The following is a 72089-nucleotide window of genomic DNA, read 5'->3' as shown; positions in this document are numbered from 1 at the left end:
CAGAGTTGGAATGATTTCCACAGGGTTGGATTGCGTTCGACATAGTTGGGATACCTTTGTACAGAGTTGGAATGCTTCCTACAGGGTTGGAATGCTTTTTAAAGGGTCGGGATGCTTTCTACAGGGTTGGAATGCTTTCGATAGAGTTGGAGTACCTTTGTACAGGGGTGTATTGCTTTCTACAGAGTTGGAATACCTTTGTACAGAGTTGGAATACCTTTGTACAGAGTTGGAATGCTTTCTGCAGGGTTGGAATGCTTTCGACAGAGTTGGAGTACCTTTGTACAGGCTTGGAATGCTTTCTACAGGGTTGAAACGCTTTCGACAGAGTTGGAATACCTTTGTGCAGAGTTGGAATGCTTTCTACAGTGTTGGAATGCTTTCTACAGAGTTGGAATACCTTTGCGCAGATTGAGAATGTTATGTACTGTGTTGGAATGCTTTCGACAGAGTTGCAATACCTTTGCGCATAGTTAGAATGTTATGTACTGGGTTGGAATGCTTTCTTCAGTGTTGGAATGCTTTCTACAGGATTGGAATGCTTTCGACGGGGTTGGAATGCTTTCGACAGGGTTGGAATACCTTTGTACAGAGTTGGAATGCTCTCTACAGTGTTGGAATGCTTTCGATAGAGTTGGGATACCTTTGTACAGAGTTGGAATGCTTCCTACAGGGTTGGAATGCTTTTTAAAGGGTCGGGATGCTTTCTACAGGGTTGGAATGCTTTCGATAGAGTTGGAGTACCTTTGTACAGGGGTGTATTGCTTTCTACAGGGTTGGAATGCATTCGACAGAGTTGGAATACCTTTGTACAGAGTTGGAATGCTTTCTACAGGGTTGGATTGCATTCGACAGAGTTGGGATACCTTTGTACAGGGTTGGAATGCTTTCGAGAGAGTTGGAATACCTTTGTACAGAGTTGGAATGCTTTCTCCAGGGTTGGAATGCATTCGACAGAGTTGGAATACCTTTGTACAGGGTTGGAATGCTTTCTACAGAGTTGGAATGCTTGCTAAAGGGGTGGAATGCTTTCGACAGAGTTGGAATACCTTTGTACAGGGTTGGAATGCTTTCGATAGAGTTGGAATACCTTTGTACAGAGTTGGAATGCTTCCTACAGGGTTGGAATACTATCTACAGGGTCGGAATGCTTTCTACAGGGTTGGAATGCTTTCGACAGAGTTGGAGTACCTTTGTACAGGGTTGGAATGCTTTCTACAGGGTTGGAATGCTTTCGAAATAGTTGGAATACCTTTGTACAGAGTTGGAATGCTTTCTACAGTGTTGGAATGCTTTCTACAGAGTTGGAATACCTTTGCGCAGATTGAAAATTTTATGTACTGGGTTGGAATGCTTTCGACGGAGTTGGAATACCTTTGCGCAGAGTTAGAATGTTTTGTACTGGGTTGGAATGCTTTCTTCAGTGTTGGAATTCTTTCTACAGCGTTGGAATGCTTTCTACAGCGTTGGAATGCTTTCTACAGCGTTGGAATGCTTTAGACAGAGTTGGCATACCTTTGTACAGAGTTGGAATGCTTTCGATAGAGTTGGAGTACCTTTGTACAGTGGTGTAATGCTTTCTACAGGTTTGGAATGCATTCGACAGAGTTGGAATACCTTTGTACAGAGTTGGAATGCTTTCTACAGGGTTGGAATGCTTCCGACAGAGTTGGAGTACCTTTGTACAGGGTTGGAATGCTTTCTACAGGGTTGGAATGCTTTCGACAGAGTTGGCATACCTTTGTACAGAGTTGGAATGCTTTCGATAGAGTTGGAATACCCTTGTACAGACTTGGAATGCTTTCTTCAGTGGTGGAATTCTTTCTACAGCGTTGGAATGCTTTCTACAGTGTTGGAATACCTTTGCGCAGAGTTAGAATGTTATGTACTGGGTTGGAATGCTTTCTTCAGTGTTGGAATTCTTTCTACAGCGTTGGAATGCTTTCTACAGAGTTGGAATACCTTTGTACAGAGTTGGAATGCTTTCCACAGGGTTGGATTGCGTTCGACAGAGTTGGGATACCTTTGTACAGGGTTGTACTGCTTTCGGCAGAGTTGGAGTACATTTGTACAGGGTTGGAATGCTTTCTACAGGGTTGGAATGCTTTCGACAGAGTTGGAATACCTTTGTACAGAGTTGGAATGCTTTCTACAGTGTTGGAATGCTTTCTACAGAGTTGGAATGCTTTCTACAGGGTTGGATTCCTTTCGATGGAGTTGGGATACCTTTGCACAGAGTTGGAATGCTTTCTACAGGGTTGGCATGCTTTCGACAGACTTGGGATACCTTTGTACAGGGTTGGAATTCTTTCGACAGAGTTGGATTACCTTTGTACAGGGTTGGAATGCTTTCGATAGAGATGGAATACCTTTGTACAGAGTTGGAATGCTTCCTACAGGGTTGGAATGCTTTCTACAGGGTTGGAATACTTTCTACAGGGTTGGAATGCTTTCGACAGAGTTGGTGTACCTTTGTACAGGGTTGGAATGCTTTCTATAGGGTTGGAATGCTTTCGACAGAGTTGGAGTACCTTTGTACAGGGTTAGAATGCTTTCTACAGGGTTGGAATGCTTTCGACATAGTTGGAATACCTTTGTACAGAGTTGGAATGCTTTCTACAGTGTTGGAATGCTTTCTACAGAGTTGGAATACCTTTGCGCAGATTGAGAATATTATGTACTGGGTTGGAATGCTTTCGACAGAGTTGGAATACCTTTGCGCAGAGTTAGAATGTTTTGTACTGGGTTGGAATGCTTTCTTCAGTGTTGGAATTCCTTCTACAGCGTTGGAATGCTTTCTACAGCGTTGGAATGCTTTCTACAGCGTTGGAATGCTTTCGACAGAGTTGGAGTACCTTTGTACAGGGTTGGAATGCTTTGTACAGGTTTGGAATGCTTTCGACAGAGTTGGCATACCTTTGTACAGAGTTGGAATGCTTTCGATAGAGTTGGAATACCCTTGTACAGAGTTGGAATGCTTTCTTCAGTGATGGAATTCTTTCTACAGCGTTGGAATGCTTTCTACAGAGTTGGAATACCTTTGCGCAGAGTTAGAATGTTATGTACTGGGTTGGAATGCTTTCTTCAGTGTTGGAATTCTTTCTACAGCGTTGGAATGCTTTCTACAGAGTTGGAATACCTTTGTACAGAGTTGGAATGCTTTCCACAGGGTTGGATTGCGTTCGACATAGTTGGGATACCTTTGTACAGAGTTGGAATGCTTCCTACAGGGTTGGAATGCTTTTTAAAGGGTCGGGATGCTTTCTACAGGGTTGGAATGCTTTCGATAGAGTTGGAGTACCTTTGTACAGGGGTGTATTGCTTTCTACAGAGTTGGAATACCTTTGTACAGAGTTGGAATACCTTTGTACAGAGTTGGAATGCTTTCTGCAGGGTTGGAATGCTTTCGACAGAGTTGGAGTTCCTTTGTACAGGCTTGGAATGCTTTCTACAGGGTTGAAACGCTTCCGACAGAGTTGGAATACCTTTGTGCAGAGTTGGAATGCTTTCTACAGTGTTGGAATGCTTTCTACAGAGTTGGAATACCTTTGCGCAGATTGAGAATGTTATGTACTGTGTTGGAATGCTTTCGACAGAGTTGCAATACCTTTGCGCATAGTTAGAATGTTATGTACTGGGTTGGAATGCTTTCTTCAGTGTTGGAATGCTTTCTACAGGGTTGGAATGCTTTCTACAGCGTTGGAATGCTTTCTACAGCGTTGGAATGCTTTCGACAGAGTTGGCATACCTTTGTACAGAGTTGGAATGCTTTCGATAGAGTTGGAGTACCTTTGTACAGTGGTGTAATGCTTTCTACAGGGTTGGAATGCATTCGACAGAGTTGGAATACCTTTGTACAGAGTTGGAATGCTTTCTACAGGGTTGGAATGCTTCCGACAGAGTTGGAGTACCTTTGTACAGGGTTGGAATGCTTTCTACAGGGTTGGAATGCTTTCGACAGAGTTGGCATACCTTTGTACAGAGTTGGAATGCTTTCGATAGAGTTGGAATACCCTTGTACAGAGTTGGAATGCTTTGTTCAGTGGTGGAATTCTTTCTACAGCGTTGGAATGCTTTCTACAGTGTTGGAATACCTTTGCGCGGAGTTAGAATGTTATGTACTGGGTTGGAATGCTTTCTTCAGTGTTGGAATTCTTTCTACAGCGTTGGAATGCTTTCTACAGAGTTGGAATACCTTTGTACAGAGTTGGAATGCTTTCCACAGGGTTGGATTGCGTTCGACAGAGTTGGGATACCTTTGTACAGGGTTGTACTGCTTTCGGCAGAGTTGGAGTACATTTGTACAGGGTTGGAATGCTTTCTACAGGGTTGGAATGCTTTCGACAGAGTTGGAATACCTTTGTACAGAGTTGGAATGCTTTCTACAGTGTTGGAATGCTTTCTACAGAGTTGGAATGCTTTCTACAGGGTTGGAATGATTTCGACAGAGTTGGTGTACCTTTGTACAGGGTTGGAATGCTTTCTATAGGGTTGGAATGCTTTCGACAGAGTTGGAGTACCTTTGTACAGGGTTAGAATGCTTTCTACAGGGTTGGAATGCTTTCGACATAGTTGGAATACCTTTGTACAGAGTTGGAATGCTTTCTACAGTGTTGGAATGCTTTCTACAGAGTTGGAATACCTTTGCGCAGATTGAGAATATTATGTACTGGGTTGGAATGCTTTCGACAGAGTTGGAATACCTTTGCGCAGAGTTAGAATGTTTTGTACTGGGTTGGAATGCTTTCTTCGGTGTTGGAATTCTTTCTACAGCGTTGGAATGCTTTCTACAGCGTTGGAATGCTTTCTACAGCGTTGGAATGCTTTCGACAGAGTTGGAGTACCTTTGTACAGGGTTGGAATGCTTTCTACAGGGTTGGAATGCTTTCGACAGAGTTGGCATACCTTTGTACAGAGTTGGAATGCTTTCGATAGAGTTGGAATACCCTTGTACAGAGTTGGAATGCTTTCTTCAGTGATGGAATTCTTTCTACAGCGTTGGAATGCTTTCTACAGAGTTGGAATACCTTTGCGCAGAGTTAGAATTTTATGTACTGGGTTGGAATGCTTTCTTCAGTGTTGGAATTCTTTCTACAGCGGTGGAATGCTTTCTACAGAGTTGGAATACCTTTGTACAGAGTTGGAATGCTTTCTAGAGGGTTGGATTGCGTTCGACAGAGTTGGAATACCTTTGTACAGAGTTGGAATGCTTCCTACAGGGTTGGAATGCTTTCTACAGGGTCGGAATGCTATATACAGGGTTGGAATGCTTTCGACAGAGTTGGAGTACCTTTGTACAGGGTTGGAATGCTTTCTACAGGGTTGGAATGCTTTCGACAGAGTTGGAATACCTTTGTACAGAGTTGGAATGCTTTCTACATTGTTGGAATGCTTTCTACAGAGTTGGAATGCTTTCTACAGGGTTGGATTGCTTTCGACAGAGTTGGGATACCTTTGTACAGAGTTGGAATGCTTTCTACAGGGTTGGAATGCTTTCGACAGAGTTGGGATGCCTTTGTACAGGGTTGGAATTCTTTCGACAGAGTTGGATTACCATTGTACAGGGTTGGAATGCTTTCGATAGAGTTGGAATACCTTTGTACAGAGTTGGAATGCTTCCTACAGGGTTGGAATGCTTCCTACAGGGTTGGAATGCTTTCGACAGAGTTGGAATACCTCTGTACAGAGTTGGAATGCTTTCTCCAGGGTTGGAATGCATTCGACAGAGTTGGAATACCTTTGTACAGAGTTGGAATGCTTCCTACAGGGTTGGAATGCTTTCTACAGGGTCGGAATGCTTTCCACAGAGTTGGAATACCTTTGTACAGAGTTGGAATACCTTTGTACAGAGTTCGAATGCTTTCTGCAGTGTTGGAATGCTTTCGACAGAGTTGGAGTACCTTTGTACAGGCTTGGAATGCTTTCTACAGGGTTGAAATGCTTTCGACAGAGTTGGAATACCTTTGTGCAGAGTTGGAATGCTTTCTACAGTGTTGGAATGCTTTCTACAGGATTGGAATGCTTTCGACGGGGTTGGAATGCTTTCGACAGGGTTGGAATACCTTTGTACAGAGTTGGAATGCTCTCTACAGTGTTGGAATGCTTTCTACAGAGTTGGAATACCTTTGTACAGAGTTGGAATGCTTTCGATAGAGTTGGAATACCTTTGTACAGAGTTGGAATGATTCCTACAGGGTTGGAATGCTTTTTACAGGGTCGGAATGCTTTCTACAGGGTTGGAATGCTTTCGACAGAGTTGGAGTACCTTTGTAGAGGGTTGGAATGCTTTCTACAGGGTTGGAATGCTTTCGACAGAGTAGGCATACCTTTGTACAGATTTGGAATGCTTTCGATAGAGTTGGGATACCTTTGTACAGAGTTGGAATGCTTCCAACAGGGTTGGAATGCTTTTTAAAGGGTCGGGATGCTTTCTACAGGGTTGGAATGCTTTCGATAGAGTTGGAGTACCTTTGTACAGGGGTGTAATGCTTTCTACAGGGTTGGAATGCATTCGACAGAGTTGGAATACCTTTATACAGAGTTGGAATGCTTTCTACAGGGTTGGATTGCATTCGACAGAGTTGTGATACCTTTGTACAGGGTTGGAATGCTTTCGAGAGAGTTGGAATACCTTTGTACAGAGTTGGAATGCTTTCTCCAGGGTTGGAATGCATTCGACAGAGTTGGAATACCTTTGTACAGGGTTGGAATGCTTTCTACAGAGTTGGAATGCTTGCTAAAGGGGTGGAATGCTTTCGACAGAGTTGGAATACCTTTGTACAGTGTTGGAATGCTTTCGATAGAGTTGGAATACCTTTGTACAGAGTTGGAATGCTTCCTACAGGGTTGGAATGCTATCTACAGGGTCGGAATGCTATCTACAGGGTCGGAATGCTTTCTACAGGGTTGGAATGCTTTCGACAGAGTTGAGTACCTTTGTACAGGCTTGGAATGCTATTTACAGGGTCGGAATGCTTTCTACAGGGTTGGAATGCTTTCGACAGAGTTGGAGTACATTTGCACAGGGTTGGAATGCTTTCTACAGGGTTGGAATGCTTTCGACAGAGTTGTCATACATTTGTACAGAGTTGGAATGCTTTCGATAGAGTTGGAATACCTTTGTACAGAGTTGGAATGCTTCCTACAGGGTTGGAATGCTTTCTACAGGGTCGGAATGCTTTCTACAGGGATGGAATGCTTTCGACAGAGTTGGAGTACCTTTGTACAGAGTTGGAATTCTTTCTACAGTGTTGGAATGCTTTCTACAGAGTTGGAATACCTTTGCGCAGATTGAAAATTTTATGTACTGGGTTGGAATGCTTTCGACAGAGTTGGAATACCTTTGCGCAGAGTTAGAATGTTTTGTACTGGGTTGGAATGCTTTCTTCAGTGTTGGAATTCCTTCTACAGCGTTGGAATGCTTTCTACAGCGTTGGAATGCTTTCTACAGCGTTGGAATGCTTTCGACAGAGTTGGAGTACCTTTGTACAGGGTTGGAATGCTTTGTACAGGTTTGGAATGCTTTCGACAGAGTTGGCATACCTTTGTACAGAGTTGGAATGCTTTCGATAGAGTTGGAATACCCTTGTACAGAGTTGGAATGCTTTCTTCAGTGATGGAATTCTTTCTACAGCGTTGGAATGCTTTCTACAGAGTTGGAATACCTTTGCGCAGAGTTAGAATGTTATGTACTGGGTTGGAATGCTTTCTTCAGTGTTGGAATTCTTTCTACAGCGTTGGAATGCTTTCTACAGAGTTGGAATACCTTTGTACAGAGTTGGAATGCTTTCCACAGGGTTGGATTGCGTTCGACATAGTTGGGATACCTTTGTACAGGGTTGTAATGCTTTCGGCAGAGTTGGAATACCTCTGTACAGAGTTGGAATGCTTTCTCCAGGGTTGGAATGCATTCGACAGAGTTGGAATACCTTTGTACAGAGTTGGAATGCTTCCTACAGGGTTGGAATGCTTTCTACAGGGTCGGAATGCTTTCTACACGGTTGGAATGCTTTCGACAGAGTTGGAGTACATTTGTACAGGGTTGGAATGCTTTCTACAGGGTTGGAATACTTTCGACAGAGTTGGAATACCTTTGTACAGAGTTGGAATGCTTTCTACAGTGTTGGAATGCTTTCTACAGAGTTGGAATGCTTTCTACAGGGTTGGATTGCTTTCGACGGAGTTGGGATACCTTTGCACAGAGTTGGAATGCTTTCTACAGGGTTGGCATGCTTTCGACAGAGTTGGGATACCATTGTACAGGGTTGGAATGCTTTCGACAGAGTTGGAATACCTTTGTACAGGGTTGGAATGCTTTCGATAGAGATGGAATACCTTTGTACAGAGTTGGAATGCTTCCTACAGGGTTGGAATGCTTTCTACAGGGTTGGAATACTTTCTACAGGGTTGGAATGCTTTCGACAGAGTTGGCGTACCTTTGTACAGGGTTGGAATGCTTTCTACAGGGTTGGAATGCTTTCGACAGAGTTGGAGTACCTTTGTACAGGGTTGGAATGCTTTCGACAGAGTTGTCATACCTTTGTACAGAGTTGGAATGCTTTCGATAGAGTTGGAATACGTTTGTACATAGTTGGAATGCTTCCTACAGGGTTGGAATGCTTTCTACAGGGTCGGAATGCTTTCTACAGGGTTGGAATGCTTCCTACAGGGTTGGAATGCTTTCGACAGAGTTGGAATATCTCTGTACAGAGTTGGAATGCTTTCTCCAGGGTTGGAATGCATTCGACAGAGTTGGAATACCTTTGTACAGAGTGGGAATGCTTCCTACAGGGTTGGAATGCTTTCTACAGGGTCGGAATGCTTTCTACAGAGTTGGAATACCTTTGTACAGAGTTCGAATACCTTTGTACAGGGTTGTAATGCTTTCTGCAGAGTTGGAATACCTTTGTACAGATTTGGAATACCTTTGTACAGAGTTGGAATGCTTTCTGCAGGGTTGGAATGCTTTCGACAGAGTTGGAGTACCTTTGCGCAGAGTTAGAATGTTTTGTACTGGGTTGGAATGCTTTCTTCGGTGTTGGAATTCTTTCTACAGCGTTGGAATGCTTTCTACAGCGTTGGAATGCTTCCTACAGGGTTGGAATGCTTTCTACAGGGTCGGAATGCTTTCTACAGAGTTGGAATACCTTTGTACACAGTTCGAATACCTTTGTACAGGGTTGTAATGCTTTCTGCAGAGTTGGAATACCTTTGTACAGATTTGGAATACCTTTGTACAGAGTTGGAATGCTTTCTGCAGGGTTGGAATGCTTTCGACAGAGTTGGAGTACCTTTGCGCAGAGTTAGAATGTTTTGTACTGGGTTGGAATGCTTTCTTCGGTGTTGGAATTCTTTCTACAGCGTTGGAATGCTTTCTACAGCGTTGGAATGCTTTTTACAGCGTTGGAATGCTTTCGACAGAGTTGGAGTACCTTTGTACAGGGTTGGAATGCTTTCTACAGGGTTGGAATGCTTTCGACAGAGTTGGCATACCTTTGTACAGAGTTGGAATGCTTTCGACAGAGTTGGAATACCTTTGTACAGGGTTGGAATGCTTTCGATAGAGATGGAATACCTTTGTACAGAGTTGGAATGCTTCCTACAGGGTTGGAATGCTTTCTACAGCGTTGGAATGCTTTCTACAGCGTTGGAATGCTTTTTACAGCGTTGGAATGCTTTCGACAGAGTTGGAGTACCTTTGTACAGGGTTGGAATGCTTTCTACAGGGTTGGAATGCTTTCGACAGAGTTGGCATACCTTTGTACAGAGTTGGAATGCTTTCGATAGAGTTGGAATACCCTTGTACAGAGTTGGAATGCTTTCTTCAGTGATGGAATTCTTTCTACAGCGTTGGAATGCTTTCTACAGAGTTGGAATACCTTTGCGCAGAGTTAGAATTTTATGTACTGGGTTGGAATGCTTTCTTCAGTGTTGGAATTCTTTCTACAGCGGTGGAATGCTTTCTACAGAGTTGGAATACCTTTGTACAGAGTTGGAATGCTTTCTAGAGGGTTGGATTGCGTTCGACAGAGTTGGAATACCTTTGTACAGAGTTGGAATGCTTCCTACAGGGTTGGAATGCTTTCTACAGGGTCGGAATGCTATATACAGGGTTTGAATGCTTTCGACAGAGTTGGAGTACCTTTGTACAGGGTTGGAATGCTTTCTACAGGGTTGGAATGCTTTCGACAGAGTTGGAATACCTTTGTACAGAGTTGGAATGCTTTCTACATTGTTGGAATGCTTTCTACAGAGTTGGAATGCTTTCTACAGGGTTGGATTGCTTTCGACAGAGTTGGGATACCTTTGTACAGGGTTGTAATGCTTTCTGCAGAGTTGGAATACCTTTGTACAGATTTGGAATACCTTTGTACAGAGTTGGAATGCTTTCTGCAGGGTTGGAATTCTTTCGACAGAGTTGGATTACCATTGTACAGGGTTGGAATGCTTTCGATAGAGTTGGAATACCTTTGTACAGAGTTGGAATACCTTTGTACAGAGTTCGAATGCTTTCTGCAGTGTTGGAATGCTTTCGACAGAGTTGGAATACCTTTGTACAGAGTTGGAATACCTTTGTACAGGGTTGTAATGCTTTCTGCAGAGTTGGAATACCTTTGTACAGATTTGGAATACCTTTGTACAGAGTTGGAATGCTTTCTGTAGGGTTGGAATGCTTTCGACAGAGTTGGAGTACCTTTGTACAGGCTTGGAATGCTTTCTACAGGATTGGAATGCTTTCGACGGGGTTGGAATGCTTTCGACAGGGTTGGAATACCTTTGTACAGAGTTGGAATGCTCTCTACAGTGTTGGAATGCTTTCTTCAGAGTTGGAATACCTTTGTACAGAGTTGGAATGCTTTCGATAGAGTTGGAATACCTTTGTACAAAGTTGGAATGATTCCTACAGGGTTGGAATGCTTTTTACAGGGTCGGAATGCTTCCTACAGGGTTGGAATGCTTTCGACAGAGTTGGAATACCTCTGTACAGAGTTGGAATGCTTTCTCCAGGGTTGGAATGCATTCGACAGAGTTGGAATACCATTGTACAGAGTTGGAATGCTTCCTACAGGGTTGGAATGCTTTCTACAGGGTCGGAATGCTTTCTACAGAGTTGGAATACCTTTGTACAGAGTTGGAATACCTTTGTACAGAGTTCGAATGCTTTCTGCAGTGTTGGAATGCTTTCGACAGAGTTGGAGTACCTTTGTACAGGCTTGGAATGCTTTCTACAGGGTTGAAATGCTTTCGACAGAGTTGGAATACCTTTGCGCAGATTGAGAATGTTATGTACTGTGTTGGAATGATTTCGACAGAGTTGCAATACCTTTGCGCATAGTTAGAATGTTATGTACTGGGTTGGAATGCTTTCTTCAGTGTTGGAATGCTTTCTACAGGATTGGAATGCTTTCGACGGGGTTGGAATGCTTTCGACAGGGTTTGAATACCTTTGTACAGAGTTGGAATGCTCTCTACAGTGTTGGAATGCTTTCTACAGAGTTGGAATACCTTTGTACAGAGTTGGAATGCTTTCGATAGAGTTGGAATACCTTTGTACAGAGTTGGAATGATTCCTACAGGGTTGGAATGCTTTGTACAGGGTCGGAATGCTTTCTACAGGGTTGGAATGCTTTCGACAGAGTTGGAGTACCTTTGTAGAGGGTTGGAATGCTTTCTACAGGGTTGGAATGCTTTCGACAGAGTAGGCATACCTTTGTACAGAGTTGGAATGCTTTCGATAGAGTTGGGATACCTTTGTACAGAGTTGGAATGCTTCCAACAGGGTTGGAATGCTTTTTAAAGGGTCGGGATGCTTTCTACAGGGTTGGAATGCTTTCGATAGAGTTGGAGTACCTTTGTACAGGGGTGTAATGCTTTCTACAGGGTTGGAATGCATTCGACAGAGTTGGAATACCTTTGTACAGGGTTGGAATGCTTTCTACAGAGTTGGAATGCTTGCTAAAGGGGTGGAATGCTTTCGACAGAGTTGGAATACCTTTGTACAGGGTTGGAATGCTTTCGATAGAGTTGGAATACCTTTGTACAGAGTTGGAATGCTTTCTCCAGGGTTGGAATGCATTCGACAGAGTTGGAATACCTTTGTACAGGGTTGGAATGCTTTCTACAGAGTTGGAATGCTTGCTAAAGGGGTGGAATGCTTTCGACAGAGTTGGAATACCTTTGTACAGGGTTGGAATGCTTTCGATAGAGTTGGAATACCTTTGTACAGAGTTGGAATGCTTCCTACAGGGTTGGAATGCTATCTACAGGGTCGGAATGCTATCTACAGGGTCGGAATGCTTTCTACAGGGTTGGAATGCTTTCGACAGAGTTGAGTACCTTTGTACAGGCTTGGAATGCTATTTACAGGGTCGGAATGCTTTCTACAGGGTTGGAATGCTTTCGACAGAGTTGGAGTACCTTTGCACAGGGTTGGAATGCTTTCTACAGGGTTGGAATGCTTTCGACAGAGTTGTCATACATTTGTACAGAGTTGGAATGCTTTCGATAGAGTTGGAATACCTTTGTACAGAGTTGGAATGCTTCCTACAGGGTTGGAATGCTTTCTACAGGGTCGGAATGCTTTCTACAGGGATGGAATGCTTTCGACAGAGTTGGAGTACCATTGTACAGGGTTGGAATGCTTTCTACATGGTTGGAGTGCTTTCGAAATAGTTGGAATACCTTTGTACAGAGTTGGAATTCTTTCTACAGTGTTGGAATGCTTTCTACAGAGTTGGAATACCTTTGCGCAGATTGAAAATTTTATGTACTGGGTTGGAATGCTTTCGACAGAGTTGGAATACCTTTGCGCAGAGTTAGAATGTTTTGTACTGGGTTGGAATGCTTTCTTCAGTGTTGGAATTCCTTCTACAGCGTTGGAATGCTTTCTACAGCGTTGGAATGCTTTCTACAGCGTTGGAATGCTTTCGACAGAGTTGGAGTACCTTTGTACAGGGTTGGAATGCTTTGTACAGGTTTGGAATGCTTTCGACAGAGTTGGCATACCTTTGTACAGAGTTGGAATGCTTTCGATAGAGTTGGAATACCCTTGTACAGAGTTGGAATGCTTTCTTCAGTGATGGAATTCTTTCTACAGCGTTGGAATGCTTTCTACAGAGTTGGAATACCTTTGCGCAGAGTTAGAATGTTATGTACTGGGTTGGAATGCTTTCTTCAGTGTTGGAATTCTTTCTACAGCGTTGGAATGCTTTCTACAGAGTTGGAATACCTTTGTACAGAGTTGGAATGCTTTCCACAGGGTTGGATTGCGTTCGACATAGTTGGGATACCTTTGTACAGGGTTGTAATGCTTTCGGCAGAGTTGGAATACCTCTGTACAGAGTTGGAATGCTTTCTCCAGGGTTGGAATGCATTCGACAGAGTTGGAATACCTTTGTACAGAGTTGGAATGCTTCCTACAGGGTTGGAATGCTTTCTACAGGGTCGGAATGCTTTCTACACGGTTGGAATGCTTTCGACAGAGTTGGAGTACATTTGTACAGGGTTGGAATGCTTTCTACAGGGTTGGAATACTTTCGACAGAGTTGGAATACCTTTGTACAGAGTTGGAATGCTTTCTACAGTGTTGGAATGCTTTCTACAGAGTTGGAATGCTTTCTACAGGGTTGGATTGCTTTCGACGGAGTTGGGATACCTTTGCACAGAGTTGGAATGCTTCCTACAGGGTTGGAATGCTTTCTACAGGGTTGGAATACTTTCTACAGGGTTGGAATGCTTTCGACAGAGTTGGCGTACCTTTGTACAGGGTTGGAATGCTTTCTACAGGGTTGGAATGCTTTCGACAGAGTTGGAGTACCTTTGTACAGGGTTGGAATGCTTTCTACAGGGTTGGAATGCTTTCGACAGAGTTGTCATACCTTTGTACAGAGTTGGAATGCTTTCGATAGAGTTGGAATACGTTTGTACATAGTTGGAATGCTTCCTACAGGGTTGGAATGCTTTCTACAGGGTCGGAATGCTTTCTACAGGGTTGGAATGCTTCCTACAGGGTTGGAATGCTTTCGACAGAGTTGGAATATCTCTGTACAGAGTTGGAATGCTTTCTCCAGGGTTGGAATGCATTCGACAGAGTTGGAATACCTTTGTACAGAGTGGGAATGCTTTCTACAGGATTGGAATGCTTTCGACGGGGTTGGAATGCTTTCGACAGGGTTGGAATACCTTTGTACAGAGTTGGAATGCTCTCTACAGTGTTGGAATGCTTTCTTCAGAGTTGGAATACCTTTGTACAGAGTTGGAATGCTTTCGATAGAGTTGGAATACCTTTGTACAAAGTTGGAATGATTCCTACAGGGTTGGAATGCTTTTTACAGGGTCGGAATGCTTTCTACAGGGTTGGAATGCTTTCGACAGAGTTGGAGTACCTTTGTAGAGGGTTGGAATGCTTTCTACAGGGTTAGAATGCTTTCGACAGAGTAGGCATACCTTTGTACAGAGTTGGAATGCTTTCGATAGAGTTGGGATACCTTTGTACAGAGTTGGAATGCTTCCTACAGGGTTGGAATGCTTTTTAAAGGTTCGGGATGCTTTCTACAGGGTTGGAATGCTTTCGATAGAGTTGGAGTACCTTTGTACAGGCTTGTAATGCTTTCTACAGGGTTGGAATGCATTCGACAGAGTTGGAATACCTTTATACAGAGTTGGAATGCTTTCTACAGGGTTGGATTGCATTCGACAGAGTTGGGATACCTTTGTACAGGGTTGGAATGCTTTCGAGAGAGTTGGAATACCTTTGTACAGAGTTGGAATGCTTTCTCCAGGGTTGGAATGCATTCGACAGAGTTGGAATACCTTTGTACAGGGTTGGAATGCTTTCTACAGAGTTGGAATGCTTGCTAAAGGGGTGGAATGCTTTCGACAGAGTTGGAATACCTTTGTACAGTGTTGGAATGCTTTCGATAGAGTTGGAATACCTTTGTACAGAGTTGGAATGCTTCCTACAGGGTTGGAATGCTATCTACAGGGTCGGAATGCTATCTACAGGGTCGGAATGCTTTCTACAGGGTTGGAATGCTTTCGACAGAGTTGAGTACCTTTGTACAGGCTTGGAATGCTATTTACAGGGTCGGAATGCTTTCTACAGGGTTGGAATGCTTTCGACAGAGTTGGAGTACATTTGCACAGGGTTGGAATGCTTTCTACAGGGTTGGAATGCTTTCGACAGAGTTGTCATACATTTGTACAGAGTTGGAATGCTTTCGATAGAGTTGGAATACCTTTGTACAGAGTTGGAATGCTTCCTACAGGGTTGGAATGCTTTCTACAGGGTCGGAATGCTTTCTACAGGGATGGAATGCTTTCGACAGAGTTGGAGTACCTTTGTACAGAGTTGGAATTCTTTCTACAGTGTTGGAATGCTTTCTACAGAGTTGGAATACCTTTGCGCAGATTGAAAATTTTATGTACTGGGTTGGAATGCTTTCGACAGAGTTGGAATACCTTTGCGCAGAGTTAGAATGTTTTGTACTGGGTTGGAATGCTTTCTTCAGTGTTGGAATTCCTTCTACAGCGTTGGAATGCTTTCTACAGCGTTGGAATGCTTTCTACAGCGTTGGAATGCTTTCGACAGAGTTGGAGTACCTTTGTACAGGGTTGGAATGCTTTGTACAGGTTTGGAATGCTTTCGACAGAGTTGGCATACCTTTGTACAGAGTTGGAATGCTTTCGATAGAGTTGGAATACCCTTGTACAGAGTTGGAATGCTTTCTTCAGTGATGGAATTCTTTCTACAGCGTTGGAATGCTTTCTACAGAGTTGGAATACCTTTGCGCAGAGTTAGAATGTTATGTACTGGGTTGGAATGCTTTCTTCAGTGTTGGAATTCTTTCTACAGCGTTGGAATGCTTTCTACAGAGTTGGAATACCTTTGTACAGAGTTGGAATGCTTTCCACAGGGTTGGATTGCGTTCGACATAGTTGGGATACCTTTGTACAGGGTTGTAATGCTTTCGGCAGAGTTGGAATACCTCTGTACAGAGTTGGAATGCTTTCTCCAGGGTTGGAATGCATTCGACAGAGTTGGAATACCTTTGTACAGAGTTGGAATGCTTCCTACAGGGTTGGAATGCTTTCTACAGGGTCGGAATGCTTTCTACACGGTTGGAATGCTTTCGACAGAGTTGGAGTACATTTGTACAGGGTTGGAATGCTTTCTACAGGGTTGGAATACTTTCGACAGAGTTGGAATACCTTTGTACAGAGTTGGAATGCTTTCTACAGTGTTGGAATGCTTTCTACAGAGTTGGAATGCTTTCTACAGGGTTGGATTGCTTTCGACGGAGTTGGGATACCTTTGCACAGAGTTGGAATGCTTTCTACAGGGTTGGCATGCTTTCGACAGAGTTGGGATACCATTGTACAGGGTTGGAATGCTTTCGACAGAGTTGGAATACCTTTGTACAGGGTTGGAATGCTTTCGATAGAGATGGAATACCTTTGTACAGAGTTGGAATGCTTCCTACAGGGTTGGAATGCTTTCTACAGGGTTGGAATACTTTCTACAGGGTTGGAATGCTTTCGACAGAGTTGGCGTACCTTTGTACAGGGTTGGAATGCTTTCTACAGGGTTGGAATGCTTTCGACAGAGTTGGAGTACCTTTGTACAGGGTTGGAATGCTTTCGACAGAGTTGTCATACCTTTGTACAGAGTTGGAATGCTTTCGATAGAGTTGGAATACGTTTGTACATAGTTGGAATGCTTCCTACAGGGTTGGAATGCTTTCTACAGGGTCGGAATGCTTTCTACAGGGTTGGAATGCTTCCTACAGGGTTGGAATGCTTTCGACAGAGTTGGAATATCTCTGTACAGAGTTGGAATGCTTTCTCCAGGGTTGGAATGCATTCGACAGAGTTGGAATACCTTTGTACAGAGTGGGAATGCTTCCTACAGGGTTGGAATGCTTTCTACAGGGTCGGAATGCTTTCTACAGAGTTGGAATACCTTTGTACAGAGTTCGAATACCTTTGTACAGGGTTGTAATGCTTTCTGCAGAGTTGGAATACCTTTGTACAGATTTGGAATACCTTTGTACAGAGTTGGAATGCTTTCTGCAGGGTTGGAATGCTTTCGACAGAGTTGGAGTACCTTTGCGCAGAGTTAGAATGTTTTGTACTGGGTTGGAATGCTTTCTTCGGTGTTGGAATTCTTTCTACAGCGTTGGAATGCTTTCTACAGCGTTGGAATGCTTCCTACAGGGTTGGAATGCTTTCTACAGGGTCGGAATGCTTTCTACAGAGTTGGAATACCTTTGTACACAGTTCGAATACCTTTGTACAGGGTTGTAATGCTTTCTGCAGAGTTGGAATACCTTTGTACAGATTTGGAATACCTTTGTACAGAGTTGGAATGCTTTCTGCAGGGTTGGAATGCTTTCGACAGAGTTGGAGTACCTTTGCGCAGAGTTAGAATGTTTTGTACTGGGTTGGAATGCTTTCTTCGGTGTTGGAATTCTTTCTACAGCGTTGGAATGCTTTCTACAGCGTTGGAATGCTTTTTACAGCGTTGGAATGCTTTCGACAGAGTTGGAGTACCTTTGTACAGGGTTGGAATGCTTTCTACAGGGTTGGAATGCTTTCGACAGAGTTGGCATACCTTTGTACAGAGTTGGAATGCTTTCGACAGAGTTGGAATACCTTTGTACAGGGTTGGAATGCTTTCGATAGAGATGGAATACCTTTGTACAGAGTTGGAATGCTTCCTACAGGGTTGGAATGCTTTCTACAGCGTTGGAATGCTTTCTACAGCGTTGGAATGCTTTTTACAGCGTTGGAATGCTTTCGACAGAGTTGGAGTACCTTTGTACAGGGTTGGAATGCTTTCTACAGGGTTGGAATGCTTTCGACAGAGTTGGCATACCTTTGTACAGAGTTGGAATGCTTTCGATAGAGTTGGAATACCCTTGTACAGAGTTGGAATGCTTTCTTCAGTGATGGAATTCTTTCTACAGCGTTGGAATGCTTTCTACAGAGTTGGAATACCTTTGCGCAGAGTTAGAATTTTATGTACTGGGTTGGAATGCTTTCTTCAGTGTTGGAATTCTTTCTACAGCGGTGGAATGCTTTCTACAGAGTTGGAATACCTTTGTACAGAGTTGGAATGCTTTCTAGAGGGTTGGATTGCGTTCGACAGAGTTGGAATACCTTTGTACAGAGTTGGAATGCTTCCTACAGGGTTGGAATGCTTTCTACAGGGTCGGAATGCTATATACAGGGTTTGAATGCTTTCGACAGAGTTGGAGTACCTTTGTACAGGGTTGGAATGCTTTCTACAGGGTTGGAATGCTTTCGACAGAGTTGGAATACCTTTGTACAGAGTTGGAATGCTTTCTACATTGTTGGAATGCTTTCTACAGAGTTGGAATGCTTTCTACAGGGTTGGATTGCTTTCGACAGAGTTGGGATACCTTTGTACAGGGTTGTAATGCTTTCTGCAGAGTTGGAATACCTTTGTACAGATTTGGAATACCTTTGTACAGAGTTGGAATGCTTTCTGCAGGGTTGGAATTCTTTCGACAGAGTTGGATTACCATTGTACAGGGTTGGAATGCTTTCGATAGAGTTGGAATACCTTTGTACAGAGTTGGAATACCTTTGTACAGAGTTCGAATGCTTTCTGCAGTGTTGGAATGCTTTCGACAGAGTTGGAATACCTTTGTACAGAGTTGGAATACCTTTGTACAGGGTTGTAATGCTTTCTGCAGAGTTGGAATACCTTTGTACAGATTTGGAATACCTTTGTACAGAGTTGGAATGCTTTCTGTAGGGTTGGAATGCTTTCGACAGAGTTGGAGTACCTTTGTACAGGCTTGGAATGCTTTCTACAGGATTGGAATGCTTTCGACGGGGTTGGAATGCTTTCGACAGGGTTGGAATACCTTTGTACAGAGTTGGAATGCTCTCTACAGTGTTGGAATGCTTTCTTCAGAGTTGGAATACCTTTGTACAGAGTTGGAATGCTTTCGATAGAGTTGGAATACCTTTGTACAAAGTTGGAATGATTCCTACAGGGTTGGAATGCTTTTTACAGGGTCGGAATGCTTCCTACAGGGTTGGAATGCTTTCGACAGAGTTGGAATACCTCTGTACAGAGTTGGAATGCTTTCTCCAGGGTTGGAATGCATTCGACAGAGTTGGAATACCATTGTACAGAGTTGGAATGCTTCCTACAGGGTTGGAATGCTTTCTACAGGGTCGGAATGCTTTCTACAGAGTTGGAATACCTTTGTACAGAGTTGGAATACCTTTGTACAGAGTTCGAATGCTTTCTGCAGTGTTGGAATGCTTTCGACAGAGTTGGAGTACCTTTGTACAGGCTTGGAATGCTTTCTACAGGGTTGAAATGCTTTCGACAGAGTTGGAATACCTTTGCGCAGATTGAGAATGTTATGTACTGTGTTGGAATGATTTCGACAGAGTTGCAATACCTTTGCGCATAGTTAGAATGTTATGTACTGGGTTGGAATGCTTTCTTCAGTGTTGGAATGCTTTCTACAGGATTGGAATGCTTTCGACGGGGTTGGAATGCTTTCGACAGGGTTTGAATACCTTTGTACAGAGTTGGAATGCTCTCTACAGTGTTGGAATGCTTTCTACAGAGTTGGAATACCTTTGTACAGAGTTGGAATGCTTTCGATAGAGTTGGAATACCTTTGTACAGAGTTGGAATGATTCCTACAGGGTTGGAATGCTTTGTACAGGGTCGGAATGCTTTCTACAGGGTTGGAATGCTTTCGACAGAGTTGGAGTACCTTTGTAGAGGGTTGGAATGCTTTCTACAGGGTTGGAATGCTTTCGACAGAGTAGGCATACCTTTGTACAGAGTTGGAATGCTTTCGATAGAGTTGGGATACCTTTGTACAGAGTTGGAATGCTTCCAACAGGGTTGGAATGCTTTTTAAAGGGTCGGGATGCTTTCTACAGGGTTGGAATGCTTTCGATAGAGTTGGAGTACCTTTGTACAGGGGTGTAATGCTTTCTACAGGGTTGGAATGCATTCGACAGAGTTGGAATACCTTTGTACAGGGTTGGAATGCTTTCTACAGAGTTGGAATGCTTGCTAAAGGGGTGGAATGCTTTCGACAGAGTTGGAATACCTTTGTACAGGGTTGGAATGCTTTCGATAGAGTTGGAATACCTTTGTACAGAGTTGGAATGCTTTCTCCAGGGTTGGAATGCATTCGACAGAGTTGGAATACCTTTGTACAGGGTTGGAATGCTTTCTACAGAGTTGGAATGCTTGCTAAAGGGGTGGAATGCTTTCGACAGAGTTGGAATACCTTTGTACAGGGTTGGAATGCTTTCGATAGAGTTGGAATACCTTTGTACAGAGTTGGAATGCTTCCTACAGGGTTGGAATGCTATCTACAGGGTCGGAATGCTATCTACAGGGTCGGAATGCTTTCTACAGGGTTGGAATGCTTTCGACAGAGTTGAGTACCTTTGTACAGGCTTGGAATGCTATTTACAGGGTCGGAATGCTTTCTACAGGGTTGGAATGCTTTCGACAGAGTTGGAGTACCTTTGCACAGGGTTGGAATGCTTTCTACAGGGTTGGAATGCTTTCGACAGAGTTGTCATACATTTGTACAGAGTTGGAATGCTTTCGATAGAGTTGGAATACCTTTGTACAGAGTTGGAATGCTTCCTACAGGGTTGGAATGCTTTCTACAGGGTCGGAATGCTTTCTACAGGGATGGAATGCTTTCGACAGAGTTGGAGTACCATTGTACAGGGTTGGAATGCTTTCTACATGGTTGGAGTGCTTTCGAAATAGTTGGAATACCTTTGTACAGAGTTGGAATTCTTTCTACAGTGTTGGAATGCTTTCTACAGAGTTGGAATACCTTTGCGCAGATTGAAAATTTTATGTACTGGGTTGGAATGCTTTCGACAGAGTTGGAATACCTTTGCGCAGAGTTAGAATGTTTTGTACTGGGTTGGAATGCTTTCTTCAGTGTTGGAATTCCTTCTACAGCGTTGGAATGCTTTCTACAGCGTTGGAATGCTTTCTACAGCGTTGGAATGCTTTCGACAGAGTTGGAGTACCTTTGTACAGGGTTGGAATGCTTTGTACAGGTTTGGAATGCTTTCGACAGAGTTGGCATACCTTTGTACAGAGTTGGAATGCTTTCGATAGAGTTGGAATACCCTTGTACAGAGTTGGAATGCTTTCTTCAGTGATGGAATTCTTTCTACAGCGTTGGAATGCTTTCTACAGAGTTGGAATACCTTTGCGCAGAGTTAGAATGTTATGTACTGGGTTGGAATGCTTTCTTCAGTGTTGGAATTCTTTCTACAGCGTTGGAATGCTTTCTACAGAGTTGGAATACCTTTGTACAGAGTTGGAATGCTTTCCACAGGGTTGGATTGCGTTCGACATAGTTGGGATACCTTTGTACAGGGTTGTAATGCTTTCGGCAGAGTTGGAATACCTCTGTACAGAGTTGGAATGCTTTCTCCAGGGTTGGAATGCATTCGACAGAGTTGGAATACCTTTGTACAGAGTTGGAATGCTTCCTACAGGGTTGGAATGCTTTCTACAGGGTCGGAATGCTTTCTACACGGTTGGAATGCTTTCGACAGAGTTGGAGTACATTTGTACAGGGTTGGAATGCTTTCTACAGGGTTGGAATACTTTCGACAGAGTTGGAATACCTTTGTACAGAGTTGGAATGCTTTCTACAGTGTTGGAATGCTTTCTACAGAGTTGGAATGCTTTCTACAGGGTTGGATTGCTTTCGACGGAGTTGGGATACCTTTGCACAGAGTTGGAATGCTTCCTACAGGGTTGGAATGCTTTCTACAGGGTTGGAATACTTTCTACAGGGTTGGAATGCTTTCGACAGAGTTGGCGTACCTTTGTACAGGGTTGGAATGCTTTCTACAGGGTTGGAATGCTTTCGACAGAGTTGGAGTACCTTTGTACAGGGTTGGAATGCTTTCTACAGGGTTGGAATGCTTTCGACAGAGTTGTCATACCTTTGTACAGAGTTGGAATGCTTTCGATAGAGTTGGAATACGTTTGTACATAGTTGGAATGCTTCCTACAGGGTTGGAATGCTTTCTACAGGGTCGGAATGCTTTCTACAGGGTTGGAATGCTTCCTACAGGGTTGGAATGCTTTCGACAGAGTTGGAATATCTCTGTACAGAGTTGGAATGCTTTCTCCAGGGTTGGAATGCATTCGACAGAGTTGGAATACCTTTGTACAGAGTGGGAATGCTTTCTACAGGATTGGAATGCTTTCGACGGGGTTGGAATGCTTTCGACAGGGTTGGAATACCTTTGTACAGAGTTGGAATGCTCTCTACAGTGTTGGAATGCTTTCTTCAGAGTTGGAATACCTTTGTACAGAGTTGGAATGCTTTCGATAGAGTTGGAATACCTTTGTACAAAGTTGGAATGATTCCTACAGGGTTGGAATGCTTTTTACAGGGTCGGAATGCTTTCTACAGGGTTGGAATGCTTTCGACAGAGTTGGAGTACCTTTGTAGAGGGTTGGAATGCTTTCTACAGGGTTAGAATGCTTTCGACAGAGTAGGCATACCTTTGTACAGAGTTGGAATGCTTTCGATAGAGTTGGGATACCTTTGTACAGAGTTGGAATGCTTCCTACAGGGTTGGAATGCTTTTTAAAGGTTCGGGATGCTTTCTACAGGGTTGGAATGCTTTCGATAGAGTTGGAGTACCTTTGTACAGGCTTGTAATGCTTTCTACAGGGTTGGAATGCATTCGACAGAGTTGGAATACCTTTATACAGAGTTGGAATGCTTTCTACAGGGTTGGATTGCATTCGACAGAGTTGGGATACCTTTGTACAGAGTTGGAATGCTTTCGAGAGAGTTGGAATACCTTTGTACAGAGTTGGAATGCTTTCTCCAGGGTTGGAATGCATTCGACAGAGTTGGAATACCTTTGTACAGAGTTGGAATGCTTTCTACAGCGTTGGAATGCTATCTACAGAGTTGGAATACCTTTGCGCAGAGTTAGAATTTTATGTACTGGGTTGGAATGCTTTCTTCAGTATTGGAATTCTTTCTACAGCGTTGGAATGCTTTCTACAGAGTTGGAATACCTTTGTACAGAGTTGGAATGCTTTCTACAGGGTTGGATTGCGTTCGACAGAGTTGGAATACCTTTGTACAGAGTTGGAATGCTTCCTACAGGGTTGGAATGCTTTCTACAGGGTCGGAATGCTATCTACAGGGTTGGAATGCTTTCGACAGAGTTGGAGTACCTTTGTACAGGGTTGTAATGCTTTCTACAGTGTTGGAATGCTTTCGACAGAGTTGGAATACCTTTGTACAGAGTTGGAATGCTTTCTACATTGTTGGAATGCATTCTACAGAGTTGGAATGCTTTCTACAGGGTTGGATTGCTTTCGACAGAGTTGGGATACCTTTGTACAGAGTTGGAATGCTTTCTACAGGGTTGGAATGCTTTCGACAGAGTTGGGATGCCTTTGTACAGGGTTGGAATTCTTTCGACAGAGTTGGATTACCATTGTACAGGGTTGGAATGCTTTCGATAGAGTTGGAATACCTTTGTACAGAGTTGGAATGCTTCCTACAGGGTTGGAATGCTTCCTACAGGGTTGGAATGCTTTCGACAGAGTTGGAATACCTCTGTACAGAGTTGGAATGCTTTCTCCAGGTTTGGAATGCATTCGACAGAGTTGGAATACCTTTGTACAGAGTGGGAATGCTTCCTACAGGGTTGGAATGCTTTCTACAGGGTCGGAATGCTTTCTGCAGAGTTGGAATACCTTTGTACAGAGTTGGAATACCTTTGTACAGAGTTGGAATGCTTTCTGCAGGGTTGGAATGCTTTCGACAGAGTTGGAGTACCTTTGTACAGGCTTGGAATGCTTTCTACAGGGTTGAAATGCTTTCGACAGAGTTGGAATACCTTTGTGCAGAGTTGGAATGCTTTCTACAGTGTTGGAATGCTTTCTACAGAGTTGGAATACCTTTGCGCAGATTGAGAATGTTATGTACTGTGTTGGAATGCTTTCGACAGAGTTGCAATACCTTTGCGCATATTTAGAATGTTATGTACTGGGTTGGAATGCTTTCTTCAGTGTTGGAATGCTTTCTACAGGATTGGAATGCTTTCGACGGGGTTGGAATGCTTTCGACAGGGTTGGAATACCTTTGTACAGAGTTGGAATGCTCTCGACAGTGTTGCAATGCTTTCTACAGAGTTGGAATACCTTTGTACAGAGTTGGAATGCTTTCGATAGAGTTGGAATACCTTTGTACAGAGTTGGAATGATTCCTACAGGGTTGGAATGCTTTTTACAGGGTCGGAATGCTTTCGACGGGGTTGGAATGCTTTCGACAGGGTTGGAATACCTTTGTACAGAGTTGGAATGCTCTCTACAGTGTTGGAATGCTTTCTACAGAGTTGGAATACCTTTGTACAGAGTTGGAATGCTTTCGATAGAGTTGGAATACCTTTGTACAGAGTTGGAATGATTCCTACAGGGTTGGAATGCTTTTTACAGGGTCGGAATGCTTTCTACAGGGTTGGAATGCTTTCGATAGAGTTGGGGTACCTTTGTACAGGGGTGTAATGCTTTCTACAGGGTTGGAATGCATTCGACAGAGTTGGAATACCTTTATACAGAGTTGGAATGCTTTCTACAGGGTTGGATTGCATTCGACAGAGTTGGGATACCTTTGTACAGAGTTGGAATGCTTTCGAGAGAGTTGGAATACCTTTGTACAGAGTTGGAATGCTTTCTCCAGGGTTGGAATGCATTCGACAGAGTTGGAATACCTTTGTACAGAGTGGGAATGCTTCCTACAGGGTTGGAATGCTTTCTACAGGGTCGGAATGCTTTCTGCAGAGTTGGAATACCTTTGTACAGAGTTGGAATACCTTTGTACAGAGTTGGAATGCTTTCTGCAGGGTTGGAATGCTTTCGACAGAGTTGGAGTACCTTTGTACAGGCTTGGAATGCTTTCTACAGGGTTGAAATGCTTTCGACAGAGTTGGAATACCTTTGTGCAGAGTTGGAATGCTTTCTACAGTGTTGGAATGCTTTCTACAGAGTTGGAATACCTTTGCGCAGATTGAGAATGTTATGTACTGTGTTGGAATGCTTTCGACAGAGTTGCAATACCTTTGCGCATATTTAGAATGTTATGTACTGGGTTGGAATGCTTTCTTCAGTGTTGGAATGCTTTCTACAGGATTGGAATGCTTTCGACGGGGTTGGAATGCTTTCGACAGGGTTGGAATACCTTTGTACAGAGTTGGAATGCTCTCTACAGTGTTGCAATGCTTTCTACAGAGTTGGAATACCTTTGTACAGAGTTGGAATGCTTTCGATAGAGTTGGAATACCTTTGTACAGAGTTGGAATGATTCCTACAGGGTTGGAATGCTTTTTACAGGGTCGGAATGCTTTCGACGGGGTTGGAATGCTTTCGACAGGGTTGGAATACCTTTGTACAGAGTTGGAATGCTCTCTACAGTGTTGGAATGCTTTCGACAGAGTTGCAATACCTTTGCGCATATTTAGAATGTTATGTACTGGGTTGGAATGCTTTCTTCAGTGTTGGAATGCTTTCTACAGGATTGGAATGCTTTCGACGGGGTTGGAATGCTTTCGATAGAGTTGGGGTACCTTTGTACAGGGGTGTAATGCTTTCTACAGGGTTGGAATGCATTCGACAGAGTTGGAATACCTTTATACAGAGTTGGAATGCTTTCTACAGGGTAGGATTGCATTCGACAGAGTTGGGATACCTTTGTACAGAGTTGGAATGCTTTCGAGAGAGTTGGAATACCTTTGTACAGAGTTGGAATGCTTTCTCCAGAGTTGGAATGCATTCGACAGAGTTGGAATACCTTTGTACAGGGTTGGAATGCTTTCTACAGAGTTGGAATGCTTGCTAAAGGGGTGGAATGCTTTCGACAGAGTTGGAATACCTTTGTACAGGGTTGGAATGCTTTCGATAGAGTTGGAATACCTTTGTACAGAGTTGGAATGCTTCCTACAGGGTTGGAATGCTATCTACAGGGTCGGAATGCTTTCTACAGGGTTGGAATGCTTTCGACAGAGTTGGAGTACCTTTGTACAGGCTTGGAATGCTATTTACAGGGTTGGAATGCTTTCTACAGGGTTGGAATGCTTTCGACAGAGTTGGAGTACCTTTGCACAGGGTTGGAATGCTTTCTACAGGGTTGGAATGCTTTCGACAGAGTTGGAGTACCTTTGTACAGGGTTGGAATGCTTTCTACAGGGTTGGAATGCTTTCGAAATAGTTGGAATACCTTTGTACAGAGTTGGAATGCTTGCTACAGTGTTGGAATGCTTTCTACAGAGTTGGAATACCTTTGCGCAGATTGAAAATTTTATGTACTGGGTTGGAATGCTTTCGACAGAGTTGGAATACCTTTGCGCAGAGTTAGAATGTTTTGTACTGGGTTGGAATGCTTTCTTCAGTGTTGGAATTCTTTCTACAGCGTTGGAATGGTTTCTACAGCGTTGGAATGCTTTCTACAGCGTTGGAATGCTTTCGACAGAGTTGGAGTACCTTTGTACAGGGTTGGAATGCTTCCTACAGGGTTGGAATGCTTTCGACAGAGTTGGCATACCTTTGTACAGAGTTGGAATGCTTTCGATAGAGTTGGAATACCCTTGTACAGAGTTGGAATGCTTTCTTCAGTGATGGAATTCTTTCTACAGCGTTGGAATGCTTTCTACAGAGTTGGAATACCTTTGCGCAGAGTTAGAATGTTATGTACTGGGTTGGAATTCTTTCTACAGCGTTGGAATGATTTCTACAGAGTTGGAATACCTTTGTACAGGGTTGGAATGCTTTTTACAAGGTCGGAATGCTTTCTACACTGTTGGAATGCTTTCGATAGAGTTGGAGTACCTTTGTACATTGTTGGAATGCTTTCTGCAGGGTTGGAATGCCTTCGACAGAGTTGGAATACCTTTGTACAGAGTTGGAATGCTTTCTACAGAGTTGGAATGCTTTCTACAGGGTTGGAATGCCTTCGACAGAGTTGGAATACCTTTGTACAGAGTTGGAATGCTTTCTACAGTGTTGGAATGCTTTCTACAGGGTTGGAATACCTTTGCGCAGAGTTAGAATGTTATGTACTTGGTTGGAATGCTTTCTTCAGTGATGGAATTCTTTCTACAGCGTTGGAATGCTTTCTACAGAGTTGGAATGCTTTCTACAGAGTTGGAATACCTTTGCGCAAAGTTAGAATGTTATGTACTGGGTTGGAATGCATTCTTCAGTGTTGGAATTCTTTCTACAGCGTTGGAATGCTTTTTACAGAGTTGGAATACCTTTGTACAGAGTTGGAATGCTTTCTACAGGGTTGGATTGCTTTCGACAGAGTTGGGATACCTTTGTACAGGGTTGGAATGCTTTCGACAGAGTTGGAATACCTCTGTACAGAGTTGGAATGCTTTCTACAGAGTTGGAATGCTTTCTACAGAGTTGGAATACCTTTGTACAGAGTTGGAATGCTTTCTACAGGGTTGGATTGCTTTCGACAGAGTTGGGATACCTTTGTACAGGGTTGGAGTGCTTTCGACAGAGTTGGAATACCTCTGTACAGAGTTGGAATGCTTTCTACAGGGTTGGATTGCTTTCGACAGAGTTGGGATACCTTTGTACAGGCTTGGAGTGCTTTCGACAGAGTTGGCATACCTCTGTACAGAGTTGGAATGCTTTCTCCAGGCTTGGAATGCATTCAATAGAGTTGGAATACCTTTGTACAGAGTTGGAATGCTTCCTACAGAGTTGGAATTCTTTCTACAGTGTTGGAATGCTTTCGACAGAGTTGGAATACCTTTGCGCAGAGTTAGAATGTTATGTACTGGGTTGGAATGCTTTCTTCAGTGATGGAATTCTTTCTACAGCGTTGGAATGCTTGCTACAGAGTTGGAATGCTTTCTACAGAGTTGGAATACCTTTGTACAGAGTTGGAATGCTTTCTACAGGGTTGGATTGCTTTCGACAGAGTTGGGATACCTTTGTACAGGGTTGGAATGCTTTCGACAGAGTTGGAATACCTCTGTACAGAGTTGGAATGCTTTCTACAGAGTTGGAATGCTTTCTACAGAGTTGGAATACCTTTGTACAGAGTTGGAATGCTTTCTACAGGGTTGGATTGCTTTCGACAGAGTTGGGATACCTTTGTACAGGCTTGGAGTGCTTTCGACAGAGTTGGAATACCTCTGTACAGAGTTGGAATGCTTTCTCCAGGCTTGGAATGCATTCGATAGAGTTGGAATACCTTTGTACAGAGTTGGAATGCTTCCTACAGAGTTGGAATTCTTTCTACAGTGTTGGAATGCTTTCGACAGAGTTGGAATACCTTTGCGCAGAGTTAGAATGTTATGTACTGGGTTGGAATGCTTTCTTCAGTGTTGGAATTCTTTCTACAGCGTTGGAATGCTTTTTACAGAGTTGGAATACCTTTGTACAGAGTTGGAATGCTTTCTACAGGGTTGGATTGCTTTCGACAGAGTTGGGATACCTTTGTACAGGGTTGGAATGCTTTCGACAGAGTTGGAATACCTCTGTACAGAGTTGGAATGCTTTCTACAGAGTTGGAATGCTTTCTACAGAGTTGGAATACCTTTGTACAGAGTTGGAATGCTTTCTACAGGGTTGGATTGCTTTCGACAGAGTTGGGATACCTTTGTACAGGGTTGGAGTGCTTTCGACAGAGTTGGAATACCTCTCTACAGAGTTGGAATGCTTTCTCCAGGCTTGGAATGCATTCGATAGAGTTGGAATACCTTTGTACAGAGTTGGAATGCTTCCTACAGAGTTGGAATACCTTTGTACAGAGTTGGAATGCTTTCTACAGGGTTGGATTGCTTTCGACAGAGTTGGGATACCTTTGTACAGGGTTGGAATGCTTTCGACAGAGTTGGAATACCTCTGTACAGAGTTGGAATGCTTTCTACAGGGTTGGATTGCTTTCGACAGAGTTGGGATACCTTTGTACAGGGTTGGAGTGCTTTCGACAGAGTTGGAATACCTCTGTACAGAGTTGGAATGCTTTCTACAGCGTTGGAATGCTTTCTACAGAGTTGGAATACCTTTGCGCAGAGTTAGAATGTTATGTACTGGGTTGGAATTCTTTCTACAGCGTTGGAATGATTTCTACAGAGTTGGAATACCTTTGTAGATGTTTGGAATGCTTTCTACAGGGTTGGAATGCTTTCGATAGAGTTGGAATACCTTTGTACAGGGTTGGAATGCTTTCGATAGAGTTGGGATACCTTTGTACAGAGTTGGAATGCTTCCTACAGGGTTGGATTGCTTTTTAAAGGGTCGGAATGCTTTCTACAGGGTTGGATTGCTTTCGACAGAGTTGGGATACCTTTGTACAGGCTTGGAGTGCTTTCGACAGAGTTGGAATACCTCTGTACAGAGTTGGAATGCTTTCTCCAGGCTTGGAATGCATTCGATAGAGTTGGAATACCTTTGTACAGAGTTGGAATGCTTCCTACAGAGTTGGAATTCTTTCTACAGCGTTGGAATGCTTTCTACAGAGTTGGAATACCTTTGCGCAGAGTTAGAATGTTATGTACTGGGTTGGAATTCTTTCTACAGCGTTGGAATGATTTCTACAGAGTTGGAATACCTTTGTAGATGTTTGGAATGCTTTCTACAGGGTTGGAATGCTTTCGATAGAGTTGGGATACCTTTGTACAGAGTTGGAATGCTTCCTACAGGGTTGGATTGCTTTTTAAAGGGTCGGAATGCTTTCTACAGGGTTGGAATGCTTTCGATAGTGTTGGAGTACCTTTGTACAGAGTTGCAATGCTTTCGACAGAGTTGGAATACCTTTGTACAGAGTTGGAATGCTTTCTACAGTGTTGGAATGCTTTCGACAGAGTTGGCATACCTTTGTACAGAGTTGAAATGCTTCCGATAGAGTTGGAATACCTTTGTACAGAGTTGGAATGCTTTCTACAGAGTTGGAATACCTTTGCGCAGAGTTAGAATGTTATGTACTGGGTTGGAATGCTTTCTACAGAGTTGGAATGCTTTCTACAGGGTTGGATTGCTTTCGACAGAGTTGGCATACCTTTGTACAGAGTTGAAATGCTTCCGATAGAGTTGGAATACCTTTGTACAGAGTTGGAATGATTTCTTCAGTGATGGAATTGTTTCTACAGCGTTGGAATGCTTTCTACAGAGTTGGAATACCTTTGCGCAGAGTTAGAATGTTATGTACTGGGTTGGAATGCTTTCTTCAGTGTTGGAATTCTTTCTACAGCGTTGGAATGCTTTCTACAGAGTTGGAATACCTTTGTACAGAGTTGGAATGCCTTCTACAGGGTTGGAATGTTTTCGACAGTGTTGGAATACCTTTCCGCAGAGTTAGAATGTTATGTTCTGGGTTGGAATGCTTTCTTCAGTGTTGGAATTCTTTCTACAGCGTTGGAATGCTTTCTACAGAATTGGAATACCTTTGTACAGGGTTGGAATGCTTTCTACAGGGTTGGAATGTTTTCGACAGAGTTGGAATACCTTTGTACAGAGTTGGAATGCTTTCTACTGGGTTGGAATGCTTTCGACAGAGTTGGGATACCTTTGTACAGGGTTGGAATGCTTTCGACAGAGTTGGAATACCCTTGTACAGAGTTGGAATGCTTGCTCCAGGGTTGGAATGCATTCGACAGAGTTGGAATACCTTTGTACAGGGTTGGAATGCTTTCTATAGAGTTGGAATGCTTTCTAAAGTGTTGGAATGCTTTCGAGAGAGTTGGAATACCTTTGTACAGGGTTGGAATGCTTTCGATACTATTACCATATAACGATATACGTTATATACTGTTACGTTATAACGTATAACGTTATCTAGCATTACGTTATAACGTATAACGTCCTATACTAATACCATATAACGTATAACATTATATACTGTTACATTATAACGTATAACGTTACGTAGCATTACCTTATAACGTATAACGTTATATACTATTACCATATAACGTTTAACGCTATGTAGCATTACCTTATAACGTATAACGTTATATACTATTGCCTTATAACGTATAACGTTATGTAGCATTACCTTACAACGTATAACGTTATATACTATTACAATATAGCGTATAACGTCATGAAGCATTATGTTATAACGTTTAACGTGATATACTATTACCATATAACGTATAACGTTATATACTGTTACGTTATAACGTATAACGTTATGTTGCATTACGTTATAACGTATAACGTTATATACTATTACCATGTAACGTAAAACGTTATATAGGATTACCATATGACGTATAACGTTATATAGCATTACCCTATAACGTTTAACGTATAAACTATTACCATGTAACATATAACGATATATAGCATTACGTTACAACGTATAACGTTATGTACTATTACCATATAACGTATAACGTTATGTAGCATTACGTTATAAAGTATAACGTTATATTCTATTACCATATAACGTACAACGTTATATACTATTACATTATAACGTATAACATTTCTACACTATTACCATATAACGTATAACGTTATGTAGCATTACCTTATAACGTATAACGTTATACACTATTACCATATAACTTATAACGTTATGTAGCATTACCTTATAACGTATAACGTTATATACTATTACCTTATAACGTATAACGTTATGTAGCATTACCTTTCAACGTACAACGTTATATACTATTACAATATAGCGTATAACGTTATGAAGCATTACGTTATAACGTTTAACGTGATATAATATTACCATGTAACGTATAACGTTATATACTGTTACGTTCTAACGTATAACGTTATGTTGCATTACGTTATGACGTATAACGATATGTAGCATTACGTTATAAAGTATAACGTTATATACTATTACCTTATAGCGTTTTACGTTATATAGTATTACCATATAACGTATAATGTTATATACTGTTACGTTATAACGTATAACGGTATATAGCCTTACCTTATAACGTATAACCTTATGTAGCATTACGATATAACGTATAACGTTATATACTATTACCATATAACGTATAACGTTATGTAGCATTACGTTATAACGTATAACGATATATACTATTACCATATAACGTTATACGTTATATACTGTTACGTTATAACGTATAACGTTATCTAGCATTACGTTATAACGTATAACGTCCTATACTAATACCATATAACGTATAACGTTATATACTGTTACATTATAACGTATAGCGTTATGTAGCATTACCTTATAACGTATAACGTTATATACTGTTACGTTATAACGTATAACGTTATGTTGCATTACCTTATAACGTATAACGTTATGTAGCATTACGTTATAACGTATAACGTTTCCACACTATTACCATATAACGTATAACGATATGTAGCATTACGTTATAAAGTATAACGTTATATACTATTACCTTATAGCGTTGTACGTTATACAGTATTACCATATAACGTATAATTTTATATACTGTTACGTTATAACGTATAACGATATGTAGCATTACGTTATAACGTATTACGTCCTATACTAATACCATATAACGTATAACGTTATGTAGCATTACCTTTCAACGTATAACGTTATATACTATTACAATATAGCGTATAACGTTATGAAGCATTACGTTATAACGTTTACCGTGATATAATATTACCATGTAACGTATAACGTTATATATTGTTACGTTCTAACGTATAACGTTATGTTGCATTACGTTATGACGTATAACGATATGTAGCATTACGTTATAAAGTATAACGTTATATACTATTACCTTATAGCGTTGTACGTTATATAGTATTACCATATAACGTATAATGTTATATACTGTTACGTTATAACGTATAACGGTATATAGCCTTACCTTATAACGTATAACCTTATGTAGCATTACGATATAACGTATAACGTTATATACTGTTACATTATAACGTATAACGTTATGTAGCATTACCTTATAACGTATAACGTTATATACTGTTACGTTATAACGTATAACGTTATGTTGCATTACCTTATAACGTATAACGTTATGTAGCATTACGTTATAACGTATAACGTTTCCACACTATTACCATATAACGTATAACGATATGTAGCATTACGTTATAAAGTATAACGTTATATACTATTACCTTATAGCGTTGTACGTTATACAGTATTACCATATAACGTATAATTATATATATAGTTACGTTATAACGTAAAACGATATGTAGCATTACGTTATAAAGTATTACGTCCTATACTAATACCATATAACGTATAACGTTATGTAGCATTACCTTTCAACGTATAACGTTATATACTATTACAATATAGCGTATAACGTTCTGAAGCATTACGTTATAAAGTATAACGTTATATTCTATTACCATATGACGTATAACGTTATGTAGCATTACGTTATAACGTATAACGTTATGTAGCATTACGTTATAAAGTATAACGTTATATTCTATTACCATATGACGTATAAGGTTATGTAGCATTACGTTATAACGTATAACGTTATGTAGCATTACCTTATAACGCATAACGTTATACAATATTACCATATAACGTATAACATTATGTAGCATTACCTTATAACGTATAACGTTATATACTATTACCTTATAACGTATAACGTTATGTAGCATTACCTTTCAACGTATAACGTTATATACTATTACAATATAGCGTATAACGTTATGAAGCATTACGTTATAACGTTTAACGTGATATACTATTACCATGTAACGTATAACGTTATATACTGTTACGTTCTTACGTATAACGTTATGTTGCATTACGTTATGACGTATAACGATATGTAGCATTACGTTATAAAGTATAACGTTATATACTATTACCTTATAGCGTTGTACGTTATATAGTATTACCATATAACGTATAATGTTATATACTGTTACGTTATAACGTATAACGGTATATAGCCTTACCTTATAACGTATAACGTTATGTAGCATTACGATATAACGTATAACGTTATATACTATTACCATATAACGTATAACGTTATGTAGCATTACGTTATAACGTATAACGATATATACTATTTCCATATAAAGTTATACGTTATATACTGTTACGTTATAACGTATAACGTTATCCTGCATTACGTTATAACATATAACGTCCTATACGAATACCATATAACGTACAACGTTATATACTGTGACATTATAACGTATAACGTTATACAATATTACCATATAACGTATAACGTTATGTAGCATTACCTTATAACGTATAACGTTATATACTATTACCTTATAACGTATAACGTTATGTAGCATTACCTTTCAACGTATAACGTTATATACTATTACAATATAGCGTATAACGTTATGAAGCATTACGTTATAACGTTTAACGTGATATACTATTACCATGTAACGTATAACGTTATGTTGCATTACCTTATAACGTATAACGTTATGTAGCATTACGATATAACGTATAACGTTATATACTGTTACGTTATAACGTATAACGTTATGTTGCATTACGTTATAACGTATAACGTTATGTAGCATTACGATATAACGTATAACGATATATACTATTACCATATAACGTTATACGTTATATACTGTTACGTTATAACGTATAACGTTATCTAGCATTACGTTATAACGTATAACGTCCTATACTAATACCATATAACGTATAACGTTATATACTGTTACATTATAACGTATAACGTTATGTAGCATTACCTTATAACGTATAACGTTATATACTGTTACGTTATAACGTATAACGTTATGTTGCATTACCTTATAACGTATAACGTTATGTAGCATTACGATATAACGTATAACGTTATATACTATTACCATATAACGTATAACGTTATGTAGCATTGCGTTATAAAGTATAACGTTATATACTATTACCTTATAGCGTTGTACGTTATACAGTATTACCATATAACTTATAATTTTATATACTGTTACGTTATAACGTATAACGATATGTAGCATTACGTTATAACGTATTACGTCCTATACTAATACCATATAACGTATAACGTTATGTAGCATTACCTTTCAACGTATAACGTTATATACTATTACAATATAGCGTATAACGTTATGAAGCATTACGTTATAAAGTATAACGTTATATTCTATTACCATATGACGTATAACGTTATGTAGCATTACGTTATAACGTATAACGTTATGTAGCATTACGTTATAAAGTATAACGTTATATTCTATTACCATATGACGTATAACGTTATGTAGCATTACGTTATAACGTATAACGTTATGTAGCATTACCTTATAACGTATAACGTTATGTAGCATTACCTTTCAACGTATAACGTTATATACTATTACAATATAGCGTATAACGTTATGTAGCATTACGTTATAACGTTTAACGTGATATACTATTACCATGTAACGTATAACGTTATATACTGTTACGTTCAAACGTATAACGTTATGTTGCATTACGTTATGACATATAACGATATGTAGCATTACGTTATAAAGTATAACGTTATATTCTATTACCATATGACGTATAACGTTATGTAGCATTAAGTTATAACGTATAACGTTATGTAGCATTACCTTATAACGTATAACGTTATGTAGCATTACCTTTCAACGTATAACGTTATATACTATTACCTTATAACGTATAACGTTATGCAGCATTACCTTTCAACGTATAACGTTATATACTGTTACGTTATAACGTATAACGGTATGTAGCCTTACCTTATAAAGTATAACGTTATGTAGCATTACATTACAACGTATAACGTTATATACTGTTACATTATAACGTATAACGTTATGTAGCATTACCTTATTAACGTATAACGTTATATACTGTTACGTTATAACGTATAACGTTATGTTGCATTACGTTATAACGTATAACGTTATGTAGCATTACGATATAACGTATAACGTTATATCCTATTACCATATGACGGATAACGTTATGTAGCATTACGTTATAACGTATAACGTTATGAAGCATTACGTTATAAAGTATAACGTTATATTCTATTACCATATGACGTATAACGTTACGTAGCATTACGTTTATAACGTATAACGTTATGTAGCATTACCTTATAACGTATAACGTTATACAATATTACCATATAACGTATAACGTTATGTAGCATTACCTTATAACGTATAACGTTATATACTATTACCTTATAACGTATAACGTTATGTAGCATTACCTTTCAACGTATAACGTTATATACTATTACAATATAGCGTATAACGTTATGAAGCATTACGTTATAACGTTTAACGTGATATACTATTACCATGTAACGTATAACGTTATATACTGTTACGTTCTAACGTATAACGTTATGTTGCATTACCTTTCAACGTATAACGTTATATACTATTACAATATAGCGTATAACGTTATGAAGCATTACGTTATAACGTTTAACGTGATATACTATTACCATGTAACGTATAACGTTATATACTGTTACGTTCAAACGTATAACGTTATGTTGCATTACGTTATGACGTATAACGATATGTAGCATTACGTTATAAAGTATAACGTTATATACTATTACCTTATAGCGTTGTACGTTATATAGTATTACCATATAACGTATAATGTTTTGTAGCATTACCTTATAACGTATAACGTTATATAGTATTACCATATAACGTATAATGTTATAGACTGTTACGTTATAACGTATAACGGTATGTAGCCTTACCTTATAACGTAAAACGTTATGTAGCATTACATTATAACGTATAACGTTATGTAGCATTACCTTACAACGTATAACGTTATATACTATTACAATATAGCGTATAACGTTATGAAGCATTACGTTATAACGTTTAACGTGATATACTATTACCATATAACGTATAACGCTATGTAGCATTACCTTACAACGTATAACGTTATATACTATTACAATATAGCGTATAACGTAATGAAGCATTACGTTATAACGTTTAACGTGATATACTATTACCATATAACGTATAACGTTATATACCGTTACGTTATAACGTATAACGATATCTAGCATTACGTTATAACGTATTACGTCCTATACTGATACCATATAACGTATAACGTTATATACTGTTACATTATAACGTATAACGTTATGTAGCATTACCTTATAACGTATAACATTATACAATATTACCATATAACGTATAACGTTATGTAGCATTACCTTATAACGTATAACGTTATATACTATTACCTTATAACGTATAACGTTATGTAGCAATACCTTTCAACGTATAACGTTATATACTATTACAATATAGCGTATAACGTTATGAAGCATTACGTTATAACGTTTAACGTGATATACTATTACCATGGAACGTATAACGTTATATACTGTTACGTTCTAACGTATAACGTTATGTTGCATTACGTTATGACGTATAACGATATGTAGCATTACGCTATAAAGTATAACGTTATATACTATTACCTTATAGCGTTGTACGTTATATAGTATTACCATATAACGTATAATGTTATATACTGTTACGTTATAACGTATAACGGTATGTAGCCTTACCTTATAACGTATAACGTTATGTAGCATTACATTATAACGTATAACGTTATGTAGCATTACCTTACAACGTATAACGTTATATACTGTTACGTTATAACGTATAACGTTATGTTGCATTACGTTATAACGTATAACGTTATGTAGCATTACGATATAACGTATAACGTTATATACTGTTACATTATAACGTATAACGTTATGTTGCATTACCTTATAACGTATAACGTTATGTAGCATTACGTTATAACGTTTAAAGTGATATACTATTACCATATAACGTATAACGTTATATACTGTTACGTTATAACGTATAACGTTATGTAGCATTACCTTATAACGTATAACGTTATATACTATTACCTTATAACGTATAAGGTTATGTTGCATTACCTTATAACGTATAACGTTATGAAGCATTACGTTATAACGTATAACGTTTCTACACTATTACCATATAACGTATAACGATATGTAGCATTACGTTATAAAGTATAACGTTATATACTATTACCTTATAGCGTTGTACGTTATATAGTATTACCATATAACGTATAATGTTATATACTGTTACGTTATAACGTATAACGGTATATAGCCTTACCTTATAACGTATAACGTTATGTAGCATTACGATATAACGTATAACGTTATATACTATTACCATATAACGTATAACGTTATGAAGCATTACGTTATAACGTATAACGTTATATACTATTACCATATAACGTATAACGTTATGTAGCATTACGTTATAAAGTATAACGTTATATTCTATTACCATATAACGTATAACGTTATGTAGCATTTCCTTATAACGTATAACGTTATATAGTATTACCATATAACGTATAATGTTATATACTGTTACGTTATAACGTATAACGGTATGTAGCCTTACCGTATAACGTATAACGTTATGTAGCATTACATTATAACGTATAACGTTATGTAGCATTACCTTACAACGTATAACGTTATATACTATTACAATATAGCGTATAACGTTATGAAGCATTACGTTATAACGTTTAACGTGATATACTATTACCATATAACGTATAACGCTATGTAGCATTACCTTACAACGTATAACGTTATATACTATTACAATATAGCGTATAACGTTATGAAGCATTACGTTATAACGTTTAACGTGATATACTATTACCATGTAACGTATAACGTTAAATACTGTTACGTTCTAACGTATAACGTTATGTTGCATTACGTTATGACGTATAACGATATGTAGCATTACGTTATAAAGTATAACGTTATATACTATTACCTTATAGCGTTGTACGTTATATACTATTACCATATAACGTATAACGTTATATACTGTTACATTATAACGTATAACGTTATGTAGCATTACCTTATAACGTATAACGTTATACAATATTACCATATAACGTATAACGTTATGTAGCATTACCTTATAACGTATAACGTTATATACTATTACCGTATAACGTATAACGTTATGTAGCATTACCTTTCAACGTATAACGTTATATACTATTACAATATAGCGTATAACGTTATGAAGCATTACGTTATAACGTTTAACGTGATATACTATTACCATGTAACGTATAACGTTAAATACTGTTACGTTCTAACGTATAACGTTATGTTGCATTACGTTATGACGTATAACGATATGTAGCATTACGTTATAAAGTATAACGTTATATACTATTACCTTATAGCGTTGTACGTTATATACTATTACCATATAACGTATAACGTTATGTAGCATTACGTTATAACTTATAACGATATATACTATTACCATATAACGTTATAAGTTATATACTGTTACGTTATAACGTATAACGTTTTCTAGCATTACGTTATAACGTATAACGTCCTATACTAATACCATATAACGTATAACGTTATATACTGTGACATTATAACGTATAACGTTATGTAGCATTACCTTACAACGTATAACGTTATATACTATTACAATATAGCGTATAACGTTATGAAGCATTACGTTATAACGTTTAAAGTGATATACTATTACCATATAACGTATAACGTTATATACTGTTACGTTATAACGTATAACGTTATGTTGCATTACGTTATAACGTATAACGATATGTAGCATTACCTTATAACGTATAACGTTATATAGTGTTACCATATGACGTATAACGTTATATAGCATTATCCTATAACGTTTAACGTATAAACTGTTACCATGTAACATATAACGATATGTAGCACTACGTTACAACGTTTAACGTTATGTACTATTACCATATAACGTATAACGTTATGTAGCATTACGTTATAAAGTATAACGTTATATTCTATTACCATATCACGTATAACGTTATGGAGCATTACCTTATAACGTATAACGTTATATACTATTATCATATAACGTATAACGTTATGTAGCATTACGTTATAAAGTATAACGTTATATTCTATTACCATATCACGTATAACGTTATGTAGCATTACCTTATAACGTATAACATTATATAGTATTACCATATAACGTATAATGTTATATACTGTTACGTTATAACGTATAACGATATCTAGCATTACGTTATAACGTATTACGTCCTATACTAATACCATATAACGTATAACGTTATATACTGTTACATTATAACGTATAACGGTATGTAGCCTTACCTTATAACGTATAACGTCCTATACTAATACCATATAACGTATAACGTTATATACTGTTACATTATAACGTATAACGTTATGTAGCATTACCTTACAACGTATAGCGTTATATACTATTACAATATAGCGTATAACGTTATGAAGCATTACGTTATAACGTTTAAAGTGATATACTATTACCATATAACGTATAACGTTATATACTGTTACGTTATAACGTATAACGTTATGTTGCATTACGTTATAACGTATAACGATATGTAGCATTACGTTATAACGTATAACGTTATATAGTATTACCATATGACGTATAACGTTATATAGCATTACCCTATAACGTTTAACGTATAAACTGTTACCATGTAACATATAACGATATGTAGCATTACGTTACAACGTTTAACGTTATGTAGTATTACCATATAACGTATAACGTTATGTAGCATTACGTTATAAAGTATAACGTTATATTCTATTACCATATCACGTATAACGTTATGGAGCATTACCTTATAACGTATAACGTTATATACTATTATCATATAACGTATAACGTTATGTAGCATTACGTTATAAAGTATAACGTTATATTCTATTACCATATCACGTATAACGTTATGTAGCATTACCTTATAACGTATAACATTATATAGTATTACCATATAACGTATAATGTTATATACTGTTACGTTATAACGTATAACGATATCTAGCATTACGTTATAACGTATTGCGTCCTATACTAATACCATATAACGTATAACGTTATATACTGTTACATTATAACGTATAACGGTATGTAGCCTTACCTTATAACGTATAACGTTATATACTATTACCATATAACGTACAACGTTATGTAGCATTACGTTATAAAGTATAACGTTATATACTATTACAATATAGCGTATAACGTTATGAAGCATTACGTTATAACGTTTAACGTGATATACTATTACCATATAACGTATAACGCTATGTAGCATTACCTTACAACGTATAACGTTATATACTATTACAATATAGCGTATAACGTAATGAAGCATTACGTTATAACGTTTAACGTGATATACTATTACCATATAACGTATAACGTTATATACCGTTACGTTATAACGTATAACGATATCTAGCATTACGTTATAACGTATTACGTCCTATACTAATACCATATAACGTATAACGTTATATACTGTTACATTATAACGTATAACGTTATGTAGCATTACCTTATAACGTATAACGTTATATAATATTACCATATAACGTATAACGTTATGTAGCATTACCTTATAACGTATAACGTTATATACTATTACCTTATAACGTATAACGTTATACAATATTACCATATAACGTATAACGTTATGTAGCATTACCTTACAACGTATAACGTTATATACTATTACAATATAGCGTATAACGTTATGAAGCATTACGTTATAACGTTTAACGTGATATACTATTACCATGTAACGTATAACGTTATATACTGTTACGTTCTAACGTATAACGTTATGTTGCATTACGTTATGACGTATAACGATATGTAGCATTACGTTATAAAGTATAACGTTATATACTATTACCTTATAGCGTTGTACGTTATATAGTATTACCATATAACGTATAATGTTATATACTGTTACGTTATAACGTATAACGGTATATAGCCTTACCTTATAACGTATAACGTTATGTAGCATTACGATATAACGTATAACGTTATATACTATTACCATATAACGTATAACGTTATGTAGCATTACGTTATAACGTATAACGATATATACTATTACCATATAACGTTATACGTTATATACTGTTACGTTATAACGTATAACGTTATCTAGCATTACGTTATAACGTATAACGTCCTATACTAATACCATATAACGTATAACGTTATATACTGTTACATTATAACGTATAACGTTATGTAGCATTACCTTACAACGTATAACGTTATATACTATTACAATATAGCGTATAACGTAATATACTATTACCCTATAACGTATAACGTTATGTAGCATTACCTTACAACGTATAACGTTATATACTATTACAATATAGCGTATAACGTTATGAAGCATTACGTTATAACGTTTAACGTGATATACTATTACCATATAACGTATAACGTTATATACTGTTACGTTATAACGTATAACGTTATGTTGCATTACGTTATAACGTATAACGATATGTAGCATTACGTTATTACGTATAACGTTATATACTATTACCATGTAACGTAAAACGTTATATAGGATTACCATATGACGTATAACGTTATATAGCATTACCTTATAACGTATAACATTATACACTATTACCATATAACGTATAACGTTATGCAGCATTACCTTATAACGTATAACGTTATATACAATTACCTTATAACGTATAACGTTATGTAGCATTATGATATAACGTATAACGTTATATACTATTACTATATAACGTATAACGTTATGTAGCATTACGTTATAACGTATAACGATATATACTATTACCATATAACGTTATACGTTATATACTGTTACGATATAACGTATAACGTTATCTAGCATTCCGTTATAACGTATAACGTCCTATACTAATACCATATAACGTATAACGTTATATACTGTTACATTATAACGTATAACGTTATGTAGCATTACCTTACAACGTATAACGTTATATACTATTACAATATAGCGTATAACGTAATATACTATTACCTTATAACGTATAACGTTATGTAGCATTACCTTACAACGTATAACGTTATATACTATTACAATATAGCGTATAACGTTATGAAGCATTACGTTATAACGTTTAACGTGATATACTATTACCATATAACGTATAACGTTATATACTGTTACGTTATAACGTATAACGTTATGTAGCATTACGTTATAACGTATAACGATATGTAGCATTACGTTATAACGTATAACGTTATATACTATTACCATGTAACGTAAAACGTTATATAGGATTACCATATGACGTATAACGTTATATAGCATTACCTTATAACGTATAACATTATACACTATTTCCATATAACGTATAACGTTATGCAGCATTACCTTATAACGTATAACGTTATATACAATTACCTTATAACGTATAACGTTATGTAGCATTACCTTACAACGTATAACGTTATATACTATTACAATATAGCGTATAACGTTATGAAGCATTACGTTATAACGTATAACGCGATGTAGCATTACCTTATAACGTATAACGTTATATACTATTACTACATAACGTATAACGTTATGTAGCACTACCTTATAACGTATAACGTTATATACTATTACCATATAACGTATAACGTTATGTAGCATTACCTTATAACGTATAACGTTATATAGTATTACCATATAACGTATAATGTTATATACTGTTACGTTATAACGTATAACGGTATGTAGCCTTACCTTATAACGTATAACGTTATGTAGCATTACATTATAACGTATAACGTTATGTAGCATTACCTTACAACGTATAACGTTATATACTATTACAATATAGCGTATAACGTTATGAAGCATTACGTTATAACGTTTAACGTGATATACTATTACCATATAACGTATAACGCTATGTAGCATTACCTTACAACGTATAACGTTATATGCTATTACAATATAGCGTATAACGTAATGAAGCATTACGTTATAACGTTTAACGTGATATACTATTACCATATAACGTATAACGTTATATACCGTTACGTTATAACGTATAACGATATCTAGCATTACGTTATAACGTATTACGTCCTATACTAATACCATATAACGTATAACGTTATATACTGTTACATTATAACGTATAACGTTATGTAGCATTACCTTATAACGTATAACGTTATACGATATTACCATATAACGTATAACGTTATGTAGCATTACCTTATAACGTATAACGTTATATACTATTACCTTATAACGTATAACGTTATGTAGCATTACCTTTCAACGTATAACGTTATATACTATTACAATATAGCGTATAACGTTATGAAGCATTACGTTATAACGTTTAACGTGATATACTATTACCATGTAACGTATAACGTTAAATACTGTTACGTTCTAACGTATAACGTTATGTTGCATTACGTTATGACGTATAACGATATGTAGCATTACGTTATAAAGTATAACGTTATATACTATTACCTTATAGCGTTGTACGTTATATACTATTACCATATAACGTATAACGTTATGTAGCATTACGTTATAACGTATAACGGTATATACTATTACCATATAACGTTATACGTTATATACTGTTACGTTATAACGTATAACGTTTTCTAGCATTACGTTATAACGTATAACGTCCTATACTAATACCATATAACGTATAACGTTATATACTGTTACATTATAACGTATAACGTTATGTAGCATTACCTTACAACGTATAACGTTATATACTATTACAATATAGCGTATAACGTTATGAAGCATTACGTTATAACGTTTAAAGTGATATACTATTACCATATAACGTATAACGTTATATACTGTTACGTTATAACGTATAACGTTATGTTGCATTACGTTATAACGTATAACGATATGTAGCATTACGTTATAACGTATAACGTTATATAGTATTACCATATGACGTATAACGTTATATAGCATTACCCTATAACGTTTAACGTATAAACTGTTACCATGTAACATATAACGATATGTAGCATTACGTTACAACGTTTAACGTTATGTACTATTACCATATAACGTATAACGTTATGTAGCATTACGTTATAAAGTATAACGTTATATTCTATTACCATATCACGTATAACGTTATGTAGCATTACCTTATAACGTATAACGTTATATACTATTATCATATAACGTATAACGTTATGTAGCATTACGTTATAAAGTATAACGTTATATTCTATTACCATATCACGTATAACGTTATGTAGCATTACCTTATAACGTATAACATTATATAGTATTACCATATAACGTATAATGTTATATACTGTTACGTTATAACGTATAACGGTATGTAGCCTTACCTTATAACGTATAACGTTATGTAGCATTACGTTATAACGTATAACGTTATGTAGCATTACCTTACAACGTATAACGTTAATATACTATTACAATATAGCGTATAACGTAATGAAGCATTACGTTATAACGTTTAACGTGATATACTATTACCATATAACGTATAACGTTATATACCGTTACGTTATAACGTATAACGATATCTAGCATTACGTTATAACGTATTACGTCCTATACTAATACCATATAACGTATAACGTTATATACTGTTACATTATAACGTATAACGTTATGTAGCATTACCTTATAACGTATAACGTTATACAATATTACCATATAACGTATAACGTTATGTAGCACTACCTTATAACGTATAACGTTATATACTATTATCTTATAACGTATAACGTTATGTTGCATTACCTTATAACGTATAACGTTATGAAGCATTACGTTATAACGTATAACGTTTCTACACTATTACCATATAACGTATAACGATAAGTAGCATTACGTTATAAAGTATAACGTTATATACTATTACCTTATAGCGTTGTACGTTATATAGTATTAACATATAACGTATAATGTTATATACTGTTACGTTATAACGTATAACGGTATATAGCCTTACCTTATAACGTATAACGTTATGTAGCACTACGATACAACGTATAACGTTATATACTATTACCATATAACGTATAACGTTATGTAGCATTACGTTATAACGTATAACGTTATATACTATTACCATATAACGTACAACGTTATGTAGCATTACGTTATAAAGTATAACGTTATATTCTATTACCATATAACGTATAACGTTATGTAGCATTACCTTATAACGTATAACGTTATATAGTATTACCATATAACGTATAATGTTATATACTGTTACGTTATAACGTATAACGGTATGTAGCCTTACCTTATAACGTATAACGTTATGTAGCATTACATTATAACGTATAACGTTATGTAGCATTACCTTACAACGTATAACGTTATATACTATTACAATATAGCGTATAACGTTATGAAGCATTACGTTATAACGTTTAACGTGATATACTATTACCATATAACGTATAACGCTATGTAGCATTACCTTACAACGTATAACGTTATATACTATTACAATATAGCGTATAACGTAATGAAGCATTACGTTATAACGTTTAACGTGATATACTATTACCATATAACGTATAACGTTATATACCGTTACGTTATAACGTATAACGATATCTAGCATTACGTTATAACGTATTACGTCCTATACTAATACCATATAACGTATAACGTTATATACTGTTACATTATAACGTATAACGTTATGTAGCATTACCTCATAACGTATAACGTTATACAATATTACCATATAACGTATAACGTTATGTAGCATTACCTTATAACGTATAACGTTATATACTATTACCTTATAACGTATAACGTTATACAATATTACCATATAACGTACAACGTTATGTAGCATTACCTTACAACGTATAACGTTATATACTATTACAATATAGCGTATAACGTTATGAAGCATTACGTTATAACGTTTAACGTGATATACTATTACCATGTAACGTATAACGTTATATACTGTTACGTTCTAACGTATAACGTTATGTTGCATTACGTTATGACGTATAACGATATGTAGCATTACGTTATAACGTATTACGTCCTATACTAATACCATATAACGTATAACGTTATATACTGTTACATTATAACGTATAACGTTATGTAGCATTACCTCATAACGTATAACGTTATACAATATTACCATATAACGTATAACGTTATATACTGTTACATTATAACGTATAACGTTATGTAGCATTACCTCATAACGTATAACGTTATACAATATTACCATATAACGTATAACGTTATGTAGCATTACCTTATAACGTATAACGTTATATACTATTACCTTATAGCGTTGTACGTTATATAGTATTACCATATAACGTATAATGTTATATACTGTTACGTTATAACGTATAATGGTATATAGCCTTACCTTATAACGTATAACGTTATGTAGCATTACGATATAACGTATAACGTTATATACCGTTACGTTATAACGTATAACGATATCTAGCATTACGCTATAACGTATTACGTCCTATACTAATACCATATAACGTATAACGTTATATACTGTTACATTATAACGTATAACGTTATGTAGCATTACCTCATAACGTATAACGTTATACAATATTACCATATAACGTATAACGTTATGTAGCATTACCTTATAACGTATAACGTTATATACCATTACCTTATAACGTATAACATTATACACTATTACCATATAACGTATAACGTTATGCAGCATTACCTTATAACGTATAACGTTATATACAATTACCTTATAACGTATAACGTTATGTAGCATTATGATATAACGTATAACGTTATATACTATTACTATATAACGTATAACGTTATGTAGCATTACGTTATAACGTATAACGATATATACTATTACCATATAACGTTATACGTTATATACTGTTACGATATAACGTATAACGTTATCTAGCATTCCGTTATAACGTATAACGTCCTATACTAATACCATATAACGTATAACGTTATATACTGTTACATTATAACGTATAACGTTATGTAGCATTACCTTACAACGTATAACGTTATATACTATTACAATATAGCGTATAACGTAATATACTATTACCTTATAACGTATAACGTTATGTAGCATTACCTTACAACGTATAACGTTATATACTATTACAATATAGCGTATAACGTTATGAAGCATTACGTTATAACGTTTAACGTGATATACAATTACCATATAACGTATAACGTTATATACTGTTACGTTATAACGTATGACGTTATGTTGCATTACGTTATAACGTATAACGATATGTAGCATTACGTTATAACGTATAACGTTATATACTATTACCATGTAACGTAAAACGTTATATAGGATTACCATATGACGTATAACGTTATATAGCATTACCTTATAACGTATAACATTATACACTATTTCCATATAACGTATAACGTTATGCAGCATTACCTTATAACGTATAACGTTATATACAATTACCTTATAACGTATAACGTTATGTAGCATTACCTTACAACGTATAACATTATATATTATTACAATATAGCGTATAACGTTATGAAGCATTACGTTATAACGTATAACGCGATGTAGCATTACCTTATATCGTATAACGTTATATACTATTACTACATAACGTATAACGTTATGTAGCACTACCTTATAACGTATAACGTTATATACTATTACCATATAACGTATAACGATATGTAGCATTACGTTATAACGTATAACGTTATATAGTATTACCATATGACGTATAACGTTATATAGCATTACCGTGTAACGTTTAACGTATAAACTATTACCATGTAACATATAACGATATGTAGCATTACGTTACAACGTATAACGTTATGTACTATTACCATATAACGTATAACGTTATGTAGCATTACGTTATAAAGTATAACGTTATATTCTATTACCATGTATCGTATAACGTTATATACTATTACATTATAACGTATAACGTTTCTACACTATTACCATATAACGTATAACGATATGTAGCATTACGTTATAACGTATTACGTTCTATACTAATACCATATAACGTATAACGTTATATACTGTTACATTATAACGTATAACGTTATGTAGCATTACCTTATAACGTATAACGTTATATACTATTACCTTATAACGTATAACGTTATGTAGCATTACCTTTCAACGTATAACGTTATATACTATTACAATATAGCGTATAACGTTATGAAGCATTACGTTATAACGTTTAACGTGATATACTATTACCATGTAACGTATAACGTTATATACTGTTACGTTCTAACGTATAACGTTATGTTGCATTACGTTATGACGTATAACGATATGTAGCATTACGTTATAAAGTATAACGTTATATACTATTACCTTATAGCGTATAACGTTATGTAGCATTACCTTACAACGTATAATGTTATATACTATTACAATATGGCGTATAACGTTATGAAGCATTACGTTATAACGTATAACGTTATGTTGCATTACGTTATAACGTATAACGATATGTAGCATCACGTTATAACGTATAACGTTATATACTATTACCATTTAACGTAAAACGTTATATAGGATTACCATATGACGTATAACGTTATATAGCATTACCTTATAACGTATAACATTATACACTATTACCATATAACGTATAACGTTATGCAGCATTACCTTATAACGTATAACGTTATATACAATTAGCTTATAACGTATAACGTTATGTAGCATTACGATATAACGTATAACGTTATATACTATTACCATATAACGTATAACGTTATGTAGCATTACGTTATAACGTATAACGATATATACTATTACCATATAACGTTATACGTTATATGCTGTTACGTTATAACGTATAACGTTATCTAGCATTACGTCATAACGTATAACGTCCTATACTAATACCATATAACGTATAACGTTATATACTGTTACATTATAACGTATAACGTTATGTAGCATTACCTTACAACGTATAACGTTATATACTATTACAATATAGCGTATAACGTTATGCAGCATTACCTTATAACGTATAACGTTATATACAATTACCTTATAACGTATAACGTTATGTAGCATTACCTTACAACGTATAACGTTATATACTATTACCATATAACGTATAACGCGATGTAGCATTACCTTATAACGTATAACGTCCTATACTAATACCATATAACGTATAACGTTATATACTGTTACATTATAACGTATAACGTTATGTAGCATTACCTTACAACGTATAACGTTATATACTATTACAATATAGCGTATAACGTGATATACTATTACCATATAACGTATAACGTTATATACTGTTACGTTATATCGTATAACGTTATGTTGCATTACGTTATAACGTATAACGATATGTAGCATTACGTTATGACGTATAACGTTATATACTATTACCATGTAACGTAAAACGTTATATAGGATTACCATATGACGTATAACGTTATATAGCATTACCTTATAACGTATAACATTATACACTATTACCATATAACGTATAACGTTATGCAGCATTACCTTATAACGTATAACGTTATATACAATTACCTTATAACGTATAACGTTATGTAGCATTACCTTACAACGTATAACGTTATATACTATTACCATATAACGTATAACGCGATGTAGCATTACCTTATAACGTATAACGTTATATACTATTACTACATAACGTATAACGTTATGTAGCACTACCTTATAACGTATAACGTTATATACTATTACCATATAACGTATAACGATATGCAGCATTACGTTATAACGTATAACGTTATATAGTATTACCATATGACGTATAACGTTATATAGCATTACCCTATAACGTTTAACGTATAAACTATTACCATGTAACATATAACGATATGTAGCATTACGTTACAACGTAAAACGTTATGTACTATTACCATATAACGTATAACGTTATGTAGCATTACGTTATAACGCATAACGATATGTAGCATTACGTTATAACGTATAACGTTATATACTATTACCATATAACGTATAACGCGATGTAGCATTACCTTATAACGTATAACGTCCTATACTAATACCATATAACGTATAACGTTATATATTGTTACATTATAACGTATAACGTTATGTAGCATTACCTTACAACGTATAACGTTATATACTATTACAATATAGCGTATAACGTTATGAAGCATTACGTTATAACGTATAACGCGATGTAGCATTACCTTATAACGTATAACGTCCTATACTAATACCATATAACGTATAACGTTATATATTGTTACATTATAACGTATAACGTTATGTAGCATTACCTTACAACGTATAACGTTATATACTATTACAATATAGCGTATAACGTTATGAAGCATTACGTTATAACGTATAACGCGATGTAGCATTACCTTATAACGTATAACGTTATATACTATTACTACATAACGTATAACGTTATGTAGCACTACCTTATAACGTATAACGTTATATACTATTACCATATAACGTATAACGATATGTAGCATTACGTTATAACGTATAACGTTATATAGTATTACCATATGACGTATAACGTTATATAGCATTACCGTGTAACGTTTAACGTATAAACTATTACCATGTAACATATAACGATATGTAGCATTACGTTACAACGTATAACGTTATGTACTATTACCATATAACGTATAACGTTATGTAGCATTACGTTATAAAGTATAACGTTATATTCTATTACCATGTATCGTATAACGTTATATACTATTACATTATAACGTATAACGTTTCTACACTATTACCATATAACGTATAACGATATGTAGCATTACGTTATAACGTATTACGTTCTATACTAATACCATATAACGTATAACGTTATATACTGTTACATTATAACGTATAACGTTATGTAGCATTACCTTATAACGTATAACGTTATATACTATTACCTTATAACGTATAACGTTATGTAGCATTACCGTTCAACGTATAACGTTATATACTATTACAATATAGCGTATAACGTTATGAAGCATTACGTTATAACGTTTAACGTGATATACTATTACCATGTAACGTATAACGTTATATACTGTTACGTTCTAACGTATAACGTTATGTTGCATTACGTTATGACGTATAACGATATGTAGCATTACGTTATAAAGTATAACGTTATATACTATTACCTTATAGCGTTGTACGTTATATAGTATTACCATATAACGTATAATGTTATATACTGTTACGTTATAACGTATAACGGTATATAGCCTTACCTTATAACGTATAACGTTATGTAGCATTACGATATAACGTATAACGTTATATACTATTACCATATAACGTATAACGTTATGTAGCATTACGTTATAACGTATAACGATATATACTATTACCATATAACGTTATACGTTATATACTTTTACGTTATAACGTATAACGTTATCTAGCATTACGTTATAACGTATAACGTCCTATACTAATACCATATAACGTATAACGTTATATACTGTTACATTATAACGTATAACGTTATGTAGCATTACCTTACAACGTATAACGTTATATACTATTACAATGTAGCGTATAACGTAATATACTATTACCTTATAACGTATAACGTTATGTAGCATTACCTTACAACGTATAACGTTATATACTATTACAATATGGCGTATAACGTTATGCAGCATTACGTTATAACGTATAACGTTATATAGTATTACCATATGACGTATAACGTTATATAGCATTACCCTATAACGTTTAACGTATAAACTATTACCATGTAACATATAACGATATGTAGCATTACGTTACAACGTAAAACGTTATGTACTATTACCATATAACGTATAACGTTATGTAGCATTACGTTATAACGTATAACGATATGTAGCATTACGTTATAACGTATAACGTTATATACTATTACCATATAACGTATAACGCGATGTAGCATTACCTTATAACGTATAACGTCCTATACTAATACCATATAACGTATAACGTTATATACTGTTACATTATAACGTATAACGTTATGTAGCATTACCTTACAACGTATAACGTTATATACTACTACAATATAGCGTATAACGTGATATACTATTACCATATAACGTATAACGTTATATACTGTTACGTTATAACGTATAACGTTATGTTGCATTACGTTATAACGTATAACGATATGTAGCATTACGTTATAACGTATAACGTTATATACTATTACCATGTAACGTAAAACGTTATATAGGATTACCATATGACGTATAACGTTATATAGCATTACCTTATAACGTATAACATTATACACTATTACCATATAACGTATAACGTTATGCAGCATTACCTTATAACGTATAACGTTATATACAATTACCTTATAACGTATAACGTTATGTAGCATTACCTTACAACGTATAACGTTATATACTATTACCATATAACGTATAACGCGATGTAGCATTACCTTATAACGTATAACGTTATATACTATTACTACATAACGTATAACGTTATGTAGCACTACCTTATAACGTATAACGTTATATACTATTACCATATAACGTATAACGATATGCAGCATTACGTTATAACGTATAACGTTATATAGTATTACCATATGACGTATAACGTTATATAGCATTACCCTATAACGTTTAACGTATAAACTATTACCATGTAACATATAACGATATGTAGCATTACGTTACAACGTAAAACGTTATGTACTATTACCATATAACGTATAACGTTATGTAGCATTACGTTATAAAGTATAACGTTATATTCTATTACCATGTATCGTATAACGTTATATACTATTACATTATAACGTATAACGTTTCTACACTATTACCATATAACGTAAACGATATGTAGCATTACGTTATAACGTATAACGTTATATACTATTACCATATAACGTATAACGCGATGTAGCATTACCTTATAACGTATAATGTTATATACTATTACTACATAACGTATAACGTTATGTAGCACTACCTTATAACGTATAACGTATAAACTATTACCATGTAACATATAACGATATGTAGCATTACGTTACAGCGTATAACGTTATGTACTATTACCATATAACGTATAACGTTATGTAGCATTACGTTACAAAGTATAACGTTATATTCTATTACCATGTATCGTATAACGTTATATACTATTACATTATAACGTATAACGTTTCTACACTATTACCATATAACGTATAACGATATGTAGCATTACGTTATAACGTATTACGTTCTATACTAATACCATATAACGTATAACGTTATATACTGTTACATTATAACGTATAACGTTATGTAGCATTACCTTATAACGTATAACGTTATATACTATTACCTTATAACGTATAACGTTATCTAGCATTACGTTATAACGTATAACGTCCTATACTAATACCATATAACGTATAACGTTATATACTGTTACATTATAACGTATAACGTTATGTAGCATTACCTTACAACGTATAACGTTATATACTATTACAATATAGCGTATAACGTAATATACTATTACCTTATAACGTATAACGTTATGTAGCATTACCTTACAACGTATAACGTTATATACTATTACAATATAGCGTATAACGTTATGAAGCATTACGTTATAACGTTTAACGTGATATACTATTACCATATAACGTATAACGTTATATACTGTTACATTATAACGTATAACGATATGTAGCATTACGTTACAACGTATAACGTTATATACTATTACATTATAACGTATAACGTTTCTACACTATTACCATATAACGTATAACGATATGTAGCATTACGTTATAACGTATTACGTTCTATACTAATACCATATAACGTATAACGTTATATACTGTTACATTATAACGTATAACGTTATGTAGCATTACCTTATAACGTATAACGTTATATACTATTACCTTATAACGTATAACGTTATGTAGCATTACCTTTCAACGTATAACGTTATATACTATTACAATATAGCGTATAACGTTATGAAGCATTACGTTATAACGTTTAACGTGATATACTATTACCATGTAACGTATAACGTTATATACTGATACGTTCTAACGTATAACGTTATGTTGCATTACGTTATGACGTATAACGATATGTAGCATTACGTTATAAAGTATAACATTATATACTATTACCTTATAGCGTTGTACGTTATATAGTATTACCATATAACGTATAATGTTATATACTGTTACGTTATAACGTATAATGGTATATAGCCTCACCATATAACGTATAACGTTATGTAGCATTACGATATAACGTATAACGTTATATACTATTACCATATAACGTATAACGTTATGTAGCATTACGTTATAACGTATAACGATATATACTATTACCATATAACGTTATACGTTATATACTGTTACGTTATAACGTATAACGTTATCTAGCATTACGTTATAACGTATAACGTCCTATACTAATACCATATAACGTATAACGTTATATACTGTTACATTATAACGTATAACGTTATGTAGCATTACCTTACAACGTATAACGTTATATACTATTACAATATAGCGTATAACGTAATATACTATTACCTTATAACGTATAACGTTATATACTATTACAATATAGCGTATAACGTTATGAAGCATTACGTTATAACGTTTAACGTGATATACTATTACCATATAACGTATAACGTTATATACTGTTACGTTATAACGTATAACGTCATGTTGCATTACGTTATAACGTATAACGATATGTAGCATTACGTTATAACGTATAACGTTATATAATATTACCATTTAACGTAAAACATTATATAGGATTACCATATGACGTATAACGTTATATAGCATTACCTTATAACGTATAACATTATACACTATTACCATATAACGTATAACGTTATGCAGCATTACCTTATAACGTATAACGTTATATACAATTACCTTATAACGTATAACGTTATGTAGCATTACGATATAACGTATAACGTTATATGCTATTACCATATAACGTATAACGTTATGTAGCATTACGTTATAACGTATAACGATATATACTATTACCATATAACGTTATACGTTATATACTGTTACGTTATAACGTATAACGTTATCTAGCATTACGTTATAACGTATAACGTCCTATACTAATACCATATAACGTATAACGTTATATACTGTTACATTATAACGTATAACGTTATGTAGCATTACCTTACAACGTATAACGTTATATACTATTACAATATAGCGTATAACGTAATATACTATTACCTTATAACGTATAACGTTATGTAGCATTACCTTACAACGTATAACGTTATATACTATTACAATATAGCGTATAACGTAATATACTATTACCTTATAACGTATAACGTTATGTAGCATTACCTTACAACGTATAACGTTATATACTATTACAATATAGCGTATAACGTTATGAAGCATTACGTTATAACGTATAACGTTATGTTGCATTACGTTATAACGTATAACGATATGTAGCATCACGTTATAACGTATAACGTTATATACTATTACCATTTAACGTAAAACGTTATATAGGATTACCATATGACGTATAACGTTATATAGCATTACCTTATAACGTATAACATTATACACTATTACCATATAACGTATAACGTTATGCAGCATTACCTTATAACGTATAACGTTATATACAATTACCTTATAACGTATAACGTTATGTAGCATTACGATATAACGTATAACTATATATACTATTACCATATAACGTATAACGTTATGTAGCATTACGTTATAACGTATAACGATATATACTATTACCATATAACGTTATACGTTATATGCTGTTACGTTATAACGTATAACGTTATCTAGCATTACGTCATAACGTATAACGTCCTATACTAATACCATATAACGTATAACGTTATATACTGTTACATTATAACGTATAACGTTATGTAGCATTACCTTACAACGTATAACGTTATATACTATTACAATATAGCGTATAACGTAATATACTATTACCTTATAACGTATAACGTTATATACTATTACAATATAGCGTATAACGTTATGAAGCATTACGTTATAACGTTTAACGTGATATACTATTACCATATAACGTATAACGTTATATACTGTTACGTTATAACGTATAACGTCATGTTGCATTACGTTATAACGTATAACGATATGTAGCATTACGTTATAACGTATAACGTTATATAATATTACCATTTAACGTAAAACATTATATAGGATTACCATATGACGTATAACGTTATATAGCATTACCTTATAACGTATAACATTATACACTATTACCATATAACGTATAACGTTATGCAGCATTACCTTATAACGTATAACGTTATATACAATTACCTTATAACGTATAACGTTATGTAGCATTACGATATAACGTATAACGTTATATGCTATTACCATATAACGTATAACGTTATGTAGCATTACGTTATAACGTATAACGATATATACTATTACCATATAACGTTATACGTTATATACTGTTACGTTATAACGTATAACGTTATCTAGCATTACGTTATAACGTATAACGTCCTATACTAATACCATATAACGTATAACGTTATATACTGTTACATTATAACGTATAACGTTATGTAGCATTACCTTACAACGTATAACGTTATATACTATTACAATATAGCGTATAACGTAATATACTATTACCTTATAACGTATAACGTTATGTAGCATTACCTTACAACGTATAACGTTATATACTATTACAATATAGCGTATAACGTAATATACTATTACCTTATAACGTATAACGTTATGTAGCATTACCTTACAACGTATAACGTTATATACTATTACAATATAGCGTATAACGTTATGAAGCATTACGTTATAACGTATAACGTTATGTTGCATTACGTTATAACGTATAACGATATGTAGCATCACGTTATAACGTATAACGTTATATACTATTACCATTTAACGTAAAACGTTATATAGGATTACCATATGACGTATAACGTTATATAGCATTACCTTATAACGTATAACATTATACACTATTACCATATAACGTATAACGTTATGCAGCATTACCTTATAACGTATAACGTTATATACAATTACCTTATAACGTATAACGTTATGTAGCATTACGATATAACGTATAACTATATATACTATTACCATATAACGTATAACGTTATGTAGCATTACGTTATAACGTATAACGATATATACTATTACCATATAACGTTATACGTTATATGCTGTTACGTTATAACGTATAACGTTATCTAGCATTACGTCATAACGTATAACGTCCTATACTAATACCATATAACGTATAACGTTATATACTGTTACATTATAACGTATAACGTTATGTAGCATTACCTTACAACGTATAACGTTATATACTATTACCATATAACGTATAACGCGATGTAGCATTACCTTATAACGTATAACGTCCTATACTAATACCATATAACGTATAACGTTATATACTGTTACATTATAACGTATAACGTTATGTAGCATTACCTTACAACGTATAACGTTATATACTATTACAATATAGCGTATAACGTGATATACTATTACCATATAACGTATAACGTTATATACTGTTACGTTATAACGTATAACGTTATGTTGCATTACGTTATAACGTATAACGATATGTAGCATTACGTTATAACGTATAACGTTATATACTATTACCATGTAACGTAAAACGTTATATAGGATTACCATATGACGTATAACGTTATATAGCATTACCTTATAACGTATAACATTATACACTATTACCATATAACGTATAACGTTATGCAGCATTACCTTATAACGTATAACGTTATATACAATTACCTTATAACGTATAACGTTATGTAGCATTACCTTACAACGTATAACGTTATATACTATTACCATATAACGTATAACGCGATGTAGCATTACCTTATAACGTATAACGTTATATACTATTACTACATAACGTATAACGATATGTAGCACTACCTTATAACGTATAACGTTATATACTATTACCATATAACGTATAACGATATGCAGCATTACGTTATAACGTATAACGTTATATAGTATTACCATATGACGTATAACGTTATATAGCATTACCCTATAACGTTTAACGTATAAACTATTACCATGTAACATATAACGATATGTAGCATTACGTTACAACGTAAAACGTTATGTACTATTACCATATAACGTATAACGTTATGTAGCATTACGTTATAACGTATAACGATATGTAGCATTACGTTATAACGTATAACGTTATATACTATTACCATATAACGTATAACGCGATGTAGCATTACCTTATAACGTATAACGTCCTATACTAATACCATATAACGTATAACGTTATATACTGTTACATTATAACGTATAACGTTAGGTAGCATTACCTTACAACGTATAACGTTATATACTACTACAATATAGCGTATAACGTGATATACTATTACCATATAACGTATAACGTTATATACTGTTACGTTATAACGTATAACGTTATGTTGCATTACGTTATAACGTATAACGATATGTAGCATTACGTTATAACGTATAACGTTATATACTATTACCATGTAACGTAAAACGTTATATAGGATTACCATATGACGTATAACGTTATATAGCATTACCTTATAACGTATAACATTATACACTATTACCATATAACGTATAACGTTATGCAGCATTACCTTATAACGTATAACGTTATATACAATTACCTTATAACGTATAACGTTATGTAGCATTACCTTACAACGTATAACGTTATATACTATTACCATATAACGTATAACGCGATGTAGCATTACCTTATAACGTATAACGTTATATACTATTACTACATAACGTATAACGTTATATAGCATTACCTTATAACGTATAACATTATACACTATTACCATATAACGTATAACGTTATGCAGCATTACCTTATAACGTATAACGTTATATACAATTACCTTATAACGTATAACGTTATGTAGCATTACCTTACAACGTATAACGTTATATACTATTACCATATAACGTATAACGCGATGTAGCATTACCTTATAACGTATAACGTTATATACTATTACTACATAACGTATAACGTTATGTAGCACTACCTTATAACGTATAACGTTATATACTATTACCATATAACGTATAACGATATGCAGCATTACGTTATAACGTATAACGTTATATAGTATTACCATATGACGTATAACGTTATATAGCATTACCCTATAACGTTTAACGTATAAACTATTACCATGTAACATATAACGATATGTAGCATTACGTTACAACGTAAAACGTTATGTACTATTACCATATAACGTATAACGTTATGTAGCATTACGTTATAAAGTATAACGTTATATTCTATTACCATGTATCGTATAACGTTATATACTATTACATTATAACGTATAACGTTTCTACACTATTACCATATAACGTATAACGATATGTAGCATTACGTTATAACGTATAACGTTATATACTATTACCATATAACGTATAACGCGATGTAGCATTACCTTATAACGTATAACGTTATATACTATTACTACATAACGTATAACGTTATGTAGCACTACCTTATAACGTATAACGTATAAACTATTACCATGTAACATATAACGATATGTAGCATTACGTTACAACGTATAACGTTATGTACTATTACCATATAACGTATAACGTTATGTAGCATTACGTTACAAAGTATAACGTTATATTCTATTACCATGTATCGTATAACGTTATATACTATTACATTATAACGTATAACATTATACACTATTACCATATAACGTATAACGTTATGCAGCATTACCTTATAACGTATAACGTTATATACAATTACCTTATAACGTATAACGTTATGTAGCATTACGTTATAACGTATAACGATATATACTATTACCATATAACGTTATACGTTATATACTGTTACGTTATAACGTATAACGTTATCTAGCATTACGTTATAACGTATAACGTCCTATACTAATACCATATAACGTATAACGTTATATACTGTTACATTATAACGTATAACGTTATGTAGCATTACCTTACAACGTATAACGTTATATACTATTACAATATAGCGTATAACGTAATATACTATTACCTTATAACGTATAACGTTATATACTATTACAATATAGCGTATAACGTTATGAAGCATTACGTTATAACGTTTAACGTGATATACTATTACCATATAACGTATAACGTTATATACTGTTACGTTATAACGTATAACGTCATGTTGCATTACGTTATAACGTATAACGATATGTAGCATTACGTTATAACGTATAACGTTATATAATATTACCATTTAACGTAAAACATTATATAGGATTACCATATGACGTATAACGTTATATAGCATTACCTTATAACGTATAACATTATACACTATTACCATATAACGTATAACGTTATGCAGCATTACCTTATAACGTATAACGTTATATACAATTACCTTATAACGTATAACGTTATGTAGCATTACGATATAACGTATAACGTTATATGCTATTACCATATAACGTATAACGTTATGTAGCATTACGTTATAACGTATAACGATATATACTATTACCATATAACGTTATACGTTATGTACTGTTACGTTATAACGTATAACGTTATCTAGCATTACGTTATAACGTATAACGTCCTATACTAATACCATATAACGTATAACGTTATATACTGTTACATTATAACGTATAACGTTATGTAGCATTACCTTACAACGTATAACGTTATATACTATTACAATATAGCGTATAACGTAATATACTATTACCTTATAACGTATAACGTTATGTAGCATTACCTTACAACGTATAACGTTATATACTATTACAATATAGCGTATAACGTAATATACTATTACCTTATAACGTATAACGTTATGTAGCATTACCTTACAACGTATAACGTTATATACTATTACAATATAGCGTATAACGTTATGAAGCATTACGTTATAACGTATAACGTTATGTTGCATTACGTTATAACGTATAACGATATGTAGCATCACGTTATAACGTATAACGTTATATACTATTACCATTTAACGTAAAACGTTATATAGGATTACCATATGACGTATAACGTTATATAGCATTACCTTATAACGTATAACATTATACACTATTACCATATAACGTATAACGTTATGCAGCATTACCTTATAACGTATAACGTTATATACAATTACCTTATAACGTATAACGTTATGTAGCATTACGATATAACGTATAACTATATATACTATTACCATATAACGTATAACGTTATGTAGCATTACGTTATAACGTATAACGATATATACTATTACCATATAACGTTATACGTTATATGCTGTTACGTTATAACGTATAACGTTATCTAGCATTACGTCATAACGTATAACGTCCTATACTAATACCATATAACGTATAACGTTATATACTGTTACATTATAACGTATAACGTTATGTAGCATTACCTTACAACGTATAACGTTATATACTATTACCATATAACGTATAACGCGATGTAGCATTACCTTATAACGTATAACGTCCTATACTAATACCATATAACGTATAACGTTATATACTGTTACATTATAACGTATAACGTTATGTAGCATTACCTTACAACGTATAACGTTATATACTATTACAATATAGCGTATAACGTGATATACTATTACCATATAACGTATAACGTTATATACTGTTACGTTATAACGTATAACGTTATGTTGCATTACGTTATAACGTATAACGATATGTAGCATTACGTTATAACGTATAACGTTATATACTATTACCATGTAACGTAAAACGTTATATAGGATTACCATATGACGTATAACGTTATATAGCATTACCTTATAACGTATAACATTATACACTATTACCATATAACGTATAACGTTATGCAGCATTACCTTATAACGTATAACGTTATATACAATTACCTTATAACGTATAACGTTATGTAGCATTACCTTACAACGTATAACGTTATATACTATTACCATATAACGTATAACGCGATGTAGCATTACCTTATAACGTATAACGTTATATACTATTACTACATAACGTATAACGATATGTAGCACTACCTTATAACGTATAACGTTATATACTATTACCATATAACGTATAACGATATGCAGCATTACGTTATAACGTATAACGTTATATAGTATTACCATATGACGTATAACGTTATATAGCATTACCCTATAACGTTTAACGTATAAACTATTACCATGTAACATATAACGATATGTAGCATTACGTTACAACGTAAAACGTTATGTACTATTACCATATAACGTATAACGTTATGTAGCATTACGTTATAACGTATAACGATATGTAGCATTACGTTATAACGTATAACGTTATATACTATTACCATATAACGTATAACGCGATGTAGCATTACCTTATAACGTATAACGTCCTATACTAATACCATATAACGTATAACGTTATATACTGTTACATTATAACGTATAACGTTAGGTAGCATTACCTTACAACGTATAACGTTATATACTACTACAATATAGCGTATAACGTGATATACTATTACCATATAACGTATAACGTTATATACTGTTACGTTATAACGTATAACGTTATGTTGCATTACGTTATAACGTATAACGATATGTAGCATTACGTTATAACGTATAACGTTATATACTATTACCATGTAACGTAAAACGTTATATAGGATTACCATATGACGTATAACGTTATATAGCATTACCTTATAACGTATAACATTATACACTATTACCATATAACGTATAACGTTATGCAGCATTACCTTATAACGTATAACGTTATATACAATTACCTTATAACGTATAACGTTATGTAGCATTACCTTACAACGTATAACGTTATATACTATTACCATATAACGTATAACGCGATGTAGCATTACCTTATAACGTATAACGTTATATACTATTACTACATAACGTATAACGTTATATAGCATTACCTTATAACGTATAACATTATACACTATTACCATATAACGTATAACGTTATGCAGCATTACCTTATAACGTATAACGTTATATACAATTACCTTATAACGTATAACGTTATGTAGCATTACCTTACAACGTATAACGTTATATACTATTACCATATAACGTATAACGCGATGTAGCATTACCTTATAACGTATAACGTTATATACTATTACTACATAACGTATAACGTTATGTAGCACTACCTTATAACGTATAACGTTATATACTATTACCATATAACGTATAACGATATGCAGCATTACGTTATAACGTATAACGTTATATAGTATTACCATATGACGTATAACGTTATATAGCATTACCCTATAACGTTTAACGTATAAACTATTACCATGTAACATATAACGATATGTAGCATTACGTTACAACGTAAAACGTTATGTACTATTACCATATAACGTATAACGTTATGTAGCATTACGTTATAAAGTATAACGTTATATTCTATTACCATGTATCGTATAACGTTATATACTATTACATTATAACGTATAACGTTTCTACACTATTACCATATAACGTATAACGATATGTAGCATTACGTTATAACGTATAACGTTATATACTATTACCATATAACGTATAACGCGATGTAGCATTACCTTATAACGTATAACGTTATATACTATTACTACATAACGTATAACGATATGTAGCACTACCTTATAACGTATAACGTTATATACTATTACCATATAACGTATAACGATATGCAGCATTACGTTATAACGTATAACGTTATATAGTATTACCATATGACGTATAACGTTATATAGCATTACCCTATAACGTTTAACGTATAAACTATTACCATGTAACATATAACGATATGTAGCATTACGTTACAACGTAAAACGTTATGTACTATTACCATATAACGTATAACGTTATGTAGCATTACGTTATAACGTATAACGATATGTAGCATTACGTTATAACGTATAACGTTATATACTATTACCATATAACGTATAACGCGATGTAGCATTACCTTATAACGTATAACGTCCTATACTAATACCATATAACGTATAACGTTATATACTGTTACATTATAACGTATAACGTTAGGTAGCATTACCTTACAACGTATAACGTTATATACTACTACAATATAGCGTATAACGTGATATACTATTACCATATAACGTATAACGTTATATACTGTTACGTTATAACGTATAACGTTATGTTGCATTACGTTATAACGTATAACGATATGTAGCATTACGTTATAACGTATAACGTTATATACTATTTCCATGTAACGTAAAACGTTATATAGGATTACCATATGACGTATAACGTTATATAGCATTACCTTATAACGTATAACATTATACACTATTACCATATAACGTATAACGTTATGCAGCATTACCTTATAACGTATAACGTTATATACAATTACCTTATAACGTATAACGTTATGTAGCATTACCTTACAACGTATAACGTTATATACTATTACCATATAACGTATAACGCGATGTAGCATTACCTTATAACGTATAACGTTATATACTATTACTACATAACGTATAACGTTATATAGCATTACCTTATAACGTATAACATTATACACTATTACCATATAACGTATAACGTTATGCAGCATTACCTTATAACGTATAACGTTATATACAATTACCTTATAACGTATAACGTTATGTAGCATTACCTTACAACGTATAACGTTATATACTATTACCATATAACGTATAACGCGATGTAGCATTACCTTATAACGTATAACGTTATATACTATTACTACATAACGTATAACGTTATGTAGCACTACCTTATAACGTATAACGTTATATACTATTACCATATAACGTATAACGATATGCAGCATTACGTTATAACGTATAACGTTATATAGTATTACCATATGACGTATAACGTTATATAGCATTACCCTATAACGTTTAACGTATAAACTATTACCATGTAACATATAACGATATGTAGCATTACGTTACAACGTAAAACGTTATGTACTATTACCATATAACGTATAACGTTATGTAGCATTACGTTATAAAGTATAACGTTATATTCTATTACCATGTATCGTATAACGTTATATACTATTACATTATAACGTATAACGTTTCTACACTATTACCATATAACGTATAACGATATGTAGCATTACGTTATAACGTATAACGTTATATACTATTACCATATAACGTATAACGCGATGTAGCATTACCTTATAACGTATAACGTTATATACTATTACTACATAACGTATAACGTTATGTAGCACTACCTTATAACGTATAACGTATAAACTATTACCATGTAACATATAACGATATGTAGCATTACGTTACAACGTATAACGTTATGTACTATTACCATATAACGTATAACGTTATGTAGCATTACGTTACAAAGTATAACGTTATATTCTATTACCATGTATCGTATAACGTTATATACTATTACATTATAACGTATAACGTTTCTACACTATTACCATATAACGTATAACGATATGTAGCATTACGTTATAACGTATTACGTTCTATACTAATACCATATAACGTATAACGTTATATACTGTTACATTATAACGTATAACGTTATGTAGCATTACCTTATAACGTATAACGTTATATACTATTACCTTATAACGTATAACGTTATGTAGCATTACCTTTCAACGTATAACGTTATATACTATTACAATATAGCGTATAACGTTATGTTGCATTACGTTATAACGTATAACGATATGTAGCATTACGTTATAACGTATAACGTTATATACTATTACCATGTAACGTAAAACGTTATATAGGATTACCATATGACGTATAACGTTATATAGCATTACCTTATAACGTATAACATTATACACTATTACCATATAACGTATAACGTTATGCAGCATTACCTTATAACGTATAACGTTATATACAATTACCTTATAACGTATAACGTTATGTAGCATTACCTTACAACGTATAACGTTATATACTATTACCATATAACGTATAACGCGATGTAGCATTACCTTATAACGTATAACGTTATATACTATTACTACATAACGTATAACGATATGTAGCACTACCTTATAACGTATAACGTTATATACTATTACCATATAACGTATAACGATATGCAGCATTACGTTATAACGTATAACGTTATATAGTATTACCATATGACGTATAACGTTATATAGCATTACCCTATAACGTTTAACGTATAAACTATTACCATGTAACATATAACGATATGTAGCATTACGTTACAACGTAAAACGTTATGTACTATTACCATATAACGTATAACGTTATGTAGCATTACGTTATAACGTATAACGATATGTAGCATTACGTTATAACGTATAACGTTATATACTATTACCATATAACGTATAACGCGATGTAGCATTACCTTATAACGTATAACGTCCTATACTAATACCATATAACGTATAACGTTATATACTGTTACATTATAACGTATAACGTTAGGTAGCATTACCTTACAACGTATAACGTTATATACTACTACAATATAGCGTATAACGTGATATACTATTACCATATAACGTATAACGTTATATACTGTTACGTTATAACGTATAACGTTATGTTGCATTACGTTATAACGTATAACGATATGTAGCATTACGTTATAACGTATAACGTTATATACTATTACCATGTAACGTAAAACGTTATATAGGATTACCATATGACGTATAACGTTATATAGCATTACCTTATAACGTATAACATTATACACTATTACCATATAACGTATAACGTTATGCAGCATTACCTTATAACGTATAACGTTATATACAATTACCTTATAACGTATAACGTTATGTAGCATTACCTTACAACGTATAACGTTATATACTATTACCATATAACGTATAACGCGATGTAGCATTACCTTATAACGTATAACGTTATATACTATTACTACATAACGTATAACGTTATATAGCATTACCTTATAACGTATAACATTATACACTATTACCATATAACGTATAACGTTATGCAGCATTACCTTATAACGTATAACGTTATATACAATTACCTTATAACGTATAACGTTATGTAGCATTACCTTACAACGTATAACGTTATATACTATTACCATATAACGTATAACGCGATGTAGCATTACCTTATAACGTATAACGTTATATACTATTACTACATAACGTATAACGTTATGTAGCACTACCTTATAACGTATAACGTTATATACTATTACCATATAACGTATAACGATATGCAGCATTACGTTATAACGTATAACGTTATATAGTATTACCATATGACGTATAACGTTATATAGCATTACCCTATAACGTTTAACGTATAAACTATTACCATGTAACATATAACGATATGTAGCATTACGTTACAACGTAAAACGTTATGTACTATTGCCATATAACGTATAACGTTATGTAGCATTACGTTATAAAGTATAACGTTATATTCTATTACCATGTATCGTATAACGTTATATACTATTACATTATAACGTATAACGTTTCTACACTATTACCATATAACGTATAACGATATGTAGCATTACGTTATAACGTATAACGTTATATACTATTACCATATAACGTATAACGCGATGTAGCATTACCTTATAACGTATAACGTTATATACTATTACTACATAACGTATAACGTTATGTAGCACTACCTTATAACGTATAACGTATAAACTATTACCATGTAACATATAACGATATGTAGCATTACGTTACAACGTATAACGTTATGTACTATTACCATATAACGTATAACGTTATGTAGCATTACGTTACAAAGTATAACGTTATATTCTATTACCATGTATCGTATAACGTTATATACTATTACATTATAACGTATAACGTTTCTACACTATTACCATATAACGTATAACGATATGTAGCATTACGTTATAACGTATTACGTTCTATACTAATACCATATAACGTATAACGTTATATACTGTTACATTATAACGTATAACGTTATGTAGCATTACCTTATAACGTATAACGTTATATACTATTACCTTATAACGTATAACGTTATGTAGCATTACCTTTCAACGTATAACGTTATATACTATTACAATATAGCGTATAACGTTATGAAGCATTACGTTATAACGTTTAACGTGATATACTATTACCATATAACGTATAACGTTATGTAGCATTACGTTACAAAGTATAACGTTATATACTATTACAATATAGCGTATAACGTTATGAAGCATTACGTTATAACGTTTAACGTGATATACTATTACCATATAACGTATAACGTTATATACTGTTACGTTATAACGTATAACGTTATGTTGCATTACGTTATAACGTATAACGATATGTAGCATTACGTTATAACGTATAACGTTATATACTATTACCATTTAACGTAAAACATTATATAGGATTACCATATGACGTATAACGTTATATAGCATTACCTTATAACGTATAACATTATGCACTATTACCATATAACGTATAACGTTATGCAGCATTACCTTATAACGTATAACGTTATATACAATTACCTTATAACGTATAACGTTATGAAGCATTACGTTATAACGTTTAACGTGATATACTATTACCATGTAACGTATAACGTTATATACTGATACGTTCTAACGTATAACGTTATGTTGCATTACGTTATGACGTATAACGATATGTAGCATTACGTTATAAAGTATAACGTTATATACTATTACCTTATAGCGTTGTACGTTATATAGTATTACCATATAACGTATAATGTTATATACTGTTACGTTATAACGTATAACGGTATATAGCCTCACCTTATAACGTATAACGTTATGTAGCATTACGATATAACGTATAACGTTATATACTATTACCATATAACGTATAACGTTATGTAGCATTACGTTATAACGTATAACGATATATACTATTACCATATAACGTTATACGTTATATACTGTTACGTTATAACGTATAACGTTATCTAGCATTACGTTATAACGTATAACGTCCTATACTAATACCATATAACGTATAACGTTATATACTGTTACATTATAACGTATAACGTTATGTAGCATTACCTTACAACGTATAACGTTATATACTATTACAATATAGCGTATAACGTAATATACTATTACCTTATAACGTATAACGTTATATACTATTACAATATAGCGTATAACGTTATGAAGCATTACGTTATAACGTTTAACGTGATATACTATTACCATATAACGTATAACGTTATATACTGTTACGTTATAACGTATAACGTTATGTTGCATTACGTTATAACGTATAACGATATGTAGCATTACGTTATAACGTATAACGTTATATACTATTACCATTTAACGTAAAACATTATATAGGATTACCATATGACGTATAACGTTATATAGCATTACCTTATAACGTATAACATTATACACTATTACCATATAACGTATAACGTTATGCAGCATTACCTTATAACGTATAACGTTATATACAATTACCTTATAACGTATAACGTTATGTAGCATTACGATATAACGTATAACGTTATATACTATTACCATATAACGTATAACGTTATGTAGCATTACGTTATAACGTATAACGATATATACTATTACCATATAACGTTATACGTTATATGCTGTTACGTTATAACGTATAACGTTATCTAGCATTACGTTATAACGTATAACGTCCTATACTAATACCATATAACGTATAACGTTATATACTGTTACATTATAACGTATAACGTTATGTAGCATTACCTTACAACGTATAACGTTATATACTATTACAATATAGCGTATAACGTAATATACTATTACCTTATAACGTATAACGTTATGTAGCATTACCTTACAACGTATAACGTTATATACTATTACAATATAGCGTATAACGTTATGAAGCATTACGTTATAACGTTTAACGTGATATACTATTACCATATAACGTATAACGTTATATACTGTTACGTTATAACGTATAACGTTATGTTGCATTACGTTATAACGTATAACGATATGTAGCATTACGTTATAACGTATAACGTTATATACTATTACCATGTAACGTAAAACGTTATGTAGCATTACGTTATAAAGTATAACGTTATATTCTATTACCTTATAACGTATAACGTTATGTAGCATTACCTTACAACGTATAACGTTATATACTATTACCATATAACGTATAACGCGATGTAGCATTACCTTATAACGTATAACGTTATATACTATTACTACATAACGTATAACGTTATGTAGCACTACCTTATAACGTATAACGTTATATACTATTACCATATAACGTCTAACGATATGCAGCATTACGTTATAACGTATAACGTTATATAGTATTACCATATGACGTATAACGTTATATAGCATTACCCTATAACGTTTAACGTATAAACTATTACCATGTAACATATAACGATATGTAGCATTACGTTACAACGTATAACGTTATGTACTATTACCATATAACGTATAACGTTATGTAGCATTACGTTATAAAGCATAACGTTATATTCTATTACCATGTATCGTATAACGTTATATACTATTACATTATAACGTATAACGTTTCTACACTATTACCATATAACGTAAAACGATATGTAGCATTACCTTATAACGTATAACGTTATATACTATTACTACATAACGTATAACGTTATGTAGCACTACCTTATAACGTATAACGTTATATACTATTACCATATAACGTATAACGTTATGTAGCATTACGTTATAAAGTATAACGTTATATTCTATTACCATATAACGTATAACGTTATGTAGCATTACCTTATAACGTATAACGTTATATAGTATTACCATATAACGTATAATGTT

Source organism: Bombus fervidus, chromosome 4 (genome assembly GCF_041682495.2).
Source record: "Bombus fervidus isolate BK054 chromosome 4, iyBomFerv1, whole genome shotgun sequence".
NCBI classification, from domain to species: domain Eukaryota; kingdom Metazoa; phylum Arthropoda; class Insecta; order Hymenoptera; family Apidae; genus Bombus; species Bombus fervidus.
This window is presented reverse-complemented; position numbering follows the sequence as displayed.